The sequence below is a fragment of the Cibotium barometz genome, chromosome 63 (genome assembly GCF_041138505.1).
Source record: "Cibotium barometz isolate CiBa-2024 chromosome 63, ASM4113850v1, whole genome shotgun sequence".
Taxonomy (NCBI): domain Eukaryota; kingdom Viridiplantae; phylum Streptophyta; class Polypodiopsida; order Cyatheales; family Cibotiaceae; genus Cibotium; species Cibotium barometz.
Window position 1 is genome coordinate 14,864,352 of NC_141108.1, and position 72,089 is coordinate 14,936,440.

The window sequence follows — 72,089 nt, forward strand, 5'->3', positions numbered from 1 at the left end:
AAAATCTAACTTAGTGCCTAAGTTTGAGAAAAGAGCAATCCAAAAGTGACTACAAAATTTGGAATCTCTACCAAAAACTATCACTTTGGGTAGACCATGATGAACAAAGATTTGCTTGACAAATATGGTCGCAGCTTGCTGAGAAGTCAGTGTCTTTTTACATGGAATGAAATAGGCTTGCTTACTAAACCTGTCCACTATTGTCCAAATCATGTCATGATGACTGGAAGTAGTAGGAAAGCCTGTAATGAAGTCCATAGACACTTGTTCCCATGGTCGGTCTGGAATGGGTAAAGGCATAAGCAATCCCAAAGCTTTGCCTTTATAGCTTTTAATTGCTTGACAAATGTTACACTTAGCTACAAATTTTGCTACATCATTTTTCAAATGAGGCCAAAAGAATTCTCGAGAAACTACTTGAAGTGTTGCGGAAACTCCTCTATGTCCCATGAATGGTGGTTGGTGCATCTCTTCCAAGACAAGTTGTCTATAGGGTTGAGTAACACATAATCTTTTCTCAAAGAAAAGATAGCCATCATTATGAGAATAATTTCCTTGAGGTGTCCAATTGTTTTCACTCAATTTGATCCATATCTCAGAAAAATCTGGATCTTCTTCATAAGTTTCTTTCATAAGTACAAATGGTTCACTTTCAATAGCGAAAATGTTGTTGATATGTGGTCTTCCACTTAAAGCATCGGCAACAACATTTTCCTTTCCAGGTTGGTATTGAATCATGGGTTGGAAACTTTGAATGAAAGATGCCCATTTGATGTGCCTATCTGAAATAAGGGGTTGCGAAAGCAAATGCCTAATGCTTTGTTGATCAGTCTTGATAAGAAATTCTGAACCCATTAGGTAATGCTTCCAAATCTTCAAGGCATGCACAACTGCTGCTAATTCCTTGTGTCATATGTACTATAATTTGTTTCAGCAGGTTTTAGCTTTCGACTTTCATAGACAATAGGATGGTTGTCTTGCATAAGCACAGCACCAAAACCTTTGCCACTAGCATCAGTTACTACCACAAAGAATGGTCTTTGAAAGTCAAGTAGTGTAAGAACTCGTGCATGAGTTAATGCATAGAAAAGATTTATCTTGACTTTCGGTCCAATGGAAAAATGTAGTTTTCTTGAGAAGTTCCGTCAAAGGATGTGCAATATAAGCGAAATTCTTTACAAACTTCCTATAGTAACTACATAGACCTAGAAAAGATCTAAGGTCATGAATGTCTCGAGGTGTAGGCCAAGAGGCTATACACTCAATCTTCTTAGGATCCACACGGATTCCTTCAGCTGACACTATATGGCCTAAGTATTATTTCAATCTCTTTTTGAAAGAAAGAACTCTTTTCAGGATTGACATACAATTCATTTTCTCTCAAAAAGGTTAAACACTTGCTCCAAGTGTTGCTCATGCTTTTGACGATTCTCGCTGAAAACAAGAATATCATCAAAGAACACCACAGCAAAGCTTTGAAATTTTAGAAAAATGCGATTCATCATACGACTGAATGTAGCTGGAGCATTGGTCAAACCAAATGGCATAACCAAAAACTCATAATGGCCAGTCTGGGTTCTAAATGCAGTCTTGAATATGTCTGACTCAGTCATGCGTACTTGATGATATCTAGACTTTAAGTCAATCTTGCTATATAGACCTTTGAACCTCTAAGCTTATCAAGTAACTCATCTACCCTAGGGATAGGGTATATGTTCTTGACAGTGATTTTGTTCAATGCTCGGTAGTCAACACACATTCGGAAAGTTCCATTCTTCTTCTTAACAAGAAGGACTGGAGCTTCAAAGGGTGAACTACTAGGTCTAATAAGGCCTCTTTCCAACAAATCCTCAATTTGTTTTTGGATTTCTTTTTGCTCTAAATTGTTGACTCTATAAGGAGCTTTACAAGGTGGAGAGTTGCCTGGCAATAAGCCAATACTATGGTCTTCAGGCCTAGACTTAGGTAATCCTGGAGGTAAATCTTCCATAAAACAATCCCTGAATTTGGAGATATAAGGATCAAGTTTTGGACTTTTGGATGTGTTAAACTCAGCGCTAAGCTGGTTAATCCAAACCATATAAGTCTTCTCCCTTTTCCTAAGAGCTCGCTTTGCTTGAGTATGACTCAATAAAGGGCTCGTCTCTCCTTTGACTAGACATTGGAGGAAAATTTTTCATTGTCCTTCCTTACACAAATGCTATGTGTATCATAGTCTATAATAGGGTTATACATATGTCTCCAAGGCATACCCAATATTACATCTACGCCTTGTAAAGGTGCAACTAAGAAATCCCTTTTTTCTGTTAAGGAATTGATGCCTAAAGTTAAATCTTTCACCTCTTGCATGCAATTATACTTGGTTCCAGTAAATGCAGCTTTAACTCTATAATGTGTAGGTGAAGGTTGAATGTTTAAAGCTCTAATTGCCTTTTCAGAAATAAAGTCATGAGTGCTACCATCGTCATGCAAAACAATAACTTCATGCTCATTAATTTTTTCTTTTATTTTGAGTAGCGAATGAGCTTGAGGCTTACCTTCTTCTTCTGAATAGTCGGGGTCAGAGTTACCCTCTTGCTTGAGCAATTCATCTTCATTGTCGTCCCCTTCAAGCATATTGACTCGTGCCGCAGGTGTCGGATTCTTTGCACGTTCTGGGCAATTTGGTGCTATATGTCCTTCTTTATGACATCGAAAATATTTGATTGGAGTACCTTTGGACTTGCCACCGTTGACTTTCTTTGAATTTGATTTGCCTTTGACTATCTCCTTGCCTTTGTCAAACCTTGGCTTATGAAAATTTCTTGAAGCATGAAAAGGTTTAGAAAAAGATTTAGAGTGGTTACTCTCAAATGACTTGGCCTCTCTAGGAAAACCATTTTTGCGTTCATAATTTGTTGCCAAAGATATAGCTGTAGAAAGTGAATGAGGTCTAAACATATTCACATTGGCCCTAATTGTAGATTCAGGCCCGAAATAAATTTTCTCTTTTGGTCCTTCTCATTGACTTTCTCCACAACTTGTACCTGTAGTAATGTATTCCAAAACTTCTCCACATACTGAGACATGCTTTCTTTTTCAAGTTGATGCAATGTATCCTATTGATGCCTAGTTTTAGATTTAAATTGTGAAGGTAAGAAATGCTTTTTCACTAGCCTTTGAAACCTTTTCCATGAATCCGGTTTGTCACATCCTTGCTTGATGACACTCCACCATAAAGCTGCGCTATCCACCATGTGATTAGCCGCACATTTGATCTTGTCCTTCTCGGAAAATTTCTCCCCCGAAAAGTAGTCATCCAATTGACTAAGCCATGCCAAAAGGACTCGAGCATCTTTCTTGCCATCATAATTCTGAAATGAAAAAGCTTTACGAGACTGATTTTAGAATCTTTCCGTGAATTTTGTGCTTAAAGTGTAGCATTGACAACTCTTTGGATGGTGTCGTCTTCGTCATCATAAGATGGCAAAGAGTCACGCTTACGCCTTCGACTCGTGAGCTATCGCTCCAATTCAATTCGCATCTCTCTCTCTTCTACAATTTGTTGTTGTAGAGATTGGAGTTGCTCTTGAATTGAAGGTAAAATAGGAAAATTTGCCATAGTGCTCATGCAAACAATGTAAATAAGTAAAATTGATATTATTTGATATATGTAAATAAAGCAAATGATTGTACTTATCTCAATTCTCCTGCAATTTGATTTGTGTTGAAACTGAACAAAGACTTTGGTTCAATGTTTGGGTCGAATTCCCTTCGTTTCGCACAAGTCCTAAGCAATTCCGAGTGATTTAGGAGACTTGGGCTAGTCGAAATGCTGAAGAAATAATTTTCTGCACCTTGAACACTGCTCAAACAATTCTGAAAACTTGGCCAAACCTTTGTAATAATTTTTGAGAATTTTTTAGAATTTTTCAAAAATTATTTTGAAATTTTCTGGCATTTATTTAGCCTTTTTAAGCCTCTTTGAGCCTTGAAAAATCAATTTTCTGCACCCAAAAATCTAAAAATTGCAATTCTTTAGAATTTCCCTTGAAATAGGAAAATAGGTAGTGTGAAAGCTCCAAAAGTTGATGTGACATGCATTGGGCTTGGGAAAAGTAGAATTGGGTTAAGTTGAGGATTTGGCTTAATTGAAATTAAGTAAACTTAATTGATTTTTTTTTTGTAGCCTTCTTCTCACGTTTTTTTTCGCCCGTGAGGCTGCAAATCGGCGCTTCAAATCTTGCTTGATTTTATTTATTTTTTCATGGCTAAAGCTCACACAGTATGCAGTCCGTCCATTATAGGTTGCTTCTATCTTGAACCTTTGCAAAAACTGAGCAAATCACATGAGGTTTTTGGCTATGGGGAATCCATCTATACGGTTGGATTTGAAATTCATGAAGCTTTGAGCAAAACCACTTTTTGATGAAGAAGAATGGTTTTGGGAAGAGGTAAGTGGGTTTGAGAAGTAGAGCTAGTTTGAGAATTTGAATTTTTGGTTAAAGACCACAAACCCTTTCTTTGCCCACCGGTTAAAAGCCTGCAACTTTCTTGAGAGTTGTGCTGATGAAGACCTTTCCCACCTTTCCACAAATCTCCTAGCCCAAGCTCTGATACCACTGAAAACGGAATCGTTCTCTAGGATAGCTTGTGGAACACTTGAGAAATTCAACACATAAATTCAACCATGAAAACACATGCTTTGCAGGTTTCAAGAAAATCAAATAAATTGAACAAAAGCATAGCAAACATAATACTTAGCTCCAAGACCAAAATGCTGGGTGCAATCTTCCCCCCCTTGTGCGTGGCCTTCCCCACACAAGAGTATTTTTATTAACTTTCCACCAAAAATAGGCCATAGCCCCCAAAAATATACAAAGTGTGCTTTTAGAGAGCACGACACTCTTCCACAACAAAAATAGAGTTTCCCAAAAATTGGGACTAGGTTAAAGCCTTTAGGCTTTAATAAATTCAACATTATAAATGTATTTTTTTCCAATGTATCAAAATGAAAAAATCAACTACTAAGGTTACAAGCTACGCTTGTAAAAATAAATATGATGCGCATAAGAAACATTCTCCTCGACATTATTCATCAATCCTCGTAATCTTCATCACCTGAAAATATAAGCTCAATTAATAATTAAATTAATCCCACAAATATTAAACAGGCACAAACCATCACCAACTCATGACTACCAGGCGTAAGTACCCCAGGAATCACCCTACCATACAAACCTAACTGAAATAATCATAGACGGTCCCAAGCATACGTCATATACCGCACGTATTAATATTTATAGTGGTGTCACCCACGATATTAACCTAGCCGGCATGACGCAAGAGTAACCTAGGCGTCCCCAAATTACTCAAGAGGAGAAAATAATATTCTTAAAGAGGACTTAAAATATATTCTCATGACACACATACTACTCCAAACTTTGTTATTATGAGGCCCATACACATTAATAACCCATATTCTTTCATTGTCTACTATAATCTCTACAATCAATATTTTTCCCTCTGGATGATTAGCTATGATACTAGGGTTAAGATCCCTCTTAGCTATAGTCATAACCCCGCTATAACCTGAACTAATACCACCATAAAAAACTTCCCACTCCCTAAAACTATTTAACCTAGCGATTCTCCCAAAAAGGTTGTGTTCCTGAACAGCCAAAACAGACAAGTCCCAAGACTTCACTAACTCCCAAAATATAACATTTTTCTTCTTTTCTTTGATCCCTTTCACATTCCATGTGCACCCTTTGAACTCTCTATTGTTCATCGTGTTAATGCAGTTTTCGGAACCATTTCCACTTCCTCACCTTCCTTCTGACTACTTTGAACGAGATCAATCTCCTTTCTAGTTTCACTCAAAGCCCTATCAGAAAACTATTCTACCAACAAAGAGTTATCTTTCTCAAGCAGTGGGCTATAAGGGTTAGAAAAGATTATAGAATCCGGATTCTCCCCCCTCCCATTACTTTATCCCAGTCCCCTTCTTTCTTATTCTCCCCAGTTTCTAACACCACTTCCTTCCCTTTTGAATCTACTTTGTGAGTCTCCAGTGGACCACTCTTCTTGTCGCTTCCCTCTCTATTCACCACTTTAGGCTCCTCCCTTGTGGGTTCTATGGCCGGACAGTCTTTGGCAATATGCCCAAAAGCCCCACACCTGAAGCACGCTCTAGGAAATGCACGGAACTTAAGGCCTAAGTCCAATTTACCTAGTTGGCCTAAGTCTACCTCCACAGATTTTGGAGTCTCATTAGAGGGCTTCCATGTGATGCATACACTATTACCCTGCTTTCCTCCTACCTCATCACCAGGAACAAACACCGGGCAAGGGACTGAGCTATGTTGCGTAGCGTTGTTCTAAGCCAAGGAGGCAATCCTATCACCTCAACCCAAACCGGGCACACATTCTGCAGGCTTTTATTGACACCAAACAAAGTGTCAAAGGGAAAAACATGTATCAACCTTTGACCAAAAAACAAGGGTCCCTTGGCAAACAACTCAAACACAGACTGCCCTTTGATAAACAACACCCTAGTTAGACACAACACAGTCATGCAACATAGTTTCATGAAACCACCTGCCTAATTCTCCCTTACGGGGGCTTGCCCGGACAAAAAAGAAACACACTACACATTGAGAATAACCCTACCTGGCTTCTGATGAAATCTTGGCTCAGCTTCAAGCATACCTTACTTTTCACATGGTTACAAAGTAGTCAAGAACGCACTTCTTTTGACGCACTTCACCTTAATCTCCTCACCTCTGCACTTCATCTCCTCCTCTACCTCTGGATCCCATTCTCCCCATCCAATCGCCCCCTCATCCTCAGCGAGACGAAGGAGCCACCCGCTAGAAGCCACCGCCATGCAAGACCCAATACGTCAACCACCCGTCGTTGTACGCTGGGCATGCACCCACACGAGCTAATTAAACTCACCACTCACCCACTCGCTTATAATGACCTTTCAAGCCTTACAAGGATTGTAATTTTTGTCGAGTATGAATAATAATATACGGTTCGAATATTTCCATTATTTTCCCCCCTTAAGTGGGCTCACTCTATTCATGCCCACTTATGAATGTCATAATTATTGGGGGTGGATAGTTTTGGTCGATCAAAGCAGTTGTCGACATGAATTAATCTAGACCCAAGTCAAGTTCTAAACTTTATCTTGTCATCTTGATAAATCTATTTGTACACTTGTCATCTTTATAAATCTATTGTTGGTGAACAATTTTTGTTGTTTCACTTATTTATCTTACATTTTTTAAGTTCTTGGGGTAGTTATCCCTTGTCATTATTCAATGGCTTAGATTTTAATTTACAAGGTTGTTTCTCAAATTTTCACAATTATACAAAACAAAATCTATGCATGTAATTTTTGAAGTCACAGTTACTCATATACACTTATGTGGCATGTAGATCATAGCATGGTAGAAGGTTGATGATGGTGGTGAAGCAATGCTTGATTTTCAACCCTCTTCTTTTTTCTTAAATGACTTTTAGTCGGGTTCTCTTTTTATTCTTTTGCTCCCTTTCCCAACTCATGTAGCCCCTTCATGTTTCCTTGCTTGCCTTCCATATCCCCCTTGTACACACTAGTTATTAGTCTCTATCCCTCCCCTTATCATAATACATCGCTCTAACCTATGTAGAGCTATACTCTTATTATGAATAGATTTTCATATTAGCACAGTGAATTTGATCTCGCTTTTAGCGCTCACTCAAGTAAATGGAGGCAGCCAATCAAGCTCCTCTCCGATATTAGGCCCTCTCTTATCAAATAGCAACACTAGTGAGAGGCCCCCCTTTTATATGCATATCTATTGTAGGGTAGGCTACCTGCTAGCAGGCAATGACATATTTATGTGCATGTGAAGTACTACCGACTAGTGTCCACTCAACGATTAACAACGATTAACAATGAGGTCTATGAGGTGAGATGGTTGTAGGGTCGTAGAAGAGCTAAAGCTCCTACAACCATCTCACCTCATAGACCTCCTCTACCTTCTACTAGCGGCGTGGCTGAATCGAACAAGGAGAATGTTCCTCCTTGTATCGTTGCTCCTCCAGAAGGTCCAACCGGTTTGGAAAATTTGAAAGGAGTGAAATGCAGAGCGCGTTCATCAGGTATGAATTGTGTATGTGGCAATATGAGAATTGGTATATGAATTAATATATTGGATTTTGCGGTTTGCAAGAAGCTCTGAGACCTCTTGTGCTATGACGAAGAGGAAGAAAACGAACGATGTGTCCATTTCTTCTCCTGCATGTCCAAACAATAATGTAGTGGCTGCATTTCCGAAGTTTCCAACTCACGATAATTTGACGATGTTGGAGGTTTCTATCACCATCGGCATTGGTAATGATGATGTGGATATCTCTCTATGGGATTCCCTTGTGGAGTTTGTCTGCCCACCATGAGTGCACACAGGCAGTCTTCTCCTTGGAAAGAGGTGGAACCCTTCACCATCTCCACTTTCAAATGGTTGCCCGTATACTGTCTACATCAATCATTGTTTGCAGTTGGAAAAAGTGTGAAGCAATATTTTATGTGGAATATTAACAAACCACCAGGGGCTATTGTCATGTGCCGCACACTATGTCAGATTAAAATGCACACATTTGAGGGCATGGTAGGTTATTTTCTGAAGGATCTGCATAAGCCTCACTTTTGATTCCATGCACATAATGTTTGCGTAGAGGAGATGTCTAGAGGAAGAACTTTGTATGCACAATTTGGTCAGGGTGATCTCAAGAATCGAGTGTGCCTAAGCCCGGTGAATGTATTCGAGCGTGCTTTTGTATATATGGAGAATTATATACTGAACAAACGGTCAATAACACTTGGAGTTACTCTTCTGAAAATGATGATGAGTGGCAAGTATTTTCCCAGCGCACAATGGATAATTCCCAAAGTTGGTATTGGGATGGATTCGAGCAGAGCTCGTGCCGTCTAGAAATGTTTGGACTTGGCTGACATCTCCGACATAAGGAAAGTGTTCTTCCGAGATCACTACATAGAAGGTGAATCTACAAGGTACTTCCTAAAGACATTCGAAGAGAAGCCTGAAGAGCCACAGCAAGAAGAGCCTCTATTTGATGAGCAAAGTGACCAGCAAGCAATCAAAAAGGTGACCAAGCCAATCCAATCCTCATCAAAGATAGCCCACCTGGTGTAGACTCCAATGAGCCATACATAAACACATCTAAGGAGAGAGGTGTGGAATTTCAAAGAGCAATTAGTGAAGGCGATGAGTTTATAAGTGTCCCTCCACAACATGATCTGAGTCATGAAGCCATCATGTAGTGATCCTTAAGTTTGGTAATAAGACAGCAGCATATATGTTGGAGTCTCTACACCACATGTACCGAGTGAAGGTCTACCACGTGTATGTTAAACACATATACAGAATAACGACCTGCCACGTATATGTGGGAATAAAAGATGGCGTGCCTTTATGTTTTCTCTCGGTTGCACAAATAATGTTTACGTGCCTTTATGTGTTATTATTTGTAGTGAAATGTGTGGCAAAAATATTTGTTTGCGCAAATAATATGTGCCAAAAATGTTTGTTTGTGAATAACATAACTTCATAACTTTACGATTAATGATTTGAGCCCTGAGGTTCACCTAAGGTGTGACAAAAATGTGAATATGCACCCTCAACGAAGATGTGAATATCTTGATAGTAATGATGAGGCTAACTTTTTATAGGGTGGGCACATAAGATTAGTGGGAACACATTCAAATTAGATGGACCTTATAGGGTGGGCATAAAATATTAGTAGATAAGGATATATTTTATTTAATTGTTGCTAAGTATATATTTAATGGGCTTGTTTTTGTAAGCAGGTTTCGGTTGCTACTATGAGTTTATTTTGTGCCAAATCTACATGTCATCTCCTCTAAGGATTGATTATGATGTCAATATGATATGGTCACCTTGAGCAAGCTTAGATTATGATTTTATGATATGTAAGCTTATTAGACCGTCATCATAAGCATATTTTATGTTTTTTATTTTTTATCACTATTTGATGTGTACCTATTTGCTTTTTTGCCATTAATTATTAATGCTCGCTACCCATACTAAGGTTGAACCTTAGTAGACTAAGGTTCAACAAATGTTTTTAAACCTTAAAGGAAAATACAAAACTGAGGGTCATGGTTAATTAATTTGAAAGTGATTAGTGGAAAACACTTCCACTAATCACTTTCAAATTAGATGGACCTTATCATATGATATCTTTATATGAGCTATTTGAGGTGGTAGGAGCAATAATTCACTTTTCCAATTCAATGTTTGTAATGAAGGTTGTGGGGGGGACACTATTTGTCAAGCCACTTAGAGAGCAACTCCCGAAGCTCTCTAGCTTATAGTTGTTGCCACAAAGAGCTGAGTTAATTGTACTCAATAATTAATCCTCATATGATTAGTTCGTTCTTTATGGTATGTATAATAATTAGTTCATTTGTTTATGTATATATTATTGATTTGCTTATGGTATGACTAATTAATTTGCTTATGTTATAATCAATTAGTTTGATTTATGGTATTGTTGCTTAATTTATTTATGGGTTAATTTTCTTGTTTATGATGTCATTAATCAAATAGTTTGTCGAGTGACATAGTGCACATAATTTAACTAAGTTGCTAAGAATATATTTAATGGGCTTGTTTCTGTAAGCAGGTTTTGATTGCTACTAGAATCACCCTCTCCATTGAATGGTGGTTTCCTTCACTCTTAACCTAACTAAGCCAAGTTCCTAATATTAAATTAAAGTATACAAGTGGGTCCAAAAAACTTTTCACTTCCCTTGAATAATTTTGAATTCAGAATAATAAGAATTCTCCTTACACAACACCATGCCAGAAGAATTGAGCTCTCATGAGGCTCGTTTATAGAAATTGATCTGGTTTCCTCTTTTTATGATTAGATTTTCCCCTTTACATCAAGGCTTAGAATCCCTCTATATACAAGTTAATGAATGAAGACCTCTTCAAAGAACCATGCAACCACTCCTCCACAAGCATTGTCTCCCACTCTCCATGCTTGGGTGGACTATTCTCCCATCAATCATATCCCCAAAGACATGTTCAACAGATGAATTCCCAAGTACTCCTGATTTCTGCCCTTGAAAAGAAACCTTTGAGAAATATCCCTTCCACACCCACCAACCATTAGTATCTAATGCCATTAATCCTTGTGCTTGACTCTAATGTGTTATTTATGTGCCAAGGATGGGTTGGGTTCACCACACCTCATCCTTTACAAGAGCTTTATTCAATAAAAGATCCAACACCCAAAAAAAACACACATTTTTCCTCCCCTCCATTTTGATTTCTCTACATTTGGTAAAACCACTTGAGAAATCCAATGAATTGCCAATGTTGCCCTTATTTTGTTAATGTTCATGCTGATTCTTGCAGGATCTTTCCCACAATATTAGAATGATCTTCAAAAAACATGTGTGCATGATAAGTCCACTTATGATCCCAGAGAGCACCATTTCAATTACCTCAAATTACATGCTTTGATCCTTTTTTGCACCAATATAAGGATCGACACCACACACACTCATGTAGTGTTTAAGGCATGTGACCTTTGATCCTTTTAAGATAGTCCCACACCATTGAATGGGAGACGGTTTGGAACAAAGATTATGTGCTGCTAGACCCACATCACAAGACAAAACACCTACAAACACCCATGGATTCTTCCCTTTAGTCAAGTGTAACACCCCTTATAGAGGGAACCAAAGTATATGGGTGGAGATTCATTTGTTGGAAACCCTTTAAATAAGTGTGGACACCTACTAATATAAGTAGATTAAGCTTTATGTGGAAAATCTCATAGTGAACATATTCAACCAGTGACACAGAGCAAGAAATGCCTCATCCTTTACAAGAGCTTTATTCAATAAAAGATCCAACACCCCAAAAAAACACATTTTTCCTCCCCTCCATTTTGATTTCTCTACATTTGGTAAAACCACTTGAGAAATCCAATGAATTGCCAATGTTGCCCTTGTTTTGTTAATGTTCATGCTGATTCTTGCTGGATCTTTCCACAATATTAGAATGATCTTCAAAAACATGTGTGCATGATCAGTCCACTTATGATCCAAGAGAACACCATTTCAATTACCTCAAATTACATGCTTTGATCCTTTTTTGCACCAATATAAGGATCGACACCACACACACTCATGTAGTGTTTAAGGCATGTGACCTTTGATCCTTTTAAGATAGTCCCACACCATTGAATGGGAGATGGTTTGGAACGAAGATTATGTGCTGCTAGACCCACATCACAAGACAAAACACCTACAAACACCCATGGATTCTTCCCTTTAGTCAAGTGTAACACCCCTTATAGAGGAAACCAAAGTACATGGGTGGAGATTCATTTGTTGGAAACCCTTTAAATAAGTATGGACACCTACTAATATAAGTAGATTAAGCTTTATGTGGAAAATCTCATAGTGAACATATTCAACCAGTGACACAGCAAGAAACGCCGTGAGATGGTGAGTTCACAACAAGAAATTGAGGGTTGGCAGGGTTGGTTGCCAACTCACCAACATTAGACACTATAACAGGAGTGTAGGCTTTAGCCATATTCATTCATTGATCATCAAAATCAATGTCCGGAGTTCAATCTTGTATGGACACCTACTAATATAAGTAGATTAAGCTTTATGTGGAAAATCTCAGTGAACTTATTCAACCAGTGAAGAGTAGGAAACGCCGTGAGATGGCGAGTTCACAACAAGAAATTGAGGGTTGGCAAGGTTGGTAGGGTACTCACCAACATTAGACACTAAAATAGGAGTGTAGGCTTTAACCATATTCATTCATTGATCATCAAAATCAATGTCCGGAGTTCAATCTTGTAGACTTCACATCAATCCACATGCCAAAAGAAGCTCTTCTTCTTCTTATTCTTCTTCTTCTTACCTCACAATGTGTACTAATTAATAAGTTCACTCTTTTTTATCTTAGCTTCTCCTTCACTACTTGTTGCCACAGACGACTCCACCACTTGCTGTCTGTGAGACCCAACCCAGACCATTGATGGCCTCTTGTGAGAAACAAAAAACAATCTAAAACAAAACAATGAACTTATACATGTCTAGCTTCTCCTCAAAACAAAAAACAATTGAAAACAAAACTGCATCAAGATTGTAATTAATTTATACATATCCAGCTTCTCCTCAATACAAAAAACAACCCAAAAAAAAAAAAAGTATCTTGTCAAAGCTTTATACATGTACAAATTGGGGGGGTGTCCAAAAAAAAAAAAACACATTCATGATTATAGCTGTTAATATAAGCGCTAATATAAGTGATGCACTCCAGTGCTCATATCAGCACACCTCTAGTTAACACTCAAAGCAATGGATATGGACCCAAGATAGGGGCCCAACACATTTTTCTTATTATTCATTAAAGTCCTGCTATAAGGGCTAGAAATAGTCCCGTGTCTTGTAGTGTAATGGCAGTAGTGATTCTTCCCAAGTCATCTAATGCCTACAATATTTTTGCATTAAATCGATACATTGATTGTTTAGCATGAAAATGCATGGTTTAATCAACTAAAACTACTATGCTAGCTCCATCTCATTGTCCAAGGCAGCTTTAGCATGAAAATGGAGGGTTAAATGAAATAAAACTACTAGGCTAGCTCCATCTCATTGTCTTAGGCTCACTAGCTTTGATGAATCTTTTCCATGAAGCATTGATTTAGTCAGGCAGAGCTGCACTTGAAGGAAAATAATATTAGGAGATAGCTCCTTTTCCATTCAGATATACTAGCCTGGTTCAATCTTTTGATTACATTACCAATCCTTCCCCTAAGATAAGGAAGCCCCCATGCCTCTCATCCACCAATAGCTATAACTCATTAATTTTGAATACCCTGACTGACAAAGATCCCGTGCTCCTGTCCTCGAATTTCTCATCACCCCAAACTGTTGAGACGATTTAGGGACATATATATTGATCCATTCATCCCATTCCGGCTTCTAAACATGATGCTATTTGAAACAAATCATTGGGTTTGGTTATATGGAAACATTGTCTGCACCCTTAAACAAACGCAAGAGCTGGAGTGGAGTCCTCTATTCGCAGCCAGATTGCAGTCATTGTGGATGTGGGAGGTTCTTTGAAAAAGGCTGAGAATATGCTTTGAACAAAAGAAAATAACATGGAGCTTCATGATCGATCGAGATTAAGCACAGAGAGTGATTCATCATTGTCTGTCTGTGTAAACAATTCCGTCAGGCAACATGCAAAACCATCTCGTAGGGCCACAAACATGAAATCGGACATGGGTTTCTTCTCAAGTAGTCAGATATTGGTGCCACTCCCCTAGCTCATTGATGCTGCATGCTTGTCAAGAAGCTACTGCAGGTTAAATAGGGGAGAGTGCAACATACAAATGCCTCGTCATACTGTTGACACAATGCAAATCCCTCGCTTTGTAGGGCAGTGTTTGGATATCTAATCAAGCTAGCTGCTGCAATAGAGCAGGATGACAGCAAGCAGTATTGTTGCTAGTTACACCTAAACTTTGGGCAAAATATAATTTCAGAAATCCTTTGAATCTTGATGCCCCACAAGTTTAAAAAAAATCAAGCTCATTTGATCTCAAAACAAACTTAGCATTGTCTATTATCGGCTGGCCGCTTGCCTGTGAAGGGCTTGCTCGGCCTACAAGTGGTGGATTCCCATACAGGTGAAACATACATTATACATATTAAGAAAGTATTATACAAGGATCAAAGTAAGTCCCAAAGTAAGTCCCAAATAGCTAATAATACAACTACAACTACATGGCAAGTCCAACATAGTTAAAAAGGGTCAGTAAGCAAAGGTCATAGCAACCTGTGGCTGACTAATACCATAGCTTTACATAGCACAAACAAAGTCCCCACTGCTTCCTGCATCAGGATCGAAATCCATCTCTTCAACATCAATTGCTGTATCCTCAAACGCATTAGGAACCTTAGCTCCAGGAACCTTTGCTTCATTCACTATTCTCATAATATCATCGACGCTTTGTGGTGCATCATTTGGATTATTATCATGATTATAGCCTGTATCAGACCCTTCTAAAAGATCCCTTGGCAAATTTCTCAAAAACCAAGGATGGTTTTTTATCTCAGCAATGGTTATCCGCTGCTTGACACCACCAGCACAGAATTAAGGAGTATGTCATTTGCATTCAAGTTGATTCACATGAATATATGGTGACAAATATACACATAAATAGCATACATGAGAGACATGAGAAGCAGCTTGCTTTTTCAATAGAAGTCTCACCTTTTCTGGATTGGCAACAAAAATTCTGGAAAGGAGCTGATGGCAGTCGGACGATATGCGCACGTAGTCTGGAATCGTATATTGGACATTCAAAATTCGCTGTTTGAACCAACAAATCTTTCAGTCACAAATACTGCACCAAAGTAAAAGAAAGCCAAACTTGATCACAACCTCAGTAGCACCAGCATAGGAAAACTAACTTACACCAATGGTTTTTCGGAAATTCCTGGGGTCTTGAGGATCTTCGAATGGATAAGCACCCACCAGCATGACATAAAGGGTGACACCACACGACCAAACATCTGCAATCTGCACCCACCATCGCATCAGACTCTTCACATGTTTCTCAAGATGATGAACATTTATAACAAAGAAAAGTCAGAGACCCTTGGTTGGCAGTGTTTGTGTTTTTTTTTATGTCCACTGCAGCTGGCCGACGGCAGTCGGCCAGATGGCCTGGCTGCCAAGGGCCTATAAAAGGCACATCGCTCAATGTTATTCATCTGATCCCCACTATGGGGCAGGTCATAGATAGGAACTTAGAAGGTCATTAGTCACCCTTTTGGGCAGGCCAAAGGCCATGGAATTTGTACGGACATATACACCTTTTTGTATCATATGAATATACTGAATACACAGCTATCTCTGTCTCTCTCCTCTCTCTATGTCGATTGTTCTTGCATCAAGAGTTTCAATGAAGTGCTTAGGGCTGAAAGAAGACTGTCTAAGCTTCCACATGTGATAGACGTAAAATGAGCTTCAGGCTGCCAAGGAAGGATTTTATGGAGCAACTCCAAGGGATGACGATCATCCAAGGGGTGGAGCCAAGGGTGCGAGAATCAGTTTCAAGAAGAAGGATTCATGTTTGTGTTCAGAGACAGGGCAAGAAGGCAAGGGGACAAAGCGGAACAAATGCACAGATCTCTACGCCAGATTTGGAGTGAAATCAGAGACAGGGCAAGGTTTTCGGTGAAAAGATTGCTAGGAGAAGGATGACAAGTTTGGGAGTCCATGTGGAGACAAAGGGATGATGACAACCATCCAAGGTCAAAGGTTGGAATCCCATCATCAAGTTTAGCAGGAGGGGATGTCATGTGCACACACATGGACATGGCTGATCCAAAAGCTAATCCCTGATTCGCAGCAGATAAACATTAGACTTACGGCACTGGCCAGGCTCATCCAAGCTCAAGAAAAGCTTAGCTTGGACGCAGATGAAGTCTGCCACGCATTGCAGAGGTTAACCTCAAGTCGGCAGTGTTTATGTGTTTTTGGTGTCCACTAGAGCTGGCCAACAGCAGTCGACCAGATGGCCTGGCTGCCAAGGGCCTATAAAAGGCACAACATTGCTCATTGTCCCCACTATGGGACAGGTCATACTACATAGATAGGAATTTAGAAGGTCATTAGTCACCCTTTTGGGCAGGCCAAAGGCCATGGAATTTGTACAGACACCTTTTTGTATCATATGAATATACTGAATACACAGCTCTCTCTCTCTCCCCCCTCTCTTTGTCTATGTTGATTGTTCTTGTCCTACGCAGTGCTTAGGGCTGAAAGAAGACTATCTAAGCTTCCGCATGTGACAGATGTAACACCATAACCCATCACCTTTCTATCACTACTTTTCTCCAAGTTAGCATGCATGTTTAGCGTGCACCAAAGATATATGGAGCCAGTGGGCAGTGAGTCAGTGAAGTCATCCGGCAGTAACGACATGGAGTCAGTCCGCGCTGCACAATGACGACTTTGAGCAAGTGAAGCCACCGGGATGGCTAGGATTTTACCCGCCACCACCAGTAAGGTTGGGTGATAAACAAGAGCGCATTATCTAGGATCCCTTGAGGGAGAATAGTGTAGGGCCCAAGGTTGATGGGTGCTCCATGCCTTCGCCAACCGATGCCCATGGGGGTGTCAACTGGTGTTAGGAGGCTTTTGCTAAGTGGGATTCAAGTTTGAATTCACACACATTGGTGGGTCTAGGAATGGCTCAATAGTCTTGACTTCACAAACCCTAAGTCGTGACACTTATTTTCAAGAACCTTTTTGTAAAACCCCTAATAAATAATCTTTAATTTTCGAGGTCTTTGCCTAACTCTGATGGAATCTAATTTGTTGCACGTTCTTACTCTTCCACATGAGTGGATAGTTTCTTTCAAAACAGTAAAGTGGTGCCGAGTAAGGCAGTCTTGTGGCAATGGTCATAATCCAAGATGCCTAGGCCGAGGTTTTTAGATGGCTTATAGATAGCCAATAGAGCTGACTACTACAGAAGCCAACGAGAAGGATTGAGGTGTGAAGATGGTGGTATCTTTCATCCTTGACTTTGCATGGATTAGATTAACTCTCCAGTTGACCTAAGGTTTGACCTTGGTGTTCAGAGAGAAATTCGGTTGCTTCAAGGCTAGGTTGTAGGGAGGAAAGTTGGCCATTCCACCTATGATCATGCTTAACGGGGGTTTTATGTGGAGTGTGCTCTAGTGATATGGGATGCTAGAGTGTACTGGAACTTCTCCATTAGATTGAATGTCTAGACTAGTGTTGACACTTGGATCGTTTGATATACTAACTTTGTGAAGTATATCTGGTTGGATCCCACAATGGTCAGAGATACTCTAGGGTGGACGGAGTTCCACAGGGTATTTTGATCCCAGGACTTTGCAATCATATGGACTTCCCACCTGTTTGATGGAGTGTAGCCCATGGACATATTAGGAGTGGAATATGTTATAGCCATTGTTCTTCAGGATCTCTATGAATGAGACTGCGTGGACCTTTGGTAGCTGTTAGTCATAACCTCTATGGAGACACCCATTATTTTATTTCGGGATATTTTATTTAGATGCGCCTTTTATTTATATCATCTACCAGGATTAATGTGTTTAATCAAGCTGTGTACGTTGATATAATGTCTATCAAGATTAATGTGTTTAATCAACTGTGTGCGCTGGTATGATATGGTCAGATTAATGTGTCTAATTAACTGTGTGCATTGACTAATATTATTTTGGATGAAGAGAATGATTGAGTAGCAGATTATGTGTTAATCGCGGGTGGAACATGTGTTGAACCACTATGGGATATTTTGGAAGACATGTGAATACCTTTTATGGTTTCATATAGATTAGCCATATATGTTAGAGGTAACATATACTTAGGGCCCCCCTCGAACTGGACATCTTGTGTCTTCCTTCTTCTTTTTCTCTTCGCTCCCTGCTCCCCTCCTCTCTCTCTTCATTTGCATTGGCCGCTCCTGTCTTTTTTTTTTTGAACTCTTAGCTATGCACTGCCAGCTTTTAAATCATTTAAAAGCTGTAATATTTAAAGCTTTATTTGTTAAATTAAAAAAAAATCAGTTCTTGCTTTGCTGCACAAAACTGTCGACCGATTATTTCTTTCTCTCTTCTCCAGTCGCTCTTGCTTGCAAAGCTTCACATTATTGATTTTGGTTGCACTAGACTTGTTCACGTGTCTTTCAAAATATCCCATAGTGATCCAACACATGTTCAACCTGCAATTAACACATAATCTGCCACTCAATCATTGCCTTCATCCAAAACAATATTAGTCAATGCACACAACTAATTAAACACATTAATCCTGACCATATTATACCAGCGCACACAGCTGATTTTTTTTTTCGAGAAAAGATCCTTTCATTAGTTTTAAAAAACGCCCACTGGGCTACAAAAACTCTCCTGCTCATAAGAAGGCAGAGCAGAGATCCAATCAAGGCAGCTAGGGAGACTCTCCCTAGGTGCAAAAAGGTACAAAGATCAATACAAATAACTGAGAGCTATATCATACAATAGGAGGGGGGAAAAGCCAAACAGGTGGCCTGTAATGCCAGCAGGGGGTTCCCGCGTGTAGTGTATAGAAGGGGCCGCTACGCCAAGTGGTGTGGAAGGCCTGGCGCCGCAAGATCGCCGCATCCAAGTCGCCCCGGATGCGGTCATACTGTCCGCGCAGGGTGTGCAGCTCCTGCCAAATCCCCCGAACAGTCTCTGCTGGTGGCTCTAGTCTCCCCTCAAAGGCCCTGAAACACCGGGCTCTCCAGGTGAACCAGATGGTGAGGCTGCTGAGGAAGCCGCCAATGCTCCGCTGCGGCTGGAGAGACCATCCTCCTCGCAGTCAAAATATGCCTCCCCAACCGAACAGTGTACTGGAAAAAGGTAATCTCTGTGGCCTCGGGGGACGCATAAGGATCATGCCACTCGTACTCGCCAGGGTCCCACTGGAGCCGGGCCAAGGGGCGCACAGCATATGCCCAAATGTGCCAATCAGAGTCCACATCTGCAGGGTCTGGATCAATATGCCACTTCCGAGAAGCGGCGGCCACTACCCGTATCCTCTGAAAGATGCACTCTGCAACCAAAGGCGACTCCACCTCCACTCTTTGAAGTCTGCCCTCATCCTGGATCTCATAGTAGAGGCATCTACCATCCTCAGTGCAAGCTCTGACAGCAATCAGGATCTCCATTTGTGTAAAGGCTCCCATCCACCGTGCATCACAAGTAGGAGGTCTCTGAGAAAGCCCCGGTCTCAGCAGCTCCCAAGCTCGCAGGATGCTCAAGGCAAATCTGTCCTCCCATCCTCTACTGAGGCCTGTCCTCCTCATCTCTATGAAGATCCATCGTATCTCTGGTGCCCAAGTGCCCCCTGCTGGAGAAGCCCTAGCCTGCAGTCGCTGAACAAGAAGCTCCTTCCAAGGCTCAGCGCCTGGAAGCAGCCCCGAACAATAAGCTTCCCCAATAAGGCTCTACTCTGATCAACTGGATCTATAATGCCCAAGCCCCCCTCGGCCAGCGGAAGAGTAATAACTGCCCAAGCAACCTTAGCCCGGGCTGGCTGACCATCCCGCCCAGACCAAAGAAAGTTCCTGATCAGCCTCTGTACCTGGCTGATGCAAGAGCTCGAGAAGATCCAACAAGACGTGATGTACCACATGGTCGCTAAAAGCACCTGATTTGTCACCACCACCCTCCCAGCCAAGGATAGCCGAGCTGTACTCCAATACAAGAGCTTCTTCCGAATGCTCAGAAGAAGCGGGGCGATCTACTGCTCAGGTGGCGAATCAAGTCCAATCTGGCATCCCAAATACCGCACTACTGTGCCAGGAGGAATCCATCTAAAACCCGAGTCTGGGCTCCATGCCGGAGTGGGAGCGCTACTGATCCAAAAGGCCACTGTCTTGCGCCAATTGATCAATGCTCCCGAAGCTGCACCAAAAACCTGTAGCGACTGCTCTGCCCTCTAAAGATTGGCCTTCTGGCCATGCAAAAATAATCCCGTGTCATCAGCAAACTCGGAATCGAGCAGGTCCTCTCCCCGGACTAGGAGCTGGAGTCCCCTCAAACCAACCTCCTCTGCTGTCAGATACATGCTCATAGCCTCAGCAAAGAAGAGAAAAAGAAACGGGGCGAGAGGGCACCCCTGACGGACTAATCTAGTCAACTCAAAACCCGGTCCCCGTCCTCCTGCCATCAGCACCTGGCTACGAGCTGTGGAATATAGAGCCGCCACCCCTCGAATCCAGACTGGCTCAAAACCCAGGCGAAGCATAGTGCCCTTGAGGAAACCCCAATCGACTCTATCGTATGCCTTCTCAAAATCGAGAAGCATAACGACCAGGTCCTCGCCCAGAAATCTAGCTCGGGCCGTCGCCTCCCAGAAGGTGAAAATGTTGTCAAGGATACTGCGCTCCTTGACGAATCCTGTCTGGGTAGCATGAATCAACTCCCCAAGGAAGGGCTGGATCCTCAAACTCAAGGCCTTGGCCAGGACCTTGTAGACAGTATTGAGGATCGTAATAGGTCTCCACTGCCGAATATCATCAGACATTCCCTCCCCCTTGGGGATAAGAAAGATCAAGCCCTCTGAAAAGCTCTGTGGCATCACCCCAGTGTCCAAAACATACTGAAAGCCCCTGCGGAGGCCTGGCCCCAAAATGTCCCAATAGCGCATAAAAAAGGCAGGCGTCAATCCATCCTCCCCATGGCAACCATGGCGCGGAAGGACCCTCAAAGCCTCAACAAGCTCATCCTCTGAAAGAGGCTCACCCAGAACTGTGCGCATACGATCTGTGACCCTCCTCTGTACATGGGCCCACACAGTCTGTCTGCAAGCATCACGTGCCTCCGTGGTTGGCTCCGCTGAGAGCAGGTCTCTATAGTACTCAGTGGCAATGGCTCTAATCTCCCCGGGCTCAGTGGCTAACGAGCCGTCCTGTCTCCTGAGCTGGCGTATACCTGCTCGAGCGAGCATGGCGAGGTCCGGTAATCTCAAAGAACTCCCCAGTCACTCTATCACCAAGCTGCGTCCACTGTGAGGCCTGGCGATGATAGTAGAACTCATGTCTCTGCTCCTCTGCCTCTCTAACCTCCTGGCGTGCCTGGCTCAGCTGGGACGCCACCCACTCACATGTAGGCTGCTGCTCCTGAAGGCGCTGGAGCGAAGCAAGGCTACGTCTCAAGCGGCGCTCCCGCTCTCGTGTCTCTCCCAGCCGTGTCAAGGCTACAACGTGCAAAAAAGAGCTGAGCTCGATGAGTCCCTGGGCACACTGGCCTGCTGCATCCAGGTCAAAGCTCTGGCTATCATGCCATATCCTCTCAATGTCCTCAGAAAGACTAGAATCTGTAACAGCCCTCATGAAGGAGGCGCGAAACTCTAGAGAGAGGAAGAGGAGTGAGGTGGTGAGTAGGTCACAAGACAAGCATAAAAAGGCTGCCAACAAGCATAGAAGGCAATTGGATGTTAAAGAGAATGATTGGGTATTGATAAAATTTGAGAAAGCAAGACTTGCAAAGAGGCCTGACAAAGAGGGTGCATATCCTAAGCTTGCAACCAGGTACTATGGGCCTTTTCGAGTGATCGAGAAGATCAATGAAGTGGCTTTCAGATTGGCATTACCTAGTCATTGGCACATACACAATGCTTTTCATGTGAGTCTCCTTCGCAAGTATGTAGGGCCGGAGCCCAGTGAAATGGTCATTGAGGATCCACTAGAAGTGGATGCGCTTGAGGAGATCTTGCAGCCAGAGCAAATTGTGTATCACAAGGAACGCAAGCTTGCTGCAAGCAAAGTTGTGAGGCGTTACCTTGTGAAGTTTAGGAACTATCTTCCCATTGATGCTAAATGGGTAGATGAAGAGTTCTTCAAAGATTGCCCGCATGTGCTTCAGACATATTTGGATGCTTTTCAGTTGCGGACAACTGTTTAGAAGCCAAGGGGGATGTCACCATTTCGCCTCCCAATTGGTCCACCCGTGCTTTCTTATCATGTATGTACATTGGACTAGTGTCCATGGCAGTTGTTTATGCTCGGGATTGATGCCACTCATGTGATACTGTAGACTTGGCTTTCCGTTGGGACTTGTGCCTCCGTGTACATGCCCAGAAATGCTTGGTGGATTGGTGTTCCATTGGGTCTGGTACCTCGTATACTTACCTAGAGCACGTCTATTTTGGTATAGTCTCATGAACGGGGATTGTCCATACCAATGCTGCATTGCATAGCATCTTTATGTGCTTGCTTGCAATTGAAATTGCATGTTGTTTTCATGCTTGCTTGACCAATGTGTAGTTCCGGGTAAGGGGACGCCCGCCCGCGAACCGTGCGTGTGAAACTGTCTGCTGACATGGTTATGTGGCATGTGATAGGTGGTAAGTATTGGTCATAAACTTGGCCTTAGGAGTTAGCACTAATTTATGAGTGAGTGTGTACACACTTCATTAAGTTTTGGGCCCCTTTGTACAAAGGGAGTAACCAGCCATGGGTCCACTCTAGCTTGCTCCACAAAGCACCTGCCTGCCACCTCGAGCAAAAGCAATATCCAAGTCTCTTACATACTCATCAGCTGCAAATATCTCATCCTTTGTGCGAAGGATGGGTGGCAAAACCACCTTACCGTAAACAATCTCAAACAGGGCCGTTCCCGTAGATGCATGCACCGTGTTGTTGTATGCAAATTCCACAAGCAGTAAGTACTTCTCCCAAGAAGACTTCTGATCCGCCACATAACATTTCAAGAGATCCAACACGGCTGAATTTGCAGCCTCACTTTGCGCATCTGTTTGAGGGTGATACACTGATGAGAAGTCCAATTGGGTGCCCATATTATCAAATAAGGCCCGCCAAAAGAGACTTGTAGTCTTGGGATCTCTATCCCCCACAATGGACTTCAGCATTCCATGATGTTTGAACACTTGTGCAAGATATATTTTAACCATATGCTCAGCTTTGATGGTCTTTTTGACCGGCAAGAAATGAGCTTGCTTGCTAAACCTGTCCACAAGGAGCTCTTCAAAAACAATAGCCAAATGAGCTTTATGCTCTTCTTCGGTCTTCGAGAAGACTAGGATGTCATCAAAGAAGACACCTGTAATTTTCCTATACCCACCGAATATGCGATCCATCATTCTATTGAATGTAGCCAGGGCATTTGTAAGACCAAAAGGCATAACAAGATACTCATAAAGCCCAAATGCTGTCCTGAAAGCAGTTTTGTGTACATCTTCAGACACTACACGTACTTGATGATACCCACTCTTGAGATCAATCCGGCTAAAGCATACCGATACATCCAACTTGTCAAGGATGTCGTCTATGCGTAGAATCGGAAACCGATTCTTGATGGTAAGCTTATTCAAAGCTCTATAATCCACACATACGAAAGGATCCATCCTTCTTTTGAGCCGGTGAACAATATGGAGAAGAGCTTGGCTGAATCAAACCCTTCTCAAGAAGCTCATTCACTTGCTTCATGATCTCCTCTTTTTGGGATGCACTTACACGATAGGCTGGCCTATTAGGTGGTGAGCTACTCGGCAAAAGATCAATGCGATGATCTTCCGGTCGTACAGGTGGTAACTCATTTGGTAACTCATCAGCAAAACAATCATTATGCTCTTGCAAAAATTTCAGCCTATCATTATTAAGAGTGTTTACATGTACATTATTTTCCTCAACATGATCTCGTACAAAAATCAAGTATGCAAAAACACTCTTTTTCATTACTTTCTTAATTTGTACATGAGATACAAGGGGAATGGTATCACCCTCTTCACCAGCATCAATTACATGTTCTCGGCCTTTATGCATGAAGGTGATCTTGTTGGTCTTGTAAGCCTTGCACAGATCAATACGTGTATGCCAAGGCTTCCCAAGCCATACATCACAGCCATTCAAAGGCGCCACAAGAAAATCCTCATAATCCACATAGCCTTGAATGTGTATGCGCAACATGCCAAAAAATAGGCATGACCTGTACTTCTCTACCAACAAAGGCAGCCCCTCCTTCAATTTGAGGACCCATGTCCTCCACTTCAATACCCAAAGCAGCTGCCATCTGTGTGGATATGAAATTTTCAGATGCACAATCATCAAACATGAACAAAGCGAGCTGATCTTTGAGCTGTCCCCCCCAAGCTTTATATAAAACCCTATCTTTGCTATCATGTGAAGTGTTGCCCTGCACATCCGGAACCATATCCACATTAGGCTTTGATGCATTTGCATTATCAGGCTTCTTCTTGTTTGGACATGCCTTTGCAATATGCTCGGTGCTACCACAAGTAAAGTATTTCCCCTCACTCATATATTGCTTTTTCTATTCCGGAGTGAGACCATAGTCTCTCAGTTTGAAGGGACGCTTCTTGGTAGTGTTATTTTGAGCCTTTGGACCATTTTTATCTTGGTTTTGGTCCTTTTTAGGTGGCTGTCCATCATTTTGCAGGTTTTGGACAGCCCTCTCTTTGCCTTGAAATGAGGGTTTAGCCTTATTGGATCGACTCAATGTGAGTTCCAATTGCTCGGTGGCGGCAGCGGCTGCGATTAATTGATGTAAGATATGACCAGGATGCATTTGTAATCCCGCTTTGTACACGGGTTGCAATGCCGATTGAAACCTTCTCTTCCTTTCTGCCTCGGTGACATGCATAAATGGAGACACCTCCAAAAGCACTTTCCAAAACTTTTGTACATATGCATTTACCGATTCCCCCTCATTTTGCTTTACCCAATCCCACTTCATTGTTATCTCATTCAATGCATTGGGAAGCAAGAATTGAGCATAGAACCTCTCCTTGAACTCTTCCCATGATCTAACAGGATTCGGTGAGAGCTTCTCCGTGAGCCACCAATGGGCAGCAGTGCCTTTCATGAACATGCTTACTTGGCGGATCATGGATTTCTGAGTGAAATCCTCATCACTGAAAGCAATATCAAACTGGGCAATAAAAGCAAGTGCCTTTGATGCATCATAGGCTCCATGATATGTGTCAAACTTCACAAATTTGTCTCCGGCTTTGAAGTCACGAGACTTTGATGCATGTGTGTGCATCTCAACATGTTTTTCCCCATGTTTGTCCATTGGGACAGCCCCTGTGACTAGCATCATTTTTGGACCAAAAGGTGATGCAAAAGGCATAGATACATGTGCCCTATAAGCATGAGGCATGGCTGGCCCCTCAACATGCATTGATACATTTTCAGCCATAACTTCTCCCTCACGAGCACACTCGAAGGCATGAGTGGCATGAGAGATACGCGGAATACCTGCACCAACAGAAAATTGCAGCCCATGTTGCATGTGCTGTGCATGCACATTTTCAGCCGGCAATGGCATTGGCATACATTTTGACCACTGCCATAAACATTGTATCCTTCACGGGCTACATAAGGTATTCCTGCATGGCATGAAGTCATTGATTGTTCCTCTCCCATAGCATGGAGATTCATCCTCTTAGACATAAGTTCTTGTTCGGGCACTTGTGGGGATTCCAGGACATGTGGGATGGTTGCCTTTTCTGCATAGGCATCCTCGGTACGAGCCAAGTATGCACGTGCTGCATCCCTCGGTTACATGTGCAACTCTTGAGCAATCATTGCCATTGCATGATCCATATAAGATTCAACTTTCTTGGCCTTCAAACGGTCATGTACCAATGGATCCTCGCGGCGGTAGAGATTCAATTCTTCTTGTTGTGCATGGAGAAGAGCCTACATACGAGTAAGTTCAGCCCTCAAGACTATGGACTCTTCTTCCTGCATCTTCTCTTTGCCACGGGACGGCTGTCCCACATATTCATGTTTCCTATTGTGTACCACATGAGTTTTTTCATCCTGTAAAGCATTGGAGGCATGCATTTCATTGTCCCTGCCTCTTGTATTAGCATCTCCAACATTCATTGTATGGCTGTCCACAATGTTCTAAGTGTAGAGATAGCTAGTGTTCACGGTGATCGTCTCTCACGATAGAAGTGAAAGAGAACCGTATGCTCTGATACGAATGTAACTTGGTTGAACACAATGCTAATCAATACACTTAAATACACTAAAATTTGATGGATACTTGTTCAAATACAAGAAGTAAATTGCTGAATTGACAAGAGACACACAATGAGCCGGAACGGCCAACCCCTCCCTCTCAAGTAAAGTATATTGATCTTGGGAGAATCAAGTACATAGTGTCATGGGCATTTCTGACCAGATTTCCATACCAATGCATATGAATACAGTATTGCAAACAAGTGGTTGTCGATGTAGACTTGCAACCCACACTACCCTCTCAAGTGCCCATGTTCCCTGCCATCTGCTCTCTATTGTTCCACCAACACATGGTAGCAACAATCTGCAAGAGAACACGTAGGACAAGAAAACACTACACAGGGTATGTGATCTTGTAATCCGGTTCCTCCCTCATGCTACTTGCTCCCATATTTAAGCATAACAGCTTACCAATAGCAAGTAGAGTCGATGACAGCAGAAGTCTTCGCAATGGAAGTCCTTGGAGTGTTGAGATCTTTGATTTGTCGCCTTTCTTCGCGACAAAAGTCTTCAAGAGGATGAAGGGAGCCTAGGGAAAGCTTCCCCTATGGTTCAACTTGAGAAAGGAGAGCTGAAATTAGGGTTTTCAGCAAAAAGACCAGAAATTACAGCAATCAAGAGAGCTGTTTTGCTGAATTTCAGTCATTGGGAGTGTGTAGGAGAGTGATTAGCATCCGGAAACACTCTAGGAAGCTTGAAAATCACCTTAGCAAGCTTGGAAATGGAGTTGGGAAGGAGAATGTGCAGAAAATGCAGCCCAACAGCCCTCATGAAGGAGGCGCCAAACTCTAGAGAGAGGAAAAGGAGTGAGGTGGTGAGTTGTTCAGTGTAGGTGGCAGGCAGGTGCTTTGTGGAGCAAGCTAGAGTGGACCCATGGCTGGTTACTCCCTTTGTACAAAGGGGATAAGGTCTGGGCGGTGGACATTGGGTTGTGTCCACCTTCGGGACATCAGTGTGTGTGAACACCGGGCTAGCCATAATTTATAAGTGAGTTTTGGTCACCCAAAACTTAATGAAGTGTGTACACACTCACTTATAAATTAGTGCTAACTCCTAAGGCCAAGTTTATGACCAATACTTACCACCTATCACATGCCACATAACCATGTCAGCAGACAGTTTCACACGCACGGTTCAGGGACGGGCGTCCCCTTACCCGGAACTACACATTGGTCAAGCAAGCATGAAAACAGCATGCAATTTCAATTGCAAGCAAGCACATAAAGATGCTATGCAATGCAGCATTGGTATGGACAATCCCCGTTCATGAGACTATACCAAAATAGACGTGCTCCAGGCAAGTACACGAGGTACCAGACCCAATGGAACACCAATCCACCAAGCATTTCCGGGGATGTACACGGAGGCACAAGTCCCAACGGAAAGCCAAGTCTACAGTATCACATGAGTGGCATCAATCCCCGGCATCAACAACTACCATGGATACCAGTCCAATGTACATACATGATAAGAAAGCACGGGTGGACCAATTGGGTGGCCAAATGGTGACAGCATCCATTTCGCATCCAATAGCGAATAATTCTCGAAGTCCAAGAGAAACTTTCTGACCTCTGTCTTTCCTCTTTTTCTCACAGAATGAAACACAATCTATTCTCGCTTTTCCATCCCTAATGGATCCTTCAATACAAGTTCCTCTGGGGGTAACCCTGTACATGGTTTCCATATATTGTCATGGAAGGCATCCTCCAATGATCTGAAATGTCTAGCCAATGACTTTGGCAATCCAAAGATAAAATCCATAGCAATACTCTCCCATAGAACATTCAATGGGTGCAATAATCCTGCTAGCTTTTGTTGGTCAAACTTGTCCTTCTGACAAACCAAACATTCTCGAATATATTAACTCAGTGTTCTATACAAGGCCAAGAAAAGTAGCTTTTCAAAGCTTGAGGTGTAATCAGTATGTGTAACGTGGACCATGGCTTTTCTTTGTTCACTTTTGGCTTCAAATCCTTTGTGTCACATAAACAAGTTTGCATCATAAGAAAAAACCTTTTTGATGACATAGAAAGTCGCCAAATCTTTATTATATAATATGTTCCAAAACATCTTTGAAGTCTTCTTTGGTAGCATAAGGATCCTTCATCAAAATGAAATCCATATGGTAACCCATAGAAACCTCATGGCTCAAAGCTCTCCGAGATAATGCATCTGCTACCTTGTTGTCTTTGACATTCATCAACAACCACAACATGGCCTGCTTGGTTCAAGACTACTCCAATGCAATCTCATCATGTTCAACCACAAAAAGGTCTAGAATAATCAGCACTGGTCCTTTGCTAGCATAAAGTCTCAATGCTTCAAAAGGGTTTTGTTTCAGCCTTGGTCAACATAGATTTCATGGCTTTATTTGTCAAAATATACAATGGACTAAACACCACTGCAAACCACTCGTCCAACTTGCTGGCATGATGTCAATCTAATGATCTTCAGATCTCTCTAGCGTCTTTGCCTTCCTTTTCCTTACTTGTCCCGAGGAAGTTGCATGTGAGAGAGCAGGAGGAGTAGCTTCCCTGTCTCCTCCATAAGAAATAGAACGGGTAGCTCCAGATCCTTCTGCAATGGTGACTCAAAGATGGACTTTAGCAGCTTCAACTCCTTCGTCTTCAGTGGCTCAATCCTTGATGAAATCTGCAAACATTTGAGCCCTTCTTTGGTCCTGTTCTCTCTTGGTTCTCCAAGAAAGAAATTCTTCGTCTCCGAGAGGTCGTCTGAACTGCTGAAAGTCATGGTACTCTTCTGATGTCATGGCCATGGTTTCATGATGAATAGATTGATGGTCTTGGGTCCCATTTTGAAGTCTTGTATTGGCCTTATAGTTTTTCCCTTCATTAGGCCCTTGCTCTCCCTCTGCTCTCGACATGGCTCTGCCACCCCAACAAAATTTCTTCGAGAGAAATCCTGCTCTGATACCACTGTAAGCCTAGCGGGGCATGCAGTGACAAACTCAACCACGTGTCCAAGAGAAAGATATAGAGAGAGAAGGGGGAGAGAGAAGGAAATAGGGATCTTGCACAGTACGCCACATTGAGCGCGGAACAGGCCCCCCACCCTTTCAGGAATTTATTCAGGAACAATCCACGGGCACGCTGGCCAGGATCAATACAATTAATGAATACAAAACAAACAGATATGCCGATGTAGGATATCCAAGTCAATGTCGATGTCAAGGCACAAGATCTCTGATGTCGAGCACACCACGGGGATGACCCACAAGTATCTCTCACCTGGGCTAGTACCGAATCTAATATCCGAATCCGAATCCAATGAATCCAAATCCAAGTCCAAGTCCAAGTCCAAGTCCAAGTCCAAAATCCAAGCTCCATGTCTAAGCTCTATGTTCCATGTCCAAGCTCTATGTCCAAGTTCCATGTTCATGTCCAAGCTTCATGTTCCATGTCCAAGCTCTATGTCCAAGTCCAAATCCAAGTCCAGGAAACACTCGCTCATCCCATGAGTAATCTCCACAACTTCTATAACCTTGTCGATGAAGAAAACCATGGAAAAGCTCTTTCTCGCAAGAAAACTGATATAAAACCTATTTAAATGGTTTTTGGGCGATAAAAATCTCCAAAACGCAATTTTTAGGGTTTTTGGAGCAGTTTTAGAGTTTCTGAAATTTTTAGGATTTCTGAAATTTATGTACATACATGTCCGTACAGGTCCGTGCACACGTCCGTATCGCCCATGCATATGCCCATACAAGTCTAGGGCTAACCGTACATCTGAAAAACAAGTTGGAGAAGGTGTCCACACATACACTCCACGATCTCCTTCAATCTTCAATGATCTTGTTCATGGTACTACAAGAGAAGTCCAATCCTTTTTATACTTGTAAGAGACCTTGCTTTTTGCCAAAAAGCCTTCTTGCTTTTGCTTTACCTTTTTATGCTTTGCTTTTCTCTTTTTGCCTTTGCTTTTGCTCTTTTTACTTTTATTAATAAAATATTACTCAACTTTTGGTGCTTTGCTCTTTTAGCTTTAAGGCCTTGCTTTTTGGCCTTAGAGCTGGTTTTTGAGAAAGCACTTTCTAGCTTTTTGGTCCAGCTCAATCTCCTCTTTCCAATGGTGCCCTTGGCTCGCAATCAACCTTGTTTGACTTTTTGCTTTTTCTTGCTTTTTGACCAAGAATGGTGCTTTTTCTTAATCAACCTTATGGACCTTGTCCCCATGTCTTCTTCCACCTGTCTTGTGTCCAAGCATGGATTTTATCATGTATGTGCTAGGAGGGCCAAATAGTTACAACAGGGATTTGCAGCCTTGAGTTTACTTGAGCAGCAATGATTCTAGGCACGTTTCCAGAAGCCCACGACGAAGGGTTGGCTTTTTGACACCCTCGTCACACCAGCCTTGATGCATGGAGCAACCTTTTGGAGGCCAGATTTATCCGATGAGGATTGGCAACGAGTTGAGAGGCCCCAAGTCATGATATTTTCCCATATGATCCACAACAAACCATCACTCCCACACCAGATTATCCAAGCAGACGTTGCAACCCTGATGCTAGTGGATGCACTCTTCCAGACAGTCACATACCTCCATCGCATCAATCACATGGATCCACATAGGTACCCGAGGCTTGCCTTCGAGTCCTCGAGACAGCTAGCACACTTGAGGGCCACCCTGGCGTATGGTGTGCCCGAGTTTGCACTTGGTTCTCAGGATATGGGTTCCGCATATGGACCGCCTCCCACCCCTTCATTGCAGTTTGGACTCCCCTTTTCTCCAGCTCTCTCACGAGGACACCAACCGGGTTACCCGGTTAGATCTTCTCAGCCTCTACACCCACTACACATGGATCACACCTTTGGAGCTCCCACAGAAGATGCACTTCTACAAAGATCACTTCCCCAAGCTCATTGAGGATGGATTCATCCAGCAGTCGGGCTACCTGAGTATTCACATGTCTGATTGCGATTGGCCAGATATGGGTTTCACCCCACAGCCTCAAAGTGGAGACAGGGAGAGCTGAGCGTGTCTTCAAAGCCGAGGAGCTCATACGGAGACCCAAGGAGGAGAGGATCTACCGATAATGCCACGCAGAGGTTGAGATAGAGGAGAGTTACATATGTTGCTGCCAGTATACTATGAGATCCGCGGGAGGTTTCATTGTTTGTTCCATGAGGGATTTGGCCCACTTTCCAAGATCATTGACTTTCCGGACCAGCACTACCTAGGGCTCTTCCTGCTCGACCTCCGCAGACACGGGGACACTTTCTTGAGAGAGCTTCGGCCCCAGCCACCCCGACCCTTCCCTCGCCAACCAACCATCACTTGCTTCTTCAAACCTGGCAGGAGGACACCCATACAGTGGATTTTGTGGACCCACCTTGGACTGTTGCGGACCCCCCTTGCCCAAGAGAGTTATCTTAGACCGGGCCTCTGCATTCCAGCGTGCCCGACGCCCTGGCCCCCAACGTCATCCATGCCCGGCGCCATGATCCCCTATCAGTTCCAAATCCAAGACATGCTCCATCGCCATCGAGCTACCTTTCCACGTGACGTAGCTAAGGGAGACCTCTTGACCATACTCATTAGCCCCATGCTTAATACTTTGGAGAGTGGTATGCCATCTATTGGGAGCTGATGCTCCTCTCATGTTTCACACTCCTTGTATTCCATGATGAGATTTCCATGGACAATTTTGTATCACTCCGTTGAGAGAGTTTTGATTTGTTCTATTTTTTATTTTCCATTCCGTACAAGTAAAGCATTGAAAGACTTGTTGCACGCCTTACCACTTAAGCTTCCACCAAAAAGCATGGAGCATTGCATGGTTTTAGGATTAAATTTTATCCACTCTCCACCTCGAGACAACAAAAACTAGCAGGGTCTAATCTATGATGCGGTTGGGATTTCTATCCGGAGGGACTTGGTGCCCGAGGGGTATGCTGGGGACCGCCCCGAATATATTGCATCTATATGGGGAGGAAGCGCTAGGAGAGGCAAGGCATGGACCCATGGTAGGCACCCTAGACGCACTCACGCACCGGGTAGGCATGTAGGCCTTTCCCGGGTGCGGGAGGTGTTCCGTGGGTGTCGGGTGCCCCGAGGATGTAACATACCCATTGTAAATAACAATGTACTTGCTTCAGAGTTGAAAAATAACAATGTACTTGTAAATAACAATGTACTTGCTTTAGAGTTGAAAAATATAACATACCCATTGTAAATAACAATGTACTTGCTTCAGAGTTGAAAAATATAACTTAGTTTGTCATTTTTACGATCAGAAAACTTCTATTTTTGAAAAATGAGCCATTTTTGCTTAGAAATTTGTAATTTTGAATCCAAATTTGGAATCTACGCGTAATTTTACGCTTAAAATAGTTTTTTCTGAACTAAAAACGGGTACCCGGAATGGATTTAATTAAGCTTTTAAGCCTTTAATCTGCGAACTTCCGACCTAAAATAGTAACTATCCATGCGTCTAATCAACGAACGGAACACACCCCCATGGTCACGGGGCAAGGCCGGACATTTTCGTTAAAAAAAAAATTTTTGACCCCCTCGGGACGACGGCGGGCGGCCGGCGTGGGTCCCACCACGGGCGCCGCCCGTGAAACGACCGACAATCCACCCGGGACACCCAAGTGTGTACACGACCTAGACGCACCCTCCAGCACACCCCTACACGTACCCCCTCCTCCCAGAACCCTCTATCCACAGGTGTCGCGCGCTCTCTCTCTTGGGGACACCTCCACCCCCATGTGTCACACTTTCTCTCTCTTCGAGACACCTCCACCCCCAGATGTCTCACGCCCACACTCTCTCCCGGACACCTACACCACCCAGGTGTCGCCTTCCCGCACCCGGACGTCCACCCTCCAGCACCTATAAAAGGACCCTCCCAGCCCCCTTCTCCGAAAAAGCCCCCAGCAAGGCCCTAGGCGCAAGCCCTCCCTCAAGCTCTAGGACATGTCCTACACTCTTCTCCTTCCTCCCCCCCCCCCCCCCCCCCCCCCCCCCCCCCCCCCGCGTGTGGATAGACTTAAAGTGTGCTTGTCCTCCAACCCTTGCCTTATTCTTCCCTAGGCCTCCCTAACCATGCACTCTTCCCTAGGCCTCCCTAGGCGTACACTCTTCTCAAGAGCTCTCCAAGTTAAGGACACCTCTCAATTCCCCCCCCCCCCCCCCCCCCCGCCCCCCCCCATATGCGGCGACTTAAACTTAGGCTAAGAGGTCTTTCCTACCCATAAGCCCAACAAGCTTTTCCTACCCCAAACGGACTCCGTTTTCGAATCCGTTTGAACCAGTAGAATTCTCTCTTTTCTCTCCAAGTTCCCAACCTCTTATATTCACCCGGCACCCACGGAACACCTCCCGCACCCGGGAAAGGCCTACGTGCCTACCCGGTGCGTGAGTGCGTCTAGGGTGCCTACCATGGGTCCATGCCTTGCCTCTCCTAGCGCTTCCTCCCCATATAGATGCAATATATTCGGGGCGGTCCAGCATACCCCTCGGGCACCAAGTCCCTCCGGATAGAAATCCCAACCGCATCACATAATCTCAACAAAAACTGAGCCCAAGAAGCAAACAAGCAGTTTTGGCTTCGATGAGATGAAGCCGATGAGCACAAAGCCCTAGCCAAGGAATGTAGAGCTCAAGATGAGCAAGTTGCGTTCGATGACACAAAGGCCCATGACACCCAGTTAGCCATGCTTGAGAAGCAGCTAAAGTTGGAACAAGCACGTGAAGACCGACTTCAGAAGGAAGCACTGGAACTTAGGCTGCAGTGGGCAAACGCTGAGGAAGCCTGTCAATTGCAATGCACGGAAGCAGAAGAAGTTTGTTGTCTCCGGCGCGAAGACAACCTCATTTTCAAGAGGGCACAGGATACACAACATTTTTCAGTAGATGGTTGGCATGGGTGGAGATCAAGAACAACTCACTCAAACACACCAAAAAAGCTAACTCTCACCTTATTTTTAGGTAAAGCTGCTAAACTTAGAGGTCATTGCATGGATCGATCAGTTTGACAATGGCTACATGATTAATTACAACTAATGAATGCAGCTTACTTTCCCATCATACTCCTTCCGAGATAGAACTTCCGGGGCAATGTACGCAGGTGTCCCCACAGTGGACTTCGGTTGAGAATGTAACAAAGATGACTGCAAAGAAATCAAACATGAGTCATGCGCTCACGTGAATTACTTGCAAACTTAAAACTTGGCATGGCTATTGTCCCCACGTCTACAAATTCACTCAGGCATTATATCACCTTGGAGTAACCAAAGTCACAAATTTTGAGCCGAGGTGCTGGGCTTCCATCCAGTAAGGTATTCTCCAATTTCAAGTCACGATGACAAATTTGCTAACAAACAACCAGGGCTTTTGGGAGTCAGATATCAAAGAACTTGAGGTACCACAGTTGTGAAAAATAACTCAGTTACCATAAAAACTATTAATACCATGTTGTGGCAATAGCTTACTCCCGAAATCAGCTGTTGAAAGAAGAACCTCGCCTGACCATACAAAAAATATGTACATCCAAAAGAACACAATGATATGGCATGTGCAAACATTGCTTTTAAAACATTGACAATGCTACCAATGCCCTAACAAACCTCATCCTCACTAAAACGGCCCGCATTGCAGATGCGCTCAAATAATTCCCCGCCTGCTGCATACTCCATGACGATCGCTAAATGTGTGGCTGTGAGACAAACCTGCACTCCACATCACAATGTCAACCCAGTGCAGCTTAAATAAAGCAATGAAATGGCACGTATCTTAAAAACTCGCCTCCTTAAATCGGATGATGTTTGGATGGCGCAAGGATCGATGATTGATGATCTCCCTTTTAACATTCTCATCGATCTAAAAAAGAAGAAGTCATCATTAAAAGAACTTATTTTTTTGAGGGGAACCCCTCCCCTGCACCGCATAATCAAACAACTGCAACCTGATCCAAAGTTTATGAAGCCACATACGCACCTAATACCAAGTATTCATGAACCCACTCACCTTTGGGCCTCGTTCAATATACTTCACAGCAACAAGTTCCTGTGTCTTCTTGTTGCGCAGCAGACGAGCAACACCAAAATTGCCCGACCCTATCGCTTTAACCTCCTCAAAATTCTCCATGCAGAAAGCCCAAAAGAAGAATCTGCAAATGCCCAAAAGAAGCCACTGAGGGAAATGACAGAAGAGTTTATGACCAGATAGCTTGATACATGGGGGGGGAGGTAAACATGTTTAAGAGTAAAAACCTAAAGAATTAATGAAACATGGAGGTTTCATGGTTACATCAAAAGGGTTAATGAAAACCAGAAAACACCAATGAGCACGGGCACTGGGGCAGTTTTTGGCCCAGTTCAAATCCCTTCCACCCCCCCACCCCTCCCCACCCTAGCCCCCAACACACACACACACACACACACCCACACCCACGCACGAACTTGCAACCCATGGACCGTGTCAAAGGAAGCACTCCTGGAGTGAAGCCCACGCTTGATGTGTATATCCGCACATAATTATGTGTATGGGGCCAATCCCAGCTGCTGACACTATTCCATCCAGTGTCCAAACTCAGATTCTGAAAGGGATAAAGGGGTTGCAAGATTCCTTTCCCAGACAAAAATAGCAAATGCAGAAGAACAAGAGAAAAGAAAAAGCAGAAAAACAGGAAAAAAGCAAAAGCAGAAGAACATGGTATCTTAAGAAGGAGCTACGAATTATAGAATTTCCCAAAAAAAAAACTCTACAGAAACATATGTGATATATGTATGGGGAAAGGCGCGCGGTGGAAGGAAGGAAGGGAAGGGGGGCGGCGGGGGGGGGGACTTACCAGAAGCTTCTATATCCAGCCAGCTTCAACTTCAGAAAGGTTTCTTCAATATGGGGGTTTACAGCAGCCAGCCCTCAACACTGCAGCATCGTGTGCAAAACAGCTGATTAGGTTAACTAAACAGCTGATTAGAAGGAACTAATCTCCTCTCAACGTCAAGTTGCAAAATGGGTCCTCGTAAATTAACTTAATCACTCCTGGATTTCACAGTTAATCGCCCGTTTCAGTGCAGCGATGGTCGATAAACAGTGGATTGAATTAAAGTAAGAGTTGATTCGGTGCGACTGATCTCTCTAAACACTGTTACTCTTGGCAACTTGATAATATACTCGCATCAATGATCGACCTCAGCATAGCTGCATCTACCACTTAAAGAAATCCTGCATCCTTGTCTTTGTCTAGATCTCTCACAGAGTTTCTGCCATTAAACCCATCAAAGTCGAGGACAAAAAACACCATAAACGTTTCTCCATGACCCAAAACTTTTTGTTTATATTTTATATAATATATAAGCTACATATAAATTGTACCTAGTGCCCATCTTGATTCCTCAATATTAGTTTAATTACATGTTCATTCACGTGTGCAAAAAGTCTTTGGGCCACATCCATTTCAAGGGCATCTTTTCGTCCTTTAAAAAGTCATGATTCGATTCACACCACCCCTTTCTTAAAGCCCACCTTGCCCATGCCCTATTTCTTTCTCGGCCACACACTCACCTCTAAAGTTGCACTCAAAAACACTTACCAAAACCTTACATGCAATTCTTCTTTTGGGAAGCCGCGGGCTTGATGTCATGCCCGGCCACCTTGCCTAATGTGTAATTGGCCCCCCAAGGACTTGGCATGGGCTTGGTGTCTGCCTAATCATCCCCCACACAATTGGCATCAAGGACTTGGCATGGTGGACAAAGCCCACCCTCGTTCTTCTAAAGGGGGAGTCAAGTCGTTTAAAGTGTGTTGTGTACCAATGGAAGTTGTCATTATACCCCATACTTTGGATGTCATTTACTGTGAGATCCATTGGAAGCACTCGCACATCTTTTAAATCGCATTTGGATGGCATTTGAATCAACTTCATTGGTCTTTATTTGTACTTATTACATCTATGATACTTCTAGATCTCTCTAACCTTGGGGTCAAATGATTGTTGAAAATCAATTTTGCTCACCTTAATATAAAAGGATATGGCAATTTTTCCTTTTTCCTTTTTTTGGGGGGAAATATAATTATATTTCTATTTATAAACTATCCAGCTACATATACAATGGTCCACCTTTTACAAAAGCCAACTCATGTCACACCAAAAGACCTAGTATCAACTCTTCACTGTTTTGTAGACCACAGATCTAATCCCACCTCTCATCCTCCCATACAAAAGATGAGTGTTCCCAACTGATGTGGTAAGCCAACTGTAAAGCCAACCACCAATAAAGACTCAGTGGTGCACCCCTTAGGAGTCTGCTCCTCCATAGCCTCTTTCTTGGTCCATATCTTCACATCGGGCCTTCTTCTAATAGGGTTCTCTATTAGTGCCATAAAGGTGTGTGCATTTTGTTTCTCCCATAGGTCTCAGGTGGGGTGGAAAGAGTTGGGACAAATAAGGGATGAGTTTGGGATACGTCAGAGAGACTTGCAAGTGGCAAGATAAGCCTTGGAGGAGGTGGGGAAGGGTTGGATCTCTACAGCCTTTAATGAGGTATACTGGTTTCAGGATTAGACTTGGATTAATGAGGCCAAGCTGGCGAGGGTGACTACCAAGTGTTTGTATGAGGAGATGATCAAGAGTGAGCTCTTTATTTAGTTTAGGGATATGAGGAGATGATCAAGAGTGAGCTCTTTATTTAGTTTAGGGATATGTTGGTCACACAAATTTACTCCTCCATTAGCCTAGCTGAATGTAAGAGTAACTAGGAGATTGAATAATAAGGGATGGATATGGGTTGGAGACTGTTGGGATACGTCTCAGGTGGGGTGGAAAGAGTTGGGACAAATAAGGGATGAGTTTGGGATACGTTAGAGAGACTTGCAAGTGGCAAGATAAGCCTTGGAGGAGGTGGGGAAGGGTTGGATCTCTACAGCCTTTAATGAGGTATACTGGTTCAAGGATTAGACTTGGATTAATGAGGCCAAGCTGGCGAGGGTGACTACCAAGTGTTTGTATGAGGAGATGATCAAGAGTGAGCTGAAAGTGAATTATTGTAACAAAATCTGGAGGGCAAGGTGGAGTATAGGCTCTTGGAAGAAGAAGTGGAAATTGTTATGGGGTCTGAATATGCCTTTGAAAGTACATACTTTTTTGTGGAGAGTATGTATGTGGGTTCTCCCTCTTGGATACAAATTGGTACATAAAAACTTTACCTCAGGGGTTTGTCCTAGATGTGGATATCAGCAGTTGAGGATGGTAGACATGCTTTTTGGGGATGCCTTGCTATCAGGGGGTTGTAGATAAGTGGGTATTTACTAGTATAGGTCTAAGGGAGTCTTGGGGGGACTGGTTAGTGGGGAAGCTGATTGAACCAAAGGGGTCAGTTGATGTGGTGTTCAACCTAGTAAGGTATACTTGTTTATGGGATATTTGGACCTCTAAAAAATGTCTAGTATTTCAAAAGGGATTAGATGTTGTAGAATTGATGTATAGGTGTGTGCATCACTGCTGGTCTATATATTATGTGAATAAAATGAATAACAATACATTTGTAGAGTTGGTGCACGCTTTAGAAACTAGAATAGGATAAGCCACTCACATGATGATGGGATAGATGTACATATTGGGATAACCTAACCATTTAATGGCATGTGGCAGGTATATACAGGGAAAGATTTGAAGGAGTTGGTATCCGACAGGAATAGCAAAGCTAGTTTGCCAAAGTTTGGGCCTCAAACACAAAGATGTTCCACCCCACCTGAGACCTATCCCAATAGTCTCCAACCCATATCCATCCCTTATTATTCAATCTCCTAGTTACTCTTACATTCAGCTGGGCTAATGGAGGAGTAAATTTGTGTGACCAACATATCCCTAAACTAAATAAAGAGCTCCCTATGACCCTTGTACATCCTTCCCACTTCATCAATCCCATCACCTCCTTCCAATTATGAGAAATGAATTTGCAAAAGGGAGAGTTTTGACTTCTCAATGGAGCATGTGAAAATAGCTTTCCTTTCCAATCTAATCTTGTCCATCTCCCCCACTGAACATTAGAATGATAAGAGAGGTGATAGAGGACATGGCAATTTTTTCTCTATGTCCTTGAGTATAAGACTTTGTTACTTGGAAATAAGTATCTTCATGTGTGCATGTAATTTAAATTTTATTGTGTAATTGTCCTCATGATACTCACATGAGAGAGACACACACACACTAAGTGCTAATCATTGTTATAATGCTTAGGCCTCTCACATGATAAGTTTTGAACAGCCAAGACACATTTCAAATGATACCTTGTCTAACATATGCATGTTTTTACAATTGAATGCATCTTCCAATTAAACAACATGTACCAACTAGGTTTGAAGTAGCAACCTTAGATCGTTCCAGGATTAACATGCTTGTTAGAAATAGTCTCCCTTGTTAACTTGCTTAAGGCTATGGGTACTTCATGTGAGATCCAAAACTTATTACCTTATTCGGATTTAATACATGTCCTCCTTGGTCCATTCTTTATTTCACACCGACAAGTAAAGGCACAAAGCATTATATGTTCTTTTAGTTGAAGTAAAGGATGTTAGCATGAATTAAATTCTCCCTAGCAAAGACATCATATGGATAAACAAGATTCTTAGAACACTAGTAAGTATTTAGTCTTTTCCACTAAAATAAATCATGCAAATTCTAACGATTCAATACATTATATCTAAATTTTCTTAACTGGAGAAGACAAGGTACATTGAACCTTTATAAAGACGAAACTGTATAAATTTACATAATTGGAGAAAGCAGTTACATTAACCTTTATAAAGATGAAACAGTATAAAATTACACATGAATTTCCTAGAAGCAGAACCATCACCCAACGAAAGCATCTCTGCTGACCTACATTGACCCAACAAATAATATTAGTTAGGACCATGATAAAGTGTTGGGTGTGTGGGCTTCATTATCCATATCTAGGTGGTAATTCTAAAAATTTTGAGCACATCTTGATTCTTAGCATATACTAGATACCCATCTCTCAACAAGACATTTATGAGAACAACTATCTTATCATAAAGGGTACTTTGTGAACACACCTATGTGAGACTTTCATGAACAAAAAGATCAAAGACAAGAGAGTCAACATTGATCCATATGATGGTAAAGACCAAAGCTATATTATTATGAAAAATATTATATAAATTAAGAAAATATCTTTAAAATGAGAAAAGGTTTGATTAAGAAGTGTTTAGCGTGCAATAGATGTTATCTGGTAACATTCAAGAAGGTCCATGACATGTGATTGAACTAGTGAAAGTGCTACTTGCGTGAACTTGGACATGTTTCAAGTGTTACTAGAAATCAAATAGCACACTTTGAAGGGTAATTCTAGAATTCATTTCATAGAACAACCAAGCTAGAGTGGAAGGTGCAGTAGAGAAAATGATTGTATTGTGAGTACAATTCTTGCATCCATCCATCTAGAGCATGTGCAATATGGTGAGTCATTTGCCTACTTTCTCATATTAGAGTGTGAGTTTGAGTACAAATACCTCTGAAGAAGGTAATTAGTTGCATCCATCCATCTAGTTGCATCCATCCATCCACCTATAGTGCATCCATCATAGTACAAATACCTCTGAAGAAGGTAATTAGTTGCATCCATCCATCCACCTATAGTGCATCCATCATAGTGCATCTGTCATTCTCTAGAGCATCCATCCATCTAGAGCATGTGCAATATGGTAAGTCATTTTCCTACTTTCTCATATTAGAGTGTGAGTGAAAATACCTCTCAAGGTAATTAATCGCAATTAAGCAGTATCCATAAGAAGACAAGATTGCATTCTAGCAAGTTTGCACTAGGACTTAGGAGGTAGCTAGCTCCATAGAGCTGCCAGTAACTTTCACGTTAATGAGAAAAAATATTGTAGTGCAAAGAAAGCATGTTAGTAAGGTGATAAGATCATGAAAAAGTGTTTCTAGTTTATCCATTAAAACTAAGACATGTTTTCTTTTAGAAGCCACCATTCTAATACACACACAGTAGTATGGTATTGGGAGATTGGTTGTCTAGGCCCAATGATTTCATGGCCCGTGCATACGAAGACAACAATAGGGAGGGTTAATGGAGGAACTATGCAACGTAGGAACTATTCAAGGTAATTAGATTGTTCACCAAAAGGAACTATCGAAGACAATTAGATTGTTCAGCAAAAGGAACTATCCAAGGCAATTAGATTGTTCACCAAAAGGAACAATATAAATGAACATCCAATGGGTTAATGGGAGGAACTATGTAACCCAGCTGTCTTATGAGAACAACCCTCTCTTGTGGTGGGGAAGCAAGACCACTACATTGCATCTCATCGAGATGTATATTCTACTCCAATGCCTTATATTCTACATTACATCTCGGGGAGAGAGAGAGAGAGAGAGAGAGAGAGAGAGAGAGAGAGAGAGAGAGAGAGAGAGAGAGAGAGAGAGAGAGAGAGAGAGAGAGAGAGAGAGAGAGTTATATTAACGTCGTACTACATGGAAGACCCCAAGGGTCTATGAGACCAAAAGTAATACAATGGTACCATGGATATACTAAGCCGAGGAAAACTAAAAGAAAAACTAAAATGAAAACATCTGCTGACAGTACATGTGATCAATAGATGATCCTGTGTAGAGTGAGATATGTTGTGATCAGCTAATGACGATACCCGCCTCGGCCAGAATCAATCTGATGGTGGAGTAAATGTCAGGACTCTGTGATGGGAGCGTGTCACCTCACGAATCTATCTTTGTGTGGTGGAGGGACCTAATGCTATGGGTCAGGGACATCTGGCTTGTAGAATGGATCGAGCTCTCTCGCTGGGGCGTGGAGCTAGAGTGTGGGCACGTGTGGTGGGCTCTGATGTCGTAGTAGAGGAATTGTTGTGGATAGTGGATTCTGATGTGGATGTGTGCGTAATGAAGTAGATTTGGTTGCACATGCATATGGGGGATGGGGCCTAGGCACTTGGGCTTAGGGTCATTTACATGTGTACTTTTAGGGGCCTTGGGCTATATTACACATAGGGCTCATGGGCATTGTATAACCTTTTGATCATTTTGATTATTACCTTTCTTAGAGCTCTTATGCCCAAGCTTCTATGATGTTCTTCTCACTTAGAGATGAAGTTGGTGACTACATGCATGTTATCTACTCCATGTCTTAAGTGGGTCTTTTGCTTTCTTGCATTGGTATCAGAGCTTTGATTTTGATCCATTTTCTTGGAATTTTTTTGGAAATTTCTTGATTTTTTTAATCAAGAAATGGGGATATGGTTATCTTGCTTGAGTTGATTTGATCTTTTTGATCTATTTCCTAAGCTTTTAGGGGCTATGGGTTATGGTGGACTAAAACTTTTTTGGGGTGGCTTCATCAAATTTGAATTTCGGGGGACCAAATTGGGAAAGAGAGTCATAGATTTTGCTAATCTTGATTAGTATGGTTAATCAAAATGTTTTGCCCTTTCTTCTTCTTCCTTGCTTGATGTCTGTGAGCTAGGGTGCCTCATCTTGCAAAATTAGCTTGCCAAATCTTGGGGATCAGTTAGAGGAGGACTGTTTCTTGCCAAATCTTGCTTTCTTGGTGGGGATTTGTGTGTTTTCTTACCTTGCCAAGCCACTGTTTTCAGCGCAATTTTGCCATCTTTCTTGACCTTCTTTGCTTGCCAATACGTGGCTTAATGCTTAGAAAAGCTTAGACTAGCTAAAGAATGCTGATTGCTTAGTATCTATGCTTCAAAGAGATGGCAAATTCTGCTGGTTTTTCTTGCGCTATTTAGTCATGGTTGTGGTCCGATTCAACTAGTTGGAGTTAGCCAATACAAGCCTTAAAGCTTAACAAAGCTTAGGAGCATGCAATGGAAATAGGGCTGATGGTGGAAATAGGGCTTTGGTCGATGCCATTTGGCTGATTTGTGTGCGCATTTTTCAGGTGAAAATAGGGCTGATGATCGATCATTGGGGCTTAATCAAGCTTATCTAAGGCTTAAGTAAGCATAATGTACACAAGAGGCCTTGCAATGGAGTGGTTTTTTGGCCGATTTCTGCTGTGCATTCTACATAGGGGCATTTGTGGACACACAAGGTGCTTTTGGATGCCAAAGTTGCTTGGAAGCAAGGATGGAACATGTGGAACATGCAGAAAGCAAATGGGTACCAAAAGAGCTCTTGGAGCAAAATCTGTAGACTCACAAAACCCTAATTCAATAAAATCACATTAGGGCTAGAGTTTTGGTGATTATATAGGCTCTTAGTACTCCCTTACACCTTCCCAACAAGTCTTAAACCTCTTCATTCTATGACATCATTTGGATCCCCAACTTGCCATTTTTCATTGGACATCAAACTAGTTAGAAATATCAAGCTATTTGGGACAAATGACATCATAAGATGGATGCACATCATTAGGGCTTTCTAACAATCCATAGTACACCCGAATCCGATGTCAATATGGTTGAATCTATATGGTTGACTTTGACCAAAAAGGCAAAATAGAGTATATCTGCACTTTGACTTTGGTCAAACCCTCTTGGGTACTTGTCATCACAAGCTCACACACCAAATTTCATCTAAATCTGATGACTTTTGAGTACTCTATAGCCTAATTCCTATTTTCAGTAGTGTCGCACAAGCCCTAAAACAAAGAATATTAGGGCTATCCAAAAAATCTTATGTTCTTGTCGCACAAGCCCTAAAACAAAGAATATTAGGGCTATCCAAAAAATCTTATGTTCTTGCATATCTGGATACTACGCCACAAGATCTTATGTTCTTGCATATCTGGATACTACGCCACAAGATCTATCCAGAGAGCCCTAGATCATCAAATTTCAACACCATTTAGGCCTTCTACGAGCCATTTTCCATTTTCAGCCATTATGCCAAGGGGGCATCCATCTAAAAGCAAGCAATGGAACTTCAAGAGATAAGGGAAGATAGGGAAATGGTGATTGAGGAGCATGTAGAGGAGATTGGTGAAGAGGATATGAATTCACAAGGTGACAACAACATTGCAAATGTGGCATATAGGACAAATCATAGGACAAATCATGTGCAAATTGGGCCAAGTTTTGCAATTGTTGCCAATGAGCAAATCCAAAAGTGATGCCCACTATGACAAATCATAGGTCACAAATGATGATGATGATGAGATGCATGATGGAAACCATGATTCAAACATTTGTGGAAACCATTATGCAGCTTAGGGGCCTTTGTGACATGAAGAGCATGGATGAAGATAAGGGTGAATCATCTCACAATGTTCGACAAGCTCATGTTGTTGAAGACAAAGAGAATCATCACTCAAGTTTTCATTCTACTTATGGTGCTATGCATAACCCAATATTTTCATACACACCCAATGAAGCTAAAGGCAAGGGTTATGCATTTCCAAATCCAAGGAATGAAGGCTCAAGATTTCCAAGGAGTGATGTTCATATTCCATTCAAGGGAAATACTCACTGAGGCGGTGTTTCAAGACCTCATGTTGAGGAAGATTTTGATGATGAGTTCGAGGATAACAATGGTCAAATGCCTTCTTCTTCACAAGCCATGGGTGGAGGAAAGCAATGTGTCAAGTTCTATGGTAGAGCCACTACTGGTGAAGGCAAGAAAAGGTTGATCAATGTATGTGAATTCTTGGTACCATCTCTTGGTTTACCTCTTACTTTGAGCGGGGATGGAAGAGCTACTATACACCCTATTTTGAAAGAGGTTGGCTTTATTAAGGACAAACGAGGACTTCCATTTACTATCACATTTGGCCATTGCATAGAGTATGTCTTTATGCACACATTGTGGGTGTTGAAGTGGATGAGACACTTGCTGTAATTTCTAGCAGAGCGAGTGGGCTTAGGATCATTTACATGTGTACTTTTGGGGGCCATGGGCTATATTACACATAGGTCTCATGGGCATTGTACAACCTTTTGATCATTTTGACTATTACCTTTCTTGGAGCTCTTATGCCCAAGCTTCTATGGTGTTCTTCTCCCTTAGAGATGAAGTTGGTGACTACACCCATGTTATCTACTCCATGTCTTGAGTGGGTCTTTTGCTTTCTTGCAGTGTGTACCACAAAGAAATTTGTGATGGCTCTCTGTGATGTGTCTTGTCGGAGCCGAGGCTCTCTCCCAGCATGCTACCTCCACACTACGTCCCTATGTTGTCTAAGCTCCATCAAGTACATGCCCAAGCACCTATGATCCTCAAACTGTATTACCCGTGTGAGTGGTTTGAATCTCTCTTGAGAAGAGGCAATGGAATCTCCCCCATATCTCGTAGTAATCCGAGAAATGAACATGTAATGGGCCTCATCATCTATTGCTCCTGTGGTGCATACTGTGCATGTCCTCTCCTCATGTGGGATATCCTCAGCTCTGCCAATCTCTACTCTAAGGTGGTGGGAGGATACCCTGAGTTGGCCGATAGTGATACGCATAGCATGTGACATGTGTATCGGTTTGTATCCTGGGATCTCAAAGAATCCATCCTCAAAGAGCCTTAGGAAGTGATCTCTGTAGAACTCACACTTCTTACCAATCTCTAACGTAGACACCCATGTCTAGTGTACGTGTAGGCCGAGTAGATCTAACCGGATGTGTTGATCTCATGTCATGAGAGATCAAGGTAGGGGGACTCCAGGCTATACTAAAATGGGGGGAGATAGTCCATATGTATGTCATGTGCATGAAACCACTCGACTACCTCAGAGTACCATGCATGTGTTGGTAATGGTGGTGGTCATGTCATTGAGGAGGAGGGCAATCCAACTCATCTCAATTGCTCCCTCTCCCTCTAGCAGTATAATTGCATAGAGGACTCTAGTGCTAGTCATGGGAGGTGATCTCTGTCAAGCATGTATACATGAAGCGACAGTCTGAAAAGGGCATCTGTAACCAGTGGGGCCACCCCAAACTCTGCATGTAGAATGTCATGTGGTACAGATGGCTTACTCCTGATCATGCGTGACAACATCATCACATGTAGCCTCTCTATGCTCCTCCAGTGATCCTTCCCTAGGCTTGGTCCTCAAAAGGTTGCACCATATATAGCCGCTGGTCGTACTAGAGTATCAAAGAGCCAGCACTTAGTGCAAGGTTCTTGGAAATGTGCTGGAAACAATGTCTCTCCATATAGGCTAGGGAGGCATGCCCCCTCGCAAGTCGGTTAGTGGGGCAACTGTGGTCATGCAGAACAAAGGGCTTGTAAAAGTGACTCCTAGATACACATACTTTTGCATAATCTCCACTGGGGCATCTCTCTATATGAAGGAAAATCATGAGGCAATTGCATAAGATGTGTTGAAGACCATAACCTTGGTTTTTCCCAAATTGACCGCTGTAAGGTCTCTCTCCATACAGGCTAGGGAGGCATGCCCCCTCGCTAGTGGCAACTGTGGTCATGCAGAACAAAGGGCTTGTAAAAGTGACTCCTAGATACACATACTTTTGCATAATCTCCACTGGGGCATCTCTCTATATGAAGGAAAATCATGAGGTAATTGCATAAGATGTGTTGAAGACCATAACCTTGGTTTTTCCCAAATTGACGCCGTAAGATCTCTCTCCTTGCAAAATCTGTCTAATGCATTTAAGTGTTTCTGTAAACCCTCGCGGCTAAATCTGAGATCAAGGCAATGTCGTTAGCATATAGCAATATGGGCACTACTGTTTGAGCCAATGGTGAACCTCTACCTCCAAAACTATCCACAAATATTGCAATCTCATCAACATATAGGCCAAAGAGTGTAGGTGAGAGTGGGCAGCCCTGCATAACCCCAATAGTGTTACATATATCTCCCGAGGTCCCACCACCGGGTGCACGTACTCGACCGAGTACTACTTCATATATGCCATCACACCCCATATCATCTCATGTGAGAACTGGAGCTCCTGCAAGCGTCCCATCAGATGGGATCAAGGGATGGAGTCAAAGGCTTTGCGGAAATCCACAAAGCAGCAATACACATGTCTCTTTGAGGACCTCGCCTCCTCTATGATAGCCCGTAAAGTAAAGATGTGGTCCAGCGTGGAGAAGTTCCTCCTAAAGCCTGCTTGGCCCGATGCTCTGTTTCCCATCCACTCTGCCATAGAGCTCATCATGTCCTCTAGTACTGCCCCATAAATCTTGGCCATTGTGTGACCAATCATGATAGTCCTGTAGTTACCTAGCTCCATGGGGTCTCCTGCTTTGTGGATGGGGACAATGGTGTTGGTAGTCCAGGACGTTGGGAAGTCTTCAGAGAGTGATCTATTAAAAAGACTGGCAAGAATGGGAGCCAATACGTGGTGCCCGTGGGCAAAATGCTCCGCACGTAATTCCTTATGATCTTTTTCCCTCCATTGTGTAGTTTTTTAAGAGCCCTAGTGACATTGGGGGAATGCATCAAAGAGATAAGATGATGTAGGCCAAGGGATGTGTGACATTTGTGGTATAGGTCGGTTTGGCATATCTGTCGTGTATAGGCTTTCCAAACCTTAGGATCTACGATAGGTGTAAGTGCACTTTTTTCTTCAAGAATGCGCCAAGCTTTTGAGTTGTCCTCGCTCAAAAAGAGCTGCTGTATAACTCTTGTTCTCATCTGGCGAGAAATGCCTGTTTCTTTCGGCGAGTGAGTGTATGGAAGATGCATTGCATCTTATGTGTGCTGAAATCAGCCCCATGTTCCCTCTAGCGTAAGAGGCGAAGCCTGTTGGTTTTGCACTCTTCATCATACCATCCATTATGGAGTTGGGATCCCACTGGCAAACATGTTGTGGAGCATGTGGTGTAGGGGAAGCTGGTGTGGGCAGAGTCATGGATGATAGAGGAGAGCTAGGATGTAATGGTGGAGATAGGGAGGGATAAGTTGAGAGCTGAAATGTGGCAGGAGAGGTGGTCCTCATAGATGTGGTCAAGATCATGATAAAAATAAATCTGGGTGAAGGTGGTGGTAGAGGGTGTGGGTGTGGGCGGTAAGGTGGGTCATGAGATCGTGAAAGAAAGTAATGTGTGGTCAGTTAGTATGGGGGGAGGAGGGATGGTGAAGTCTGGGATGTGTGGTATAAGAGCAGGAGACCCCATGAGGTAATCCACAGTACTAGTGCCTCCCCCATGTGGAAAAGATGTAAGGCTATCCAAATGGCCAGCTAGATAGCCCATTATATATAACCAGCTCATGTATAGCCCCCATCTCCAAGAAGTGTCTACCATATGATATTGCATTCCCCATATCCTAATTGGCCCTCTGGAGGCCCATCTCAGCCAAGTCAATTTCTGACAACATGATGGCATCTCCCTGGAAGTCATATGTATGCACTTAATCCCCTTTTTTCTGTGCAATAAAGTCTCCTAATAGGAGGACCTCTCCTTGTTGGGAGAACTCTGCAATGTCTGCAAATAATGGCGCATATGGAGTCTCCCCTTTCTATGTCAACCTGCATGCATATTCTGAATTTTCTGGTGGGAAGTAGCATACTGCAATATGCATCACTCTCAAGCCAGTCTTGGCTAATCACCTCCACATGTTACTTGCACATGTAGAGCCCTAGATTGGCGACCCTTCTCTTCCTCAAGCGTGGCCATCATGATGGATGTGGCATTTGGGGTGTGGAATGTTTTTTGCTTTTTCACAACCTCAACCCATTTGGCAGTTTCTCCAACCTCTTCTTTGGTTGCTTCCATGTCTATTCGGAGGCCTGCATGCTCCTCTCGGAATCCTGATTTGGCCTCTTGAATTTCTGCTGTGATTGCCTTCTTAGTCTTCTCCAGTTCTACCTCAAGTTTGGCATTGGCGTCTCGCAACTGGGCAATCTCTAGAGTAAGGGCTTCTTGTGTAGCTAGTTGTCCTTCCTCTTTACCATGCTTGTGCATCTCTTCCTTGCATAATTCCATACATTTCTCCATGCATACAACTAGGCATGCGTCCTTCGAGGTTTTCAGCTCTTGTCACATCTCATCTTCCACAGCTGTTTGTACGTTTCCTCTACCTGGTTGTATCTTGCAACACCTATCTCCGCTTCTAGGCATACCACCCTGTGTGTGCCAGGCAGCCAGGTTTCCATGTTCTGTGTAGGTAAAAAAACACCATGAAAATCAAGCCGAGGTGCACTGGAGAAAGCAATCGGGTGAAGGCGGAATTGGGGGAGTCTGGATGATTGGCGGAATGGAATCCGGGTGTGGCGGGTGCAGTATTATTAATCGGGCAGCTGAATGGAGCGAGTGACTGAGAAGATTGTGCTGATTTGAGTGCATTCTCACAAGATGAAGGGTGTCCTTGTGAAAGCTTTTGGGGAGCTTGAGAAGCTGCAGCTATTGGTCATCCCACAAGCGGAGGACTGGTCTGCTTCCGAGAGACCGGTTTCGAAGGGCTCGAGCTACATATCGGCCAGCTTGCTGATTTGGCGCTGCATGGCATATCAGCCACGCAGGCATCAACAGCCAAATCAGCAAAGCATATGCCACGCAAGCATCAACAGCCACCAGCGCCCGCTCCAGCATTTAATGCGAACGGCGCTAGCCCACACACGCTCCAGCCGTGGAGCCCACACCTTGGCGCCTTCTGGCTCCAGCCCTACACGCAGCGGACGAGCCCCCTGCGCCTTCCAACCCTACACGCAGCGTTGAAGTCCTGCGCCTTCCAACCCTACACGTAGCGTTGAAGTTCGAGCCAAGACGGGCGCGTGCGCGTGCGCGTGTTGCAGCGCATAATCGATTAGCAGGCATGCATCTGATTCGTTACTCTGCCAAACCGATTCTTCTTCTTTCTTTTTTAAAAAATGGGGAAAAAAATGTATGCCACTGCAGCCCTTGCGTTTGTAAAATGCAGGCTTTGCATTTGGACTGCAGATTCAGCTGTACTTCCCAACCTGCAGAGAAAAAGCAACTCACCCTCCTCAAGACGGATCATGGACAGCGGATCATGGACAGTCGTCGTATGTTAATGGATGCGCTGGTATGACTAAAAGACTCTGCTTTTGATGTTTTCTCCGGCTCAAAAGTCCACGTTTTGTGTCTCCATTTAATTACTCCTTATAGTTCAACCAAAACAAGTTCGAAGCTCAACTGCCATGCTCTCCCTATGAAACCTAGCTAAAGGTGTTGCCTTGTAGAAGGTGAAGATACTATCCAAGATGCTCCTATCCTTGATGAAACTGTTTTGGGTGCCATGAATCAGGTCGGGGAGATGAGGCTGTAGGCATCGGCTGATGGCTTTGGCGAGGATTTGTAAGCATTTTCTAAGAGGGTGATGGAAATGTGTCCCCCTTGCCCCCGTGGATGAGGACCTGGCTATATAGGCCTTCTCAGAGTCTAGAAGTAGAATTGCCATCTCCTCCAAAACCCAGCTGAAGGTGTTACCTCTTAGGAAGTTTAGATATTATCCAAGATGCTCCTTTGGGTGCCATGAATCAGGTCGGGGAGATGAGGCTGTAGGTGTTGGCTGATGGATTTGGTGAGGATTTTGTAAGCATTTCTTAAGAGGGTGATGGGGCCACTGACAAATCTCCAAATGGTGGCATGTCCTGAAGCCATGATCTCATTGAAGGTGGCCATGAAACTGCCTTCCATGATATGCCAGTGGAGCAAAAAAGAGAGACCAGTAATCCATCCTTGCATGGACATGTGTGCCGTGGAAGGGCGTGAAGTGAATCTCGCAGCTTGATGAGGCAGAAGAGGGAGTGCAAGAGGGCTTGGAGGGCAGGGGGCACCACCTCGTGCGTATGCTGCCAAACTCTCTTGGTGTTTATCAGGCTTGTTGTACCCTCCTCTTCTCTTAAAGCTCTTGTTGTTCATGTAGTAGGGCTACAACCATATAAAATGATATTGCCTAACAATTCTAAGCTCCAACTTATCTAAAATTCCTTGTGGGCTCTAATGGTCAACTCTGTAAGGTGTATAGATCAATGCTCTTGTTGTTTATGTAGCACGGCTGCTACAACCATATAAAATGATATTGCTTAACAATTCTAACCTCCACCTTATCTAAAATTCCTTGTGGGCTCTAATGGTCAACTTTGTAAGGGGTATAGATCAATGATGTCTAGTGTGTCCTTATATCAACATGCATATATTATATCATGCAAACCAACAAGACAATTGGCAGCTCTATCTAGCTCTGATAGGGATTTACATACATGTCAACCACTTCTTCTCCCTACTCTAGCTCTTCATGTCGGTCCTGATATGGTAGTCTTGTAGGATTATTATTGGTGGCCTTCACTGTAATTAGAAAAAATGCCAAGTCTCTTAAGGACTTCCCTAAAGCTTTATGGCCATTTGGGTGGCTCTCACAGTGGTTGGGGTGGAGATGGTGGTGTCACGGATGGCAATAGCTATGATGGCATGGGGTGTGTGCCAAGCCTATTAAGAAGGAATGGCATAAGGATAAGACCTAAAGACCTAGTCATGGATGGAGATGGTGGGTTAGAGTAAGAAGGGAATGACAATGATATGCAAAAATTAAGTGGAAGAGGCTGAGGGGTGGAGGGTGATGGTGGCTATGAGATGGAGGTCATCGAGATGAAGATGGCTTGGAGCCTAGTGCTGCTTGCTCATACATGTTGTATTTAGGTGTGTCCTTTGTGCATTTTCATTGATGGTTGGAAATTTTTTTAAAGCAAGGTGGAGCTCGTCTATTTGATTTTAGGGTATTTGACATGGGAGTCATAACCCTGGCTAACCATTCCAATCCTTCAAAGATGATTTCTTCATTAGTAGAGTAGTCAGTTGGCTTTTTGTCAATGTGAGAAACTCATCCTCGTTGAACTTTGAGCAGTTCGTGAATTGGCATCGTAACTTCAGATTAAGGACGATGAGGTGGGCTCGAAGTTGTTAGATGTCATGGGGGTGAGGAATTTTTCTATTAGAAAAGTAGCATGGCAAATGTAGGCATGGAAGAGGTGAGGAGATTTTTGGTGAGGCAAAAGAAATGAAGTGTGTTGAAGGGAGAATTGAGGAAGGCATCAAACTGAAGGTTGTTCAATAATTGTTCAATAATGAGGGAAAGGAGAGCAAGGGGACTGTGAGGTGGTCAAGAGCCATGTTGCCATAGCAAAGAGGGAATTCACCTTTTTTGTAAGCTACAGAGATGACTCTGAGCTAGAGGAGGCTTAGCCCTTCTTTTCTGATTCAAGATCTTAGCCAGAAGATATGTTGATCCTTGGCCTTTAGAGCCTACTAGAACCTACTAGTGTAGCTTGTTCTACTTAGACTGGTAGCTAGAAGATATGTTGATCCTTCCCTTTAGAACCTACTAGTGTAGCTTGTTCTACTTGGACTGATCTTTATAATTTCATTAATCTCCTTGGTGACTCTGGTGATTTGGGCTTGGAGTTTCTTTGTCTCCCCATCCTTGATCGCTAGTATGGTGGCTTGAGAGGTTGTCAGGGCTTTGGTGATTTGGGCTTACATTTTCTTTGTATCCTCATCCTTAATTGCTATAATGGTGGCTTTAGAGGTTGTCAGGGCTCTAGTGACTTTAATCCTACTACTCAAGGCATTCAATTCCTACTTAAGCTTTCATGGTTGTCTGCACTACTTATATAAAGGTTGATCTCTATGTTCTTGGACAAAGGCCTGTATCTTATTGAGCAGCAACTAGAGGGTTTTCTTGTGTGTGCTTTGTAGCTACGTAAAGTGCCTTTGGAGGGATTTAGTTACTTGAATTTCCTATATGAGGATGCTTCATTATGTTCTAGAGCAGGTTGATGACTCCGTCCTCTCTTAAATCTGGTATAGCTTCCAAGACTTCCCTCTCTAGAAGAGAGACTGCTAAAATGGAGCCACTGCTACATCCACTAATTCTTTGTAGTTTCAGTGCCATTTAGGTCTTCTTCCATGATGTTCTTGCCCTTGTGATGTTGAGAACCAGAGGTACATGTTCCTATGGAAGCACTTATGGAGGAGGTGGTTGGGTTTAAATGGTGGGGCTAGAGAAATTATGGCTTCATATGTCTACTTTGTGGGAGACTTGCCAAAAAGCTCCTTGTCTCATTGCACCACCAAAGCCTTTAAATCTAGAGGCCTCATTCTCCTCAGATCCCCCTTACCTATAATATCTTTAATAACCTCTCTCTCTTTTCTTTATTGTGGAATCCTTAGAGAGAAGATGTAATGTGGCACTCCCCTCCTCCAACTCTTGAATTCTTTGTAAGAAGGCCTCTGGTGGGGGAGGCAGGCCTCTGGTGGGGGAGGCAGCTTAGTCAAAGCTTGGAGATAAAGCACATTTGTGAGGATATGGTCAGTGGTGGCGATCTTTGTTTATGGGTTTTGACACTATAACACTAGCTCTTCATGGAAGTGCTCTACTCAGGACTTTGAGTTGTTGACCCATGATGGGGTGTTGAGATTACCCTTGTTATAACAGTTGGAGCCACTTCAAGATATGACGAGTGGTGATATTTGTTTATGAGTTTTCACACTATGATACCAACTCTTTCTGTAGGACTTTGAGTTGTTGAGCTATGCTAGGGTGTTGAGATTACACATCCTATAACATCAGGGCCCCTTTAGGTTGATGTAGAGATTTAAAACCTATGCAAGTAGCACCGAATCCTTAGGATGTTCTTCCATTCCACCATACTTCCTACCTCACATCTTTAATCGGGCTTGTTGAATAGGTCTTGGTGGTCATAAAATTCTTCCATGGCTCTTGTATGCTTGGGAGGAGCTACTAATCTGGGTTGTATGTGGTGAGATTGAGTGCACAAAGGTCGGGGCCCCACTATGGAAGGTTTTCCATGCCTCTAAGTCCTAATGCCTCGAGGTGTTAGCAGCACCACACTGGATCCTCTCAATGAGTAGCAAAGAAGGATATGTGTGGTATGTAAGAAAACACAATAGGGAAAGCATGACCAACACAGTACAAAGCATTGAATTGCAAAGTGGGGAGTAAACAATATTAATGCTTGCAAACTTTGATTACAAAATGGTTATCCTATCCACGTGCTTTAAGTAAGGAGTTTTGATGGCAATCTAGACAAAGCCTCTAGATGGAGAATGTCTTGATTATAGGAGTTCTTGAACACAATAAACTCGATAATGAACAAAGTTTACCAAACTAGTATATATATAGTGCCAGGGTCGGCATGAACATAGGTTGGCCATGTCAGCATGAACATAGGTTGGCCATGTCGGCCAACCCATGACTTGGTAAAAAATGACTAATCGATTATATCATTGAATTGGGACCATATTAGACTATAACACACTCCCAATAGAACTTTGTGTAGCTCCCACGACCATCTAAGACTCTATGGACCCTCAAACATGCCCCACACCCAAGAACGTGATTTGCGGTCCAACACTCTAATGTGGTCACATAGCCTGCACAAGCATGCACCCTACTTGGTAGAGTGCTAAGTCTACATAAGCTATCTCCTAACCTTTTGGTAACATTTGGCCACCATCTAGTTTCTAAAATGGGAAATATTGGGTGCCCAGGTGCTCATCAACAATGGCTACTACTCCTCATATAGGAGAGCTTACAAAATAAAGCACATCTGTCACCCACAGTAAACAACACAAGGGCGGATCATTGAGTAAATGATTTTTCAACCCATAGGTAAACTACCTCTTCATTCCAATGCCAAGTTAACAAAGATGGCACTCTAGTATATCTTTCCCAAGATCCTTTGTGACAATTATCTATCTTTGGGTAGTATACGTACTCCACCTCTCCATCCATGTTAAGCTCACACACATAATGATACTATATCTCAATGTGCTCCTACAAGATTGAAACATCAAATTCTTGGCAAAACCATTAGGGGGCATTTGGACATATTTTGGGCCTTTTACTAATGAAAGTAATTAGCAACGGACCAATAGGAATAGAGGATTGTGCACATTTGGTCTCCTTTTTGAATATAGGGAGAGAGACTAGGCTATAGGGAGGGGGACTAGGCTTTCAGTACTAATAATTACACTTGTCCCTTTAAAAAGTAGGGGGTTTAGGGTAGGTATGGTCCCACCATTTTCGTGGCTCAAAAAATCCTTAAAATTTTTAAGATCCCCCCAAAAACCCATCTCAAATTTCATTGTAATCAAAAATTTCATTTTCAAGTCCGCTTTCCCTTTGAACGTCCAAATTAAACTCTTCCTCCCTTTCTCTTCCATCTCTATCTCATTTGCCCAACCCTAATGAAACCATCAAAGCCCGAAACCCTAAACTTTCTCCTCCATCTTAATCTCCCTCCCTTCTCAGAGCTCCATCTCTTTCATCTTCACAAGGCTCCCGTAAAACCCTAGTCTGCACATCTCTTTCCTTTCCTTCTCTACTCTAGCTTCCAAGAAGATATGGCCATATACCAAGAAGACCAAAAGACGAGATTGAGGGGATATCCTTGCATAACAAGAAGGATGATGATGGTGCTTGGGTGGGAGAGGCATTTTGTAAGAGCACTTGGGTTTATCTACAGCCTGCTGCAATCGGACCTCACTAAGTTCGATGTGGCGAAATGTACTGGAGCACCATTGGAAAGGTCATTTATAGGGCTTCAAGAAGGCAATCAATGGAAAACTAGTGGCCACGGTACAACATGTTTACACAGCACGAGATATCCATCTTCGCCAACAACAAACTCGATTTCCATACAATTATAAGTATCGCATGTAGAAAGGGGCATGTGAGAGATGTTTCAATCTAAATCAACTTATTTCTTGTTTGCATATATTTTTCCTTCAAACATGGTAGAGGAGCAGCCATTGGAAAGCCTTACCGGAACATTCAAGCATTGCATGCAGACATTGGTCAGGCAATGTTTTCTTGTAAAACAAGTGCAGAACTTCTTAAGGAAAAGGTCTTCTTTTACCGGCACTCCTATTTGGTGCCAAAGCAGGACGGTGGGTATGGTAAGCTCTACAGATAATCACATCTCCACCCCTATCTTCTATAGAATGGCCAATTCCAGATGCTTGGACTATAATGGTCATGAAATCAAAGATGCTTTGTGATATACAAGGGTCTTTGAAGTCTGCAAAGCCCTCTCGATCTGTGAGTCTTAGTTGGGTATGCCCAATACATCTTTTTGCCAAGATGTTCAATCAATTTTGTTTCTCACAAACACCTACCATGTTTGTGTGCAAGAAGGTATTAGGTGATGACATGGTAGCCTTGCTTGGAGACTAGTGGAGGACTGTAGAAGGGATACATAAGGATGACACATTCAAGTGCAATATAGTAGAATCTAGTGTCTTATTTCGGAAAACGACTAGAGCCAAAGACCTTGGTAGATCCCGATTGGGATGTTGATGGTATATCGCTCAATTAATGGGGATTTTGAATTTTGTGAATTTTGAAGCTACTTCAAGTACGTTAATTTTGTAAAGTCCTTGCCCTCAAAAAAGTGTATTGAGCAATGAATTTTTATCTTATAACAGCTATGAATTTAGATTTTTATATTAAAGTTATAACTCAATAAATTTACTCTAAAGCTGTCTTGTATGTGCACAATAATGGTCAGCTCAGTGTAGGTACTAGGGTTCCTATTCCAAAATGGTTTACTGGCACATAGATTTACAGCATAATTTTTTTATGTCGATGGTTTCGGAGTCCATCCAAAACAGTATATAAAGACCAGTCCATAAGGGAATTGAGAACATAATATCTTACAACTTATAAGCTCTATACAAAATCCGGCCATGGATGCAAATTCTTCCAATGAGAGGACTGTTCCTAGCAAGGTTACTAGGCCAGCTATTTTAGCTGTTTCTTCTAGCTGTTTCTTCTGATGATGACTCCTATTCCTCTGTTGGGGATACAGATGACCAACCTATCCAGATATTTGAAAGCTTCAAAAAGACCTTGAAGATGTAGACAAACTGATAGATGAAGCCAAAGAGGTGCATCAAAGAATTCTTCAGATGAACAACCCAGAGAAGAAGACGGAGGAAAAATCGGTCGTGCAGAATTAGAAAGGTCTTGTATCGAGGGACTTAGGCCCAATAGAAGTCATTGTAAGACTTGTACTGAACTGTTGTATCTTAGCAATGACTAATGTGATGAAAAATTTCTACATGGACATGTGTCTACCCCACAAAGTCCTCATAATAACGATTTTGAAGCAAACGTCTTTAAAATTCAGTTTTAACTAAAGATAAGTTATAAGAATAAAAATTCTCAACAATCTATTTTATTATGGCAAAGCACAATACTCACAAAATAAAATAATGAGTAGGGCTCAATAAAAATATAGAATGCTTATACAAATATGAGCCGAGCTCAATAAAAATACAGAATCTTTACAATGTTGTCCTGGACATACAAAATGCCTCTAAGCGGTTTCGGGCTCTGTAGCCTCAGCCTTGGCCTCCTCCTTTAACTCAGCCTTGGCCTCCTCCTTTGACTCAGCCTTCGGCACCTTGGCCTCCTCCTTTGTCTCCTTTATTGGCACCTTGCCTGCCTTGTCCTTGCCCTTGCCTGCAAATGGAAGCTTCCTCTTTGCCTTGCCCTTGCTTCCCTTCTTAGGGACTCCTTGTTTAAAGCTGAAATGCTTAATAGGGGAATGAAATGGCATCTTTTTTCTCTTCTTTGGTGCACTAGTGCCAGCAACAACTGGTGGAAGTGGCGAGTCAGGGTCATCAGGCGTAATTGCATTATTGAGGATAATATTTATTGCCTTTGTCCGCACACTCCACAGCCAGAACTTGTCTGAGAGAACAGACTACACAACATAAAAGTCAATTAGAATAATGTGGGATCTCTCATGAAATGAACATAGAGAAATTATATTACAGTTGACAGAAGAAACTTACACAGCTGTCAAAATTAGTGTACTTGGAAAGGAGGAACTTCTAGAAATTTGCACAACTAGTGCTACCCACAAGAGTACGAATCCTTTTGCATAGGAACGGGTTGGTTGAGAAATTTCCACTCTATATCCTTTTTCAATTCAGGACAGAGTTTCAATCAATGCAATCACTCTCTTACATGCCCTACAGTCAACGATATAAAGAATGACTTACAATCAACAATTAGGAAGCAAGAAGGAAACGATATAAAGTATAATGACTTACAATTTAGACTGTCTATGCATTCCGAGAAGGCTATTCATAAAAATTATCCAGCATTTCACCACATTTATTAAATAAGCAGACCAATGCCCTCTGAAATTGAGAAAGTAAACAAAAAATATAAGAAACCTAACACAGGCAACTAATAACTAAATTCCATCAACAGCTTGAAATCGAAAGAAAATACATACTTCTCTATATATGGCAGCACAACAAAGCAGGTACCTGGACTAACTCCTTGGAAATAAGGAGCAAGGTCCTCATCAGACCTCGATGGGTCAATCAGGATAGTTGATACCAAAGGATCATAAATATATACTTGCTTTGCCTGGTCTAGCAAAAGCTCTTTCAATAGTACCCTGTAGTAGATTGAATTAAAAACATTAGGAAAGGGAAAAAGAAATCAAAATAAGAAAGCATTCAAAAAAAGGCGAAGAGTACACACCTTAAACAAGTAAGCACAATACTGTCATTGATCTCTCTATTCTTTTCAACAAGCATATAAACATCCGTTGGAGCGATATGGAGGTACCCCTCCTGCTCGGCACCCTACGAGACATTGCATATAATCTGACCAGGCACCGCCTTAAGTCTGCGGTTATTCTCTCCCTCCAACTTTAGAAATCAAGCAGTTACACAATGTAAGTTAGAAGAAACTTAATGGAGTCTAATTGAGCAATCTCGATGGAGTCCAATCGAGTAGTTACATAATGTAAGACAGAAGGATGGAGAATCCATCGAGGATTATATCAAGCAAGTGAGATATCTCCATTCTCACTATAATGCTAGAGACCAGTTCTCTAACAAAAGGTTGATTCCTAGAGGGCCTTGAAGATGTAGCCTTGCACAACTCCTTGTGTGATCTAGACCACACTTCCTTTGAGAATTGTTACAAAAGTGCCATGGATTTTGAGGACAATTTCAAGGGAACTCATTCTTGAGAATTGCATAAGGGCACGTTTGAAGCATCCTTCAAAACTACTAGCACGAAATTTGAAGGAAAAGGAAGAGAATCCTCTTCAGGACAACAAGTGGAGCAGTTAGCCGCGCTGCACTAATGCAACAAATGACCCAACGCTAGAGAACATGCCAAGGCCGTGACCAAGTTGGGCAACCCCATATTTACCCAAAGAGAGAACTGGTATGGTGCCCGATTTGTTGAGCTAACCACACCAATATGGAGTGTCCACATCTGAGACCCCGACCTACTCTCTACTATGCTTTTACTGCCAAAGGTGGGGTAATCACGAGACCTCCAATTGTTACCACCAAAGGGTTGCTCAAGCCCGAGCTCACAAGCCCGAGCTCAAGCCCGAGCTCAACCCTAGACCTTGCCTCCAAATCCTAGACAACCACTACTGGCCTCAAAAGGAATCCTACGGGTGCCCGAGGTACCCTTACCACCCCCTAGTCCTGTCACCGCAACATCCATTACCTCGAATTACCCATGTTCACCAGTTAACCTTCACAGAGATCTTTGAAGAAGGTAAGGAGGGAGAAGCCATTAATAATACCACCTTTGAACCCATTGAGTCAGGCAGTCCACCCTCGCAGATCCTAAGTCACTATGTGATGGAGGGTGATAAAGGGAGAAGCCATGAATAATACCACCTTTGAACCCATTGAGTCAAGCAGTCCACCCTCGTAGATCCTAAGTCACTATGTGATGGAGGGTGAACACATGTACTCGGTGTACCTAGCAGCCCCCCAACCCCGCAAGGATGAGACTTGCATAATATGGCGAAAGGACCACCTATATAATGCTATCATAGTGCGGGACCTCACCGAATGACTGAGTGCCCTATCAAGAAGAGATGGCTAGTACTCCTGTGAGTACTTCTACCTTAACTCCTTTATGCACAAGATGTGGAATAGATCATATATATAAGGATTTTCCATTGAGAATGGGTACACTTGGGAAAGGAAATGCTAAACCTAGCACCAGCCTTAACTTGTTGAGGCTTCATTCACGCGGTGCCTCTAAATGCAATCACTAGAATGCAAAGCAGAAGAAGAGCCACAGCTCATGCAACCATTGTTGAAGCATCTACATCGCGAACTCAAGAAAACCTAGGACATGCATGGATCTTATCCCCTAAAGAAGTCCCTGAACAAGCATGTGAAACTAGACTCTCACGGAAGAAAAAGGCCACAAAGATCGGTAGAGGGGATATCCGTGTGGTCATAAAGAGTGGATTCGACGAGGGGACAACCAACAATGTGTCATCCTCCTCATCTAATGAGGAGAAGATGCTTCCCTCAACCTCTCAAGTGAAAGGGCAAATTGACCCCAATCGGCTACCCCAAAAATTAGCCGAATACCCAAACCCCATCAAAGAGAAGGAAAGGCTAAAGGCTACTCATCATGAGTTGGTTAAGGAATGTCAAGCTCAATTGGAAGAGGAACCTTGGGCGATACATATGGCTAAAAGTCTCCCTATGCTGAACTTCCAATCAACTAAGAAAACCCAAAATCTTGACAAAGGTCTCGACAACTAAGCGCTCCTTTTTGTGAGACACTCCCTCGAGAGATAGAACCAAAATCCATGGCAACTCTGCAAGCACCAGGTAGATCCTATTACAGAGTATCTCAAAAATCTTAGGAATGATCACCCAAAAAGAACTGACACTCCCATTAAAGCCTAATCATGAATAGGGATCATTCAACTCAGGAACTAGCAATCCACTCCATGAGACAGTGTAGACCTTTCCTCCTTCCTTTCTTCACAAATCCAAATTCCTATTGGTACCTTACTTCAAGGCAGCCCAAGTTTATGGAAAGATTTGAAAGACTGGATGAAAGGAAGGCTCAGAGAGCAAGAATGGAAGAACAACAACAACAAAAATAAAGAAACTAAAAATACAAAAACCACAACTTCGTGGTGAGAACTTTGGCCAGTAACCTATTTGTTATGATTGCATCCTAGGATGTTCCTTCATGAGGGAAACCAAAATGATTCGTGACTACAGATCATATCTACATTTGAAAGAAAGGCCAAACGTTAAAGGTCAACCTATACACTTGGAAGATCCATCCTATGAATTGTAGGCCCTTTGTTGAGGACTCGGTAAGCCAGATCCACTGCAGTCCATTTGTGTCAAACATGCCATAAAATGTTGGATGAATAACGGATTAGTGTGGAATTTTCAACCCTCCCAAAGCCAGAAGACTCTAAGAACTGGATGCATATCCTTGCCACCTAGACATACTTCCAAAAAATGAACGGGTGTACTAGATTTGCCATGGCTGATGGGAAAGAAATCACATCCCTCTATATGCTCAGCGCTGCATGCATGCCCAATGCTACAAGAAGCCAGGAACCTGTGAGAAACAAAGAGGAAAGACCGTTGCAGGGAAACCACCCCCGCAAGACAAATAAATCCCTCTATATGCTCAGCGCTGCATGCATGCCCAATGCTACAAGAAGCCAGGAACCTGTGAGCAACAAAGAGGAAAGACCGTTGCAGGGAAACCACCCCCGCAAGACAAATAAATCCAATGGCTTCCCTGGAAAAGAAGCATATGCCTTCCCACTGATGGAGTCGGAATAACATTGGCTAAGGTACGTCGAAACTGTTGACACACATTCCTAATTTTGCCAAGTCTGACAAAAGGAGCTTGACAAGTTTCCCATTCCAGTTAACAACGATAACCACAAAATTGGAAGGAATAGCCAGTCCCTAACTTGAACCAAAAAAACTTTGCCACTTTGCACGCAAAGCACAAAACAAAAAATTGGTGCTATAGCTGAAAAAGAAGCCAAAAGGCTAATGGAGGAAGAGAGTGCTAAGGTTGAAGAGACTAAACAAGTCTCCCAACACTTCAAGGCCTACAAGGTTGGAGACTGTGCAAGCCCAAAGAACCCATGATATGGGAAGCCAGAACATCTTATGATGGAATGGCCAAGGTCAAGAAAATTAACCTGGCAGGCCCAGGGGAAGATCCTAAACCCATCTACATCGGGGAAGACCTCTATGCAGCAAAAGAAGAAAACAATCTTATCTCTCTTCTCATAGAATTCAAAGATTGCTTCGCATGGAACTATACGGATATGAAGGTTGTGCCTCCCAAAGTGGTCAAACACACCATTCCCATAGTCGAGGGAGGAAGACCGGTAAAGCAGAGACCTACCCTATGAATACCAAATACTCCAAAATGCTATGGGAAGAAATTGAATGACTCATAGATGCTAGGTTCATCTACGAAATAGAGGGCACAGAGTGGGTTTCATCCATAGTGATAGTACCTAAAAAGAATGGTAAAGTGAGAGTGTACATAGACCTCAAAAAGGTCAATGCTATACGGGACCACTATCCATTGCCCTCCTTCATAGAACATGTGCTCGAACGAGTAGCAGGAAAGGAAGCCTACAATTTCCTTAACGGATTTTTGGATTATAACCAAGTGTTGACAAAACCAAAAGATCAACATAAAATGGCTTTTTCCATAGAATAAGGTACCTATGCATATCAAGTCATGCCATTTGGTGGCCTGACCAATGCCCCAGGCATTCCAATGACTAATGTGCATGGCCTATAAGGAATATCTCCAGAAATTCCTTGAAGTCTTCATGGATGAACTTTGTGCCAACTACGCTTGGAAAGCGCATTTGTAGTGTCGAGAAGAAGTTACGCACTTTTAATGGCCTACCCACCACTGAAGCACCAATTAACAAAGGACAGAGAAAGACACCTCATCAAAAAAGCTTCCCCCTTATCAATTGATCGTAGGGCAACTCTATAGGTAGGGAAAAAAGGGAATCATGAGGTGATGTGTCCGAGAGGATGAATATGTTTGTATTTTGGAGCAAGCCCACTCTGGAATCGCAGGAGGACACTTTATGATAGATATCACTGCTCAAAAAATCCTATTGGCTATGGACTGTGGTGGGCCACTATGTTTGGAGATGCCGCAGAGTACCTCAAACAATGTGATGAATGCACGAGTAGCGTTACACACCATAAGGACAGAATGTCCCTCAATCTTGTCGTGTCCTTACAATCGTTTGAAAAATAGGGCATTGATTTTATGGGACCCATTAGTCCAGCTACTCAGCATACCCAGGCATGGTACATCACACAGACTATTACACAAAATGGGTTGAGGCTAGGGCCACTAGAAAAGCCAATGCAAGGTCCATGATAAAATTCCTTTATGTGTGTGATCACTTGCTTTGGGTGCCCTCTTAAGCTGGTGAGTGACAATGGTACACACTTCAGTAATGAAATTATACAATTTTTGTTACAAGAATTCTTGGTCACACACTGGAAATCTTCACCCTACTACCCCCAAGCCAATGGCCAATCCGAGAGCACAAGTAAGACCATATGCGCGATCCTGACCAAATCAATAGAGGCAAGCCACAACGACTAGGAACAAAAGTTGCCAACAGCACTGTGGGCCTATCCCACAGCATATAAAGTGGCCCCATTAACGCGACACCCTTCAGCTTAACCTATGGCACTGAAGCGATTATGCCTATGGAGTTCTTGGTGCCAAATTTGAGAGTGTTTATACAAGAAAAACTCACTGGAAATATCCTAAGCACTGGCTTTGGGAGCTTAAAAAGCTCGATGAAACACGTCTCACGGCGGTGGTTGTGTATAGAATCTTGGTTGAAAACTTTGGCACAAGCAGTGGTTTGATACCGACTCAAGGATAAAGAAATGAATGAGGGGGATATGGTCCTCCTCTATAGCACTAAAAATCACAAAAGAAACTCAAATACAGAGGACTAGGACCTTTCCTAGAGTGACTGAAATAACCCCACAAGGCGCAGTGCGCATTGAAACCCTTGATGGTGTCAAAATGGTACGTTATTTCAATGGTAGCAAATTAAAGCGCTACTACAGCCCACTCACCTAAAAGACCTTAACATCCATTCACCTCAAGAAACAGAAAAAACATCAACATAAAGAGATGAAAGAAATAGCACAATAAAAGACAACGAATGGCAAGCCAAGCTTAGGGGCAAACAAATCATAGTAAACATTGCCCAAGTAAGCAAACCTAGAAGAAGAGGATTGGGAAGTAAAACCTACGTGTTTGTGGCTAGGAATGACCACACCGATAGGTTTCACACAAAAACCTACCCTTGTTGATATAGGTGTGCTAACAACAACTTAATGTCCTATGACACATGGCACTCTCTCGGGCGACCCTCCTTATTGAACACCCCAGCCCCACTCACTACTGTCACTTTGCATTTGGTTCAATATTTAGGTGTTATTCCAATTCTGTTTCATATCAGGAATAATCCCTTAGAAGGCAAGTTCTGTGTTATGCATGCATGAACAATGCACAAAGACATCCTTATGGGACGCGAATCAATTGGGACATAAGAACAACAACACTACAACTGATCTCAGGGCAAGTTACAGTCCTCATGTGACAAACAAAGAGCCTGAGCCACCCAATTCCCCTCCACAAGATGACCACTTTCTATCACTAGCCCCCCTACTTCCCGACCAACAGAAAACTATGCCACCCAAAAAGAGGCCTCTCCTTCACCAAAAAGAGGCCTCTCCTTCACCAATATACCCCATGTACTCCAACATCCTCATCCACAACAACTCAAACCTTGCAAACCGAGCCCACTAGCACTATTACCTCTACTAACACCACTAATTGATAGCTGGTACCCACTCACTCCCATGCCATTCCCCAATCAAGCCATGGTTGTTCCTCTAGAAAGAAACACCCGTTCATTCATCCAAACCATGGTCATTCCTCCACAAAGAAACACCCGTTCATTCATCCAAACCATGGTCATTCCTCCACAAAGAAACACCCGTTCATTCATCAAAACCATAGTCATTCCTCCACAAAGAAACACCCGTTCATTCATCCAAACCATAGTCATTTCCTCACGAAGCCACGGTTGTTCCCTGGTTAATAAGCCACCATTGTTCACTTGTCCATCTACACTTGTTCATTCATCGAAGCCAAGGCTATTCATTTCAAAAAGCCATGATCATATGCTTTCTGTAGCCACGAGCGTACCCCATGAAGCCACGCCCATATCTCTATGAAGCCATAGTCGTACCTTCCTGGCAAATCTATAAAAGGGCCCACCCACATTCATTTCCCTCACTTTTCTTTTTTCCCTCTAGCTGCTCTTGCCATTCTTTCCGCCGATTTCTCTCAAATTCTTACCCACTCTCTCATCCCCATTTCTCATAGCTTGCCCCACACACAGTCAGCAGACTCATCTTATGAGGTCCTCACTCATACCTCTCTGCCCTCCAAACGACACCATGTGGATGCCCATTGTCAAGCTAAAGCAGTGTAAGCCTATCGTGCAAAGTGGGAAGAGAAGGAAGACCTTCACTAGACTGCCCAATTTTTTGAGGAGAACTTAATCCAGACACAAAGCCCAGGGAGCCATCAACTGCCCTCGCCACCTCCCATTTTTCATGACAAAGGTCCCTCTACCTCACCCTCCTCTTCCCATAACCACACAATGGACACCTTGCAATAGGTCCACGCCGGGTGCTTCCACTCCCAGCAAGCCTACTTTGAGGGCATTCGGTCCACCCAGGATGCCATCTCCAATTTTATGAAAGGTTTTTCAAACCTTGCCAGAGAGCTCATCACCTCCATGACAAGTTATATAGAGCGCCAATGTGAACAGGTGACAACTGCCTAGCAGGCCATGCTCCTGGTGGCCAAAGCTGACCACCAAAAAACCTAAGAGCACCTCCAGGAAGATACCCTCACCAACAAATGGCCTTGGAGGATCGCGAGGCAACCCTCACCACCACACTTGCCACCACTGTCACCAAGCTTCAACACCAACTCCAAGCAGCCCAAGAAGAAGCCCTCCAAGCCAAGAATGCCCTCTCAATTGAACACAATGAAGCCCAGACACTCAGCCAACACTACCAAAGCCAACTGCAACCGCCTCTGCCTCACATTTGACAATTACAAACATGTGGCTATGCTGAGAACACACTCTCTCATAAGGATGCCCAACTGCTATAGGTAGCCAAAGAGCGAGGGCTCTCCGGCCCCCACACGCACCCTCCAAACTGATACCAAGTGCATGGAGTGGAAGGTGGACGCGCTCATGGATGTGGCAATAGAATTGCCCACCCTCTCCACTACGCCCTAATCCTTGACCTCCAATACCGTGCCATCGGCCTCAACCTTCTCCAACACAATATCGTCATCGAGACGAACCAATCTCCCCTTCCACACTCCCCTACCTCCTCAACAAACTTCCCTGCCTCTCCATCAACCTCCTTGTCACCCTTTTCTTCCAGAACCATATCTCTTTTCCCAACCCCATGTTGAGATATCGAGCTCATCTAGTGAGGCGGTGCTGATGATCCGCTTGGGGGATAGGCCCCACACTTACACCACTGGCATGGTTGGTGAGATCGGGTGATATGAGGAGGCCAGTGGGATGACAGGCTGTGTGAGCCATTCTAGAGACTGGCATAGTTATAGTGCCAGCTCATTTAGTTGGGTTCACACTATAGAGAACCCTAGTATGTATTTGGTTGAGTACCTTTTCATGTAGTGTGTACTCTTATCTTTGTATATGGTGTGTTGAGTGTTGTGTGAAGAAGAAGAAGATTTTCAGTCTCTCACCTTGTGTGCTCTCTTTCAGGGTTTTTTGAGTGTGTGTCTCCTTGCAAGAGCTCAAGCTCTCTTCTCCCCTGCATCTTTTCATGGAATCAGAGCCTGGTTCATGCTAAGGGCTGAGCTGCAAGCAAGAGAAGCACAGGAAGCGGTACGAGGGTAAGAGCTTCATCTACTCTTCCCCTATTTGTGTTGGCGACAACTACACCCTTGTTGGGAGTTCTACGGGAGGCACCAGCAAACGATATCTGATTCAGGAGCTTTCTTCGCGGGAGTAAAGCTATAGGGCAACTATACTGTCCTAACATACTAAATTTTTAGGGCCGAAAACGCGATTCGAGCGCATTAGGACCACCGTTTTTTGGAAAGCAGCCAATTTCAAGCACTACGGGTAAGTTATCGATTCTCTGTAGAACTCTGTTTTAAGAACTGCAAGAAGACAGATTGGTTGTGCAGACATTGTGTGTGCTGCAACAACAAGGAGGTCAACAGTTGCCATTGGGTGTATGTATGCACATTGAAATCACTGGTTGTGACATTTGAGTGTAGTATAGTACCGCTATACAGAAAATATAGCAGTTTGTGCAGGATAAACCAGAGTGCTATTTCTGGTAAATTTGTGTGTCTGGCAAGATGTCAAATGATAGCATAAACCAGATTGTTGCTGAGAAGCTTGATAAGAACAACTTCCATGCTTGGTGGTTCTCAGGTTGACAAATTTCCTGATGGGAAAGGGTTACTGGGACTATATAGAAGGTGAGCATGAAGAGGCACTAGAGATACCGGAGATCAATTCGACCACTGCAAATGTGAAAGAGTTCAACGATTGGAACCAAGGAGCTAGAAAAGTTATGTATTGGGACACCATGATTGGGCACATATAGGATGCCAAGTCCCCCAAGGAGGCATGGGGGACACCTTGGTAAAACTCTATGAAACGAATACCAAGGCACGAAAGATACAGTTGAAGAATGAACTTCATACTGTGGAGAAAAAGAGTATGTCTGTGAATGACTATGCATTGAAGATCAAGGGTATTGTGGAATCCCTTGCATCTATTGGCATTTAGTAGATGATGATGATAAGGTGAAAGTCTGTCTACATGGTCTCGGGCCACAATACAAGGTGTTCAAGACGTCTATTCAGACTCAGGAAAACATTCCCAATTTCACAGATTTGGTGTCTATGTTGATTATAGAAGAGAAGAGCTTGGGTGAAGACCAACAGCCTTCACAAAACAAAAATAGTTCAGAGCAACAGGCCTTCTACACAAGTTCAGGAAGAGGACGAGGTAGAGGAGGCTGTGGACACGGCCAAGGAGGTGGCCGAACAGGTAATCAGAATTATGGCCAGTAGCAACAACAACAACAGTCCCAGAATTCACAACAACAACAACACGCAGGAGGAAGAGGCCAATTCAGAGGCAGGGGGAGTCAAAGAGGTCATGGAAATCGGCAAAGACAGTATAATGATACACGTGGATGCTTTTATTGTGATAAGCCTGCATGAGCAGGCATATTGTTATAAGAAGGAGGCTGATATGCAAATTGTAAAATTGCAGCAAAACAACTATGCATCCTCGAGCAGAAACAATGAGGATAATGAAAGGTTGTTTGTTATGTAGCATGTCGTTAATGCCATGTCTGAAAATGTAGAAGCAGCACATAAAGATGATGTATGGTACGTTGATTCGGGTGCTTCGAACCACATGACAAGTCATGGGGGGAGTGGTTCAAGGAGATGAAAAACCTTGAAAGACTAGGTTTTGTGGAAACAGGGGATGACACTGCTCATCCAATTGCCCATGTTGGAGATGTGCCATTGTCTATGCAGGATGGCAAAGTGAAGTACCTTGCAGATGTACTTCATGTTCCGAATATAACAAAGAATCTGGATTCAGTTGGCCAGATGATTGAGTAGGGTTTGTAGGTTCGGTTTAACCTTGATGATTGTTATGTTGAAGACTTTAAAGACAAGTGCAGGTTGGTTGCAAAAGGCAACAGAGTGGGCAGAATGTTTACATTGAATGTAAACATGCCTGAAGTGAGTGCTGCGATGTTTGCAAATGGTTCAGGAATTGTGCAGACACAGACATTTGGCATAAAAGAATTAGACATGTGAATGTGCAGAGAATGAAGTCTATGCAGACTAAAGGAATTGTGACAGGGCTGTCAAAGTTTAAAGTTGAAGGTATGCAAAAAATGTGTGACACATGTCAATTTGGAAAGCAAACAAAGCATGTATTTCCACATTACAGAAATGTGAGCAGAAATGCACTAGAGGTTGTGCATTCAGATGTATGGGGTCCTACGAAGACCATGTCTATGGGAAGCTGCAGGTATTATGTGACATTTATTGATGACCACACAAGGAAAGTGTGGGTATACTTCATGAAGGAGAAGAGTGAGGTGTTCACTCATTTTCAGAATTTCAGAGTTATGGTTGAAAAGCAAACAAGGAAATATGTAAAGTGCCGTGCCTAAGGTCAGATGGAGGAGGAGAGTACTTCTCAAATGAGTTCTCTGAATTTTTGAAGAAGAATGGTATTCGGAGACAGTTTACATGCAGATACACTCCATAGCAAAATGGAGTTGCTGAGTGAAAAAACAGGCACATTGCTGAGATTGCGCGAGCATTGATGGGAGAGAAGAATATGCCGCATAGCTATTGGGCTGAGGCTATTTTTACAGTAGTTTACATCATGAACAGGACTCCAACTACTACAGCCATACATGATGTAACTCCAGAGGAGAAGTTTACTGGGCAGAAAACCTGATTTGTCTTATCTGAAAGTCTTTGTGGATGCATTGCATATGTGCATGAGCCAGATGAGCTGAGAACTAAGGTGGATCCAAAAGCTGAAAAATGTGTGTTTATTGGATACTCCCTTGAGCAAAAGAGATACAGGTGTTATAATCCTGCTACACGTGAGTTGAGGGTAAGCAGGGATGTTGTTTTTTATGACATGAGTAGCTGGTATGCTGCTGAAAAAGAAGCTATTGGGACTGATGTGAGTGGAAATGTGGTTGCACAGAATGCAAGTCAGCAATCACAGTCTTTGAGTGGACCAGTAGAGTCCTCATCTAGTGGTTCAGTTGATAGACCATGGAGTGGCAGGCTACGTCGTCATATAATACCAGTCCTGCAAATGTGATTAGTACATCACATAAAGGCAAAGAGAAAGTTGTTGAGCCCCTTAGTATGCCTGACATTTTTGCAGGGCATTCTCATGTTGATGGAGAGTCTAGTGATGATGAGCCTTGATGAGGATCTTGGGATACCAGCTATGAGAACACCTGGTGTGTAAAGAAGGCTATGGAAGCCATGAATGCAAAGCTGCGAAGATCTAGGAGAGTGAAGAATCCTATGCACAGGTTTACCTATGATGGTTATGTGGCACATCACTATGCATACATGGCAAAAGTTGTACAGGTTGTAGAGCCCACATGCATTGATGAGGCTGTTGGAAATGTGTGTTGGGAGAAAGCTATGGATGAGGAGATGGATGCACTATATGGAAATGAGACTTGGGATTTAGTGCAATTGCCTGAAGACAAGAAAGCCATTGGATGCAAGTGGGTGTACAAAGTAAAACATAATAGTGATGGAAGCATAAGCAGGTACAAGGCTAGATTGGTAGCCAAAGGATATGTGCAGACATATGGCATTGATTATGAGGAAACTTTCAGCCCAGTTGCCAAGATGGTAATAGTGAGAATTGTGATAGCAGTGGCTACGTCAAAGCAATGGTCTTTACATCAGATGGATGTAAAGAATTCATTCTTGCATGGAGATTTGCAAGAAGAGGTGTATATGTTGCAACCACCTGGTTATGAGGATGTGTCACCTCGAGCATGTTTGCAGGTTGAAGAAAGCCTTGTATGGCTTAAACCATGCACCAAGAGCATGGTCTGACAAGATTTCTGAATATCTTGTCACTATTAGCTTTCATGTAGCCAATGCAGATTTCTTGCTATATGTGAGACACAGTGATAGAGGGGTTGTGCTTGTTGTCATCTATGTAGATAACCTGATCATTACGGGGGACCATGATGCAGAGATCTTTGATGTAAAGATCCTGCTTAGATAGAAGTTTTAGATGAAGGATCTAGGGGAGCTCAGATATTTCTTGGGCATTGAGGTGATTAGGTCACCACATGGTATTGGATTACTGCAGAGACAGTATGGCTTGGACATGTTGTCCAAGTATGGTATGATAGGCTGTAAGCCTATCTCAGTGCCATTGGATCAGAATGGCAAGTTCAGTGCAGATTCAGGTTTTGGAGGATCCTACTATGTATAGGCGCATAGTAGGAAGCTTGATCTACATGACGATCACCACCAGGCCGGATTTGAGCTATGCTATTGGGTTGGTGAGTCAGTTTATGCAGGTTTTTCGGAAGCCGCATTTGGATGCATTGAGACGCATACTGAGGTATGTGAGGTCTACTTTGCATTGTGGACTATTTTATGAAACTGGGACAGAGATATGTGTACATGGGTACACAGATGCTGATTGGGCTGGTAGTATCCCAGATAGAAGATCTACTAGTGGCTTCATGTTTTCTTTGGGGAGTGCTACTGTGACTTGGAGCAGCAAGAAGCAGCCTACTGTTGCTCTCTATCCAGTACAAAGGCCGAGTACAGAGGTGCTACTCTGGCAGCATGTGAGGTAGCTTGGTTGAGAAAGCTACTTTTGCAGATTTGGGTCTATCAGTGGATAGACAAGTTGTCATTTTCTGTGACAACATTAGCAGTATACAGTTGGCCAAGAACCCAGTTTTTCATGCTCGCACAAAGCATATAGAGGTCCACTACCATTTTGTCAGAGAGAAGGTTTTGGCAGGAGACGTTGACCTTGTT

At 42.9% G+C, this 72,089-nt stretch overlaps 1 protein-coding gene across 1 annotated transcript; it reads right to left on the reverse strand.

Moving 5' to 3' along the window:
- Positions 1 to 14,633: 14,633 nt before the first annotated feature.
- LOC147603738 (serine/threonine-protein kinase SRK2A-like) lies at positions 14,634 to 36,971 on the reverse strand. Its single transcript, XM_086795812.1, has 10 exons — positions 36,476 to 36,971; positions 35,653 to 35,794; positions 35,431 to 35,505; positions 35,253 to 35,354; positions 35,097 to 35,150; positions 34,907 to 34,999; positions 34,704 to 34,796; positions 15,540 to 15,644; positions 15,336 to 15,434; positions 14,634 to 15,191 (listed from the first exon to the last, which is right to left on the reverse strand). Exons 2-10 carry the CDS (start codon positions 35,770 to 35,772, stop codon positions 14,922 to 14,924), a joined length of 1,011 nt encoding a protein of 336 aa, XP_086651938.1. The 5' UTR covers positions 35,773 to 35,794; positions 36,476 to 36,971; the 3' UTR covers positions 14,634 to 14,921.
- Between the last annotated feature and the right edge of the window lie 35,118 nt (positions 36,972 to 72,089).

What these genes read in the sequence shown, in the direction of transcription:
- LOC147603738 (XM_086795812.1), bottom strand. Translation starts at nt 35,772, where the DNA reads ATGGAGAATTTTGAGGAGGTTAAAGCGATAGGGTCGGGCAATTTTGGT. An exon ending in GCCGTTTTAGTGAGGATGAG is followed by an intron (nt 35,151 to 35,252) that starts GTTTGTTAGGGC and finishes TTGTATGGTCAG; the next exon opens with GCGAGGTTCTTCTTTCAACA. An exon ending in ATTTCCGAAAAACCATTGGT is followed by an intron (nt 15,435 to 15,539) that starts GTAAGTTAGTTT and finishes TGGTTCAAACAG; the next exon opens with CGAATTTTGAATGTCCAATA.